Here is a 71,859-nt window from a genome sequence, read left to right as displayed (position 1 = left end):
TCGTTGGTTCCATTGTCGCACCACTCTAACAGTTAGGACATTTTTTCCTGATGTTCAGCCGAAATCTGGCTTCCTGTAACTTGAGCCCATTATTCTGTGTCCTGCACTCTGGGACAATTGAGAAGAGATCCTGGCCCTCCTCTGTGTGGCAATCAAAATGTGAAGGAATTACCCACTCGTTCCTCAACAAACTAATGAATTACTTCCAAGCTCTGCATCAGTATTACATAGACATTGCATGAGCATTACACTGTCTACATTATGTTCTGGTCGATTTGGCAATGTTCTGCACTTCACATACCAGTACATTTTTGCTATGAGTTAAGCATTTTAGTTAACGCAATCCTTTCTATGTCTTGGAGAATACAGGGATGTTCAGGGTTTGTTCAGGATTATCTTACAGAGTCCAAGCTGTACCATACATACCAGCACAGTCAGGGAAGACAGCTCCAAAGAGAAAAGGGTTCCGGCTGGCTACTAAACTATTAAAATATTATAAACCTTTATAGCTTTATAAAAGCATATGTTTCGCTTAGAATATATAGAATTCCCCATTATATATGTATGTAGAGAAGCACTAGTACCCCTAACTGAAGGCAAACTTGAACAGACAATTCCCAAGCCAGTTCCAGAAACCAAGGCCACTTGCAAAAGCAAAATCTGCAATCCTGCCCATCAGCTGTTTGAGAGTGAAGACTTGATTCAAAGGAACATAGGACGCGGCCTAATAATAATGAGTCAGGATGTTGGTCTATCTAACTCGCTGTTGTCTACATCAGGGATGGAAACATGCAGCCCTGCGGATGTTGTTAGACTGCAACCAGCATAGCCAATGGTCAGAGATGATGGGTGTTGTAGCCCAACAACATCTGTAGGGCCACAGACTCCCACCTCCGCCCTATCCTGACTGCCGCCAGCTCTCCAGAGTTGTGGGCAAGGGTTTTCCTCAGCCCCACCTGGAGGCGTGGGAGATTGAAACTGGGCCCTCCTGCATGTGCTTTGCCGCTAAAGTTTGGCTCTTTCGGACTTCCTTCCCCCTATCAATCAGCAGGATTCCATTCAGAGGTCAAGACATCACGTTCGACAAGCGTGTGTATAGAGGTGGTTAATGAAGTCCTCAAAGGTGTACCCCAGACCCCTGTACAAGATTCCAGGGCATGCATGGCTACTCAGACGGTTGAAGTCCAACATGCTTTGCAACATTTCAAGAGTGTTTTTCAGGTGTTTTGGTCGGCCACGGAAGCAGCCTTATATTGAACCAGGCCATTTCTCCATCTCGCTCAATATTGCCTCCAGCAACAGGCAGCTGTTCTCCAGTATTTTAGAGTAGGGTCTCTCCCCAGATCCTCCCTGCAGAGTTGCGGGGGGTTGACCCTGGGATCTTCTGCATGCAAAACAGATGCTCCACTACAGAGCAAAGGCCCTTCCCCTACAACTACTTTCAGCCCCAGCCAGCATGACCAATGGTCAAGGGCGATGGGAATCGTAGTCCAGCAACAACCGGAAGGCCACAGGTTTCCCACCCCTGCCCTACTGGCTCACTGCTTAGGGTCTGTGGATTTCTGGACTACTCTTAACACCACCATAAGCATGAGTGGCCACAGATGCTATCAAAATTGCTTGTGGGCTAGTTATGTTCTGCCCCCTTATACTGTGGGACATATTAATGTGCATATTGAAAATAGTGCCAGAACCCCTTTTTGTCATACCGATACCTTTTACAGGGATGCAACCGCGATGATTGTGCCACATCCGGCCCTGTCTATTCAAAAAACAAGGGGTGTTAAATGACAATTAACAGGCCGGGCAAGCAGGAACTGTTTTGCATGCAATCGTGAGCCTTCCCTTGCGCTGGAATGTAGTTTTACATGTTGTGCCTCCCTTATGAGGCTGCTCACAAGGATCTGCTGACACTAAATGTGCTTCAGGGTCAACCCATGCGCCTCCAAGTAAACGAAAGGAAAGTGTTTTATTTTTCTTAGCTGTATGCCCTTGCTCCTATTTCAGGGTCTCATAATAAGTATAAAACATTTTTTATGGATAAAAGATTTTTCTTTCTTTCTCGTTTTAGAAGGCAGAATTGGGAGTCCAAGTCAACTTCAGGGCCAATCGACGCATGACATTAAACGCATGGTTTCATGGGCAGAGGAGGCTGGCCTATTTGGGTGAGTGGGGCGCTGCCTCATCAAGCTCATAATGCCTTCAGCCAGCCCCTACCCGCCTGCCTTCTGACATACAGCCAATCCGGGGAGTGGCCCTGGCTGCCATCTTCCTCCTTAATCTCAGTGTTGCCCTTGCAGAACTCAGCAGGGAGGAGAATGGAGACAAAACTAGAATGAGTTGGCTCGGCCTGTCATTGGCTTTGGTGTCGCCTCCCTGCCTTCCCTACCAGTCCCAATGGGCACCGGCCACCACTGCTTGTGTGCACCTCTTTTGAACTTCAAATAGCAGCTGATGGGAGGAAGACTGATCAGGATTAGAAGGCTGTGCATGGAGTGGGAGTTTAACCCCTTCCTCCCATGCTGTAAGTCCTTCCTCTGCCAGAGACCAGGGGTGGTCATCGGGCTTCTAGCATGAGAGAGAAGCGTTAACTCCCCCTTCCCCTGCATGTGGTCCTGATCACTCCCTCCCCCAGCAGCTTCTATTTCCAGCTGTTGTTATTTTTTACACATGACATTTGGGGTTGGCCTTATTACTAGGCAGAAAGAGGCAATCGTCTCTGGTAGCCACGGGTGTAGCCATCCAGGGTCAGGGGGTCTTAGACCCCTTACTTTTTGGAGACCCAGGTCCCAGCATGGTCCCGGTGTCTCCAGGGACCTATGGGCCAATCAGCATGAAAGGGGAGTGTGTCAGTCACTGAGAAGAGTCTTCTAACTTACTTCCTTGCCGTTTCCTGCTGAATGAAGCCAATCGGAGTGAAAAGAGTGCCTATTAGTTCCTGCTTCAAACAGCCAAGTTGTGGAGAGTGAGAATTTTGTAACTGCAGAAGAAGAGACAGTGAATCCTGATGGGAGCATCCCATCTACATCATCAAGCAATTTGGTAGCAGCGGGAGATAAACATACAGGCACTGAATCCAGTAATTCAGGTAATATATTTGACAGTGAGAAAGGACAATCAAATGGTGACAGTGTGAGAGAAGCAGAAAGCAGCATCCAAGCCTGGCCAGATCATTCTCTTGGAAGGCTGTAGAATCTTAGAAGGGGACATGGCTGTGACTATCATGAAGGGACCTTGCACGTCTGCATTTGCCACTACTCTACTGCCAGTAGGAGATGCTGGGCAGGTGAGGCAGCAGCAGCAGACATTCCCCTCTGCTGGAGGGGGTGGCGGCCGATGGGTGGCGGCCAATGGAAAGGAGCAGGCCAGTGGAAGGGGGGTGAGGATGCAGGAGAGAGGAAGGAAGCAGTGGTGAGCAGGGAAGCAGCAGCTTGTCCCTTCGCAGGCAGGGATGGAAGACTCTCTCAAGTGTGTTTCTCTCCATGTCTCATTTTCCATTCTTTAGATCATTACTGCATCAGTTTCCTGGTTATTTTTTTTTTAAAGTCCTCACAGAAATTTGTCAACAGTTTAATACAAAAGTCTCCCACTGTTCACATTTTTGTATACACTTTTCCCTGATATACACATTGTTTGCAAGCAATTCCTCCTAATATAGTGCATTTTAATCTGTTATTTTTGCAAATGTATGCATTTTTATCCACACTTTAGCCCCTAATATACCCATTTTTATACACATTCTTTGCTTGGAGAACTGCATTGGAAAATTCTGGGAAGTGCAAATTTTGAAGCGTAGCTGTGTTTTCATTTGCGTATTGTTTCAGAAAGTGGGAATTAAGGAGGTTTGCATTAATATCCTAACCAAACAAAATTTCTACCACATCCCCTAGTCTCAGGTGGCCCGATGTCTTGTGTCAGCCCTGAGATGGAGCCAGGCTGATCTTCCTTCGCTGCAATTGACCCAGTGTCCCTTAGTCCTCTGGGTTCTGGGGGAGGCCTGAGCGTTGTCTTTCCAGTGAGTTCCCGGCAGCTTCTCCTTCTCTGGCTGATGAATGGGAGCCAAGCTGCTCTCCATTAAGTTCTATAAGGCCAGGAGTGCAACCTACTAGTCCGTTCTTGGTTCCTTGGCTGGTGGCAAACAGAGGCTAGAGTTTGCTTCCACCATTAAACTATGGAATTAACTCCCACAGGAGTCAGTGATGATCACCAGCTTGGATGGCTTTGAAAGAGGATTTGACAGATTCATGGAGGATAAGGCTATGAATGGTTATTAGCCATGATGGCTATGTTGGAGGCAGTATGCTTCCAAATACCACTTGCTAGAAATCGCAGAAGGAGAGAATGCTCTTGTGCTTAGATCCTGCTTTGGGGGATTCCCATAGTCATCTGCTTGGCCACTGTGAGAACAGGATGCTGGACTAGATGGGCCTTCGGTGTGATCCAAGAGGGCTCTTCTAATTTTAGTATGCTCTCCTGTCCAGTCGCAGGGCAATTTCTACTGTCCTTTCAAAGTCATAATAATAAAAGTAGCGAATAGAAGGAGTATGAAATTGTCCACCTGAAAAAAAGCTGCTAAAGTTACAGTAGGTCACTTTGATTTTTTGTGTTCTGTTAATATTTGTCATGACTTTGAAATTGAATTTTGAATTGTTTTATGAAAGTTAATTACAGCTGCACAGTAACTCAGAGCAGGGCTTTCAGTGTGGCTGCCCCGGTTCTATGGAATAACTTTTCTGTTGAGATACAATAGGCACCCATTATCTGCACCTTCTGGAAACAATTTTTGGATTGAAGACATTTTTGCTCTGATGGGCTTTTCTAGCTGGATGAATAAGTCTCCACCATATTGTGTCTCCCGCCCCCAATATATCTGGATTTTTGGTATGTTTTTGTTTGTTATTTGTATTGTACATCGCCATGAGATGTTTGTGCAGAAGGTGATTAATATATTCATAAGAAGAAGAATTATTTAATAAAAATATAGGATGGTATCCAGTGCTAGTCCTACTCCAAATAAACCCACTGACATTAATGGCTCATTAATTTCAACAGGTCTGCTCTGAGTAGGGATGAGTGAGAAATTCAATTCAATTCCCATTTAAAGGTGAATTTATCAAATTTGTATTTTTGAAACAATATGGCAACCGAAAAACAGCCATTCTTTGAAATCTGCACTTATCTGAATTTTGTGATGCAGTTCTCCAACCATGCAATGTTTACAAAATATATGCTTACAAAAGCATATATGCATACATTAGGGGAATGTGGGCATGAAAATGAATATATTAGTGAACATAACGTACAAAAATGCATTGCAGGAGGAGAAATTGCTTGCAAAAATCTGTACATTAGTCAAAATTGTGACTAACGCAAAAATGTGTTTGTTAGGAGAAATTTCCACTAAAATACTGAACAATTTTCATGATGGTTTTTTTTAATTGCAAATTGCTGACGGACCATTCCATCCCTAACTCTGAGTAGGATGTAGTTAGTACAACCCATCATTATTATTTTTTAGTGATATCCCCGAAGGAGGAGAGATCTATGTGAAAGAGTAACTTATTGCGCGCACACACACACACCCTCACCCTCTGAACTTATTTTCCACAGAAACAAGAAAGCTGGCAACCATCATGTGTGGCAGGTGAATTGTTCATTACTGTTGGCCCAAGTCTACTGGACTCTATATCGAGCCTCAGTGACATCTGCAGTATTCATGACTAAGGAAACACTGGAGGATGTGGAAATGTGTAGGTGTATGAATGTGTGTGTCGTGGTGCCAGAAATATTTCCTGCCATTTCCTCGGGAAGAAAGAGAAATCAAGGCCACCTGTACGCTTTCCTTCTTTTGTTCTTAGATGAGATCGGGTCGATATGTTTGTGCTGGTGACTTATTTTGATGACGCTGTTTTTGGTGGTCTGCTGTCATTACCTTGCTCTCAGTGGTGTTCCTGAACAAAATGGAATCACTGATACGCTGCTGGTGGAATACCACTAATTCTCCTTGAAATCTAGTGTAGTTGCTGCTGATGCTCAAATGTTTACACAGGACCAACCAAAAGAAGAAAAAGAAATCCCCGAGAGGGTCTGTTTGTTGAGCAGTCACCCTTATGTGTTTGCATAAAGCTTTCACAGATGTTAGACTATGTCTGGTCTCTATTGAGCATTCATTCCTATTTGTTTCGAATTCATCCTGATTTGCTTGTGGGGTGTTTACACATCTTTCTGCTAGTATTTGTTAATCCTACACATTCCAATACATCTCCTTGTCACTTTCCTAACTGTAAAAAAGCAGAGCTTGGAAAAGTTACTTTTTTGAACTACAACTCCCATCAGCCCAATCCAGTGGCCATGCTGGCTGGGGCAGATGGGAGTTGTAGTTCAAAAAAGTAACTTTTCCAAGCTCTGTAAAAAAGTCCATTACTTTGGGTGTGTGTATTTGTTTAGCAGGTTTGTTGTGCTAGGGTGAGAGAGCACTTTCATCTACTTGAATTGCACGAGCCTAAATTTGCAGTATGTGCTTGAATCCCACAAAATAGTGATACTCTGAAGGCACCCAGCGGCTGTCAATATATTTGCAGAGTTTAGGACGGTGCCTAAACCTTTGGCAGTTGCCTAGCTTGCTTCCGTGGTTGGCTAGAGATGGGGGAGCAATTTTATTTTATTTCCATCTGATTGCAAAACACCTAATTCACTCTTCTCAAACCAATATACCAGGGGTGGGGAACCTTTCTAACAGGTGGGCGGGGCAACCCCTCTGTCAATCATCTGGCATTATGATGTCAGATGATTGACAGGTGGGTAGTCCCACCCACCTGTCAGCATCCCTTGCGAGGGTTCCTGTGGTTAGGAACCACAGCATAAAGGGCCTTGCCACCCCTATGCTTTGCAAGCCTCCCTTCCACTTCCAATGTTGGCGGTGGAAAGTTGCTGTCTAGAGCAGCTCCCAAAACCCTTTGCAAGACTCCCCGTGCTTTTAATTCAGCTTCCAGTGTTGGAGGGGGAAAGGAGAAGTGCAGAGTCACTCACAAAAAGCAGTGCTGAGAGGGAGAGGCAGTTGCCATTGAATGGAAACTGCTTCTTACTCCTGGAGCAAGGCACTCCTTAAGCAAGCGAGCATGACTTGCTCCAGCAAAGGAACCATCAGAAGACCACATTCAGCTCCTGATTGTTCCTTTGAAGCCCCGCCTTTACCCACCCCACACTGGATGTCATCTATGGCGCCAGATCTATGACAGGTAGAGATGGGATCCATTAGCCGGTGCCGGTTCAAAAGCATTCCATCGACCTTGTTGTTGTTGGTATGTGCCTTCAAGTCAACCATGACTTATGCTGACCCTATGAATCAGCGACCTCTAATAGCATCTTCCATTGACCTAACAGGCCAATATTGATTAGAGCAGTCTTTCCCCACCTTTGGGTCCCCAGATGTTGGTGGACTACAACTCCCATGAGCTCCCATGAACGGTCAGACATGATGGGAACTGTAGTCCAGCAACATCTGGGGAACCAAAGGTGGGGAAAGGCTGGATTAGAATTCATCCTTTGTCCACTAGCTGTTACTTTTACTGATCCATTTTTCCCTTCAAAAAAATGTTGATATTAATATTGATATTTTGAAAGGAAATATTGATAAATGAAAGGAAATATTGATAAAATTATTATTCTTAATATCAACATTTTAAAGGCAGATTTTTTTTAAAAAAATCCATTTTTGAAAATAGCCGCAGAAAATCTCTGCATAAAAGTCCAATCTGCAACGATAACGAATAAGCAAATTAATGGGAAATTTGGTATCAAATCCTAATTGGGCAGAATTCTGGCACATCCCTAATGGCAGGTGGACGTGACTTCCCAAAAACAGCCTAGCAGAACATATGGGGAGGCCAAATGGGGGGCTGGAGGTTCCCCACCCCTGCAATATGCAAACTGAAATACAGCTAGCCTTTTACATTTGCACTTCTTGAAATTGTGCGATGCAGTTTTCCAATCATGTGTACAAAAATGCATATATTAGTGAAAATAGCATACAACAATGCATTTGGATAGGACAGTTACTTGCAAAAATGTGTATATTAGTCAGAACTGTGTAAAAAGTTCTTAGGAGAAATTTGCTCTATGTGCGGACAAATTTTCATGAGGATTAAAAAAATGGCAGATTTATGGAGAAATATGGAGAACTGAATTTAAGACTGGAAGAACGAGAAAAACCAAGATTGACAGATTCATCCATCGCTAGGCTGGGCCAGCCCTGCATCAGGGTATTCAGTACCCATGATAGGGAAGTGACTAAGCAAGATTCTTAGTCCATTCTGGTGGTATGAACTGTAATAGTCTCATAAACCCATTTAACTACTTAAGTCTTGGATGACTGGTTCAATCAACTTGACAGACTGGAGAGTACAATTGTTCCATCATAAATGATCATATTCCAGCATCATCACTCAGTGTTTTATTGTTTAATTGCAAAGCAGTCTTAGTTAATATATATGTGCCACTGACCTCCTGACCTAAACTGACTTGTTAGCACATTTCTGCAACGGTAACAAAAAAAATGAACAGGATATGTGAATTCAAATGTCAAAATATTCATAGAATCATAGAATAGTAGAGTTGGAAGGGGCCTATAAGGCCATCAAGTCCAACCCCCTGCTCAATGCAGGAAGCCAAATCAAAGCATTCCCAACAGATGGCTGTCCAGCTGCCTCTTGAAGGCCTCCAGTGTCGGAGAGCTAACTACCTCTCTAGGTATTTGGTTCCATTGTTGTATGGCTCTAACAGTTAGGAAGTTTTTTCTGATGTCCAGTAGAAATCTGGCTTCCCGCAACTTGAGATTATTCCATGTCCTGCACTCTGGGACGATTGAGAAGAGATCCCGGCCCTCCTCTATGTGACAACCTTTCATGTATTTGAAGAGTGCTATCATATCTCCCCTCAGTCTTCTCTTCTCCAGGCTAAACATGCCCAGTTCTTTCAGTCTCTCCTCATAGGGCTTTGTTTCCAGCCCCTTGATCATCCTTGTTGCCCTCCTCTGAACCTGTTCCAGTTTGTCTGCATCCTTCTTGAAGTGCGGAGACCAGAACTGGATGCAGTATTCAAGATGATTCATGTGTGTGTGTGTGTGTGTGTTTCAGATAAAGAACGACTTGGATATAAATTCAACATCAGAATATTCAGTGCCCATGATATTTATGTATGTATTTAATTCAAGCTAAAAATATTAAATAATTGTTCATTTAGATTAATCAATTTCAAAACTTTTGACTAAAAAGGTGCCCAAATTAATTGGGAAGGAGATCTTATAGATATAACTTAAAATACAAATTTAGAAAAACTGCAGATGGCAAGCACCATAATGAAGGAGCTATTCTAGTTGGCCAGCTAATTTCCAGTGAGTGCTTTAGAAAATGAGTTACCGGTGCTGGCAAATTAAAAATAGGGAGCCATGCTAGATCAATTGTGCCCAGGATGACAAAGAAGCTGTGGGTGGCTGCCATCGTCAAAAATGACTTCGGAGGTCATTTTCAAGGCCACATATCACTGCACAGAACAGGCTAGGCTATTTTCAGGGAAAGTGTCACAGCTTTGAAAATAATTAACTGATTTGGACATGCTATGCACACTATGTCATTCCAGCCCTCGTCGCCTATCACCCTTCAAAGATAGATTTCCTGTGCTTTTATATGTTTGGTAGCACATCTCCTTATTCTGATGCTTGTGTATCGTTTGTCCAAACCTGTTCATTATTCTCAGAGCGGTGACATTTTCCCCAAAAGTAGGAAACATCATAAAATAATGTAAACCACACATCAAAAAACAGAACCCGGAAGCGTTCATTAAAAATAACAAAAACCAGAAATTGCAAACAATCCAGCAGTCAGTACCTTTCAGCCAGGACCATAGGCTTGAGAACATAGGTATGTCTTGAGCTGACACCTGAAAGTCCTTAATGTAGGAGGCAATTGGACCTCTGTTTATGAGCTGTACTAAAGTAGTTCTACTTTCCTGTAGTGCATGCTTGCTTGAATTTGTGCATTGCAATTGCTGATGACTGGCTGTCTGTGGACAGGGAGGGACCCAAGAGGCATGTAGGAACTGTACGGTAATTTCATGCGCTGCCATGTGCTGAGTGGTCATGCAAAATAACCTTTATTAATTGATATGAAAACGACAGCTTGGAGTGTGAGGTTAACGGCACATTTCTGAGAGAGTGCATTCCTGCTGTAATTCAGGACTGCTTCTTCTCATAATGTGAGAACGAAATGTTTGTTGCATCCCGGCCATTAATAATTATGTGAATATCAACAGCAGGTTGTTATTTTAAGTGGCTTTCCATTAAAGTATTGGAAAAGGAAAAAACACACCATGCAGTTCCAAGATATTGTTTTGACTTATTCAATCCAAAAATTAATAAATGAATTAATTACACCACGCAGTTGTCTGAAATAATTTATCTATTCTTAATTCAAACAACATCACTTACCCCCCCCCACATTTCTACTATATTTAGAATTGTTCTTAACAACTTTGCCTCTGTTGCTGACGTTTTTTGCAGACTTCCTGATTACACAAAAAAGTGGGCTGACGCAAACATGGCTAAATTTGTTTGGAAGGGACCAAATATCATCTAGTTCAACCCCTGTCTAAAGGCAGAACTATTCCTCCTCCACACCAGCCTTTTGCCATCCATATGTGCTTCCTAAATCAGTGGATGGACAGACTTTAGCTGGATCCAATTTGTCCACCAACCAGACCCAAAACATTGATAGGGATGGAGTCAGATGCAAAACAGGGTGGAGCCAATAATTGCTGCTTCCCATGAGCCTTACATTGGGATAACGTGGATATACAGGTACCAATCTACACCCGAGCTGCAACAGATCAAGGATTCAAACGCATAACTCTAAACTGAACATCAGCACAGCACAGCCACCTGGTTCAAAGGCAGTTGTTTGACACTCATATTTTACAGGTGAGGAATTCTGAGGCCCTTCCAGACAGTTGCTATTTCGTGGGTGGGATTCAATTGCATGCCAGAAAATCCAAACTATGCAATTAAAATGGATTTGGTGTTCTTCTGCAACAAATCTGCTTTTTTTTTTTTTAAGGACTTTTTGAGGCAAGGACAGTGTAGAGGAAATGTGCTGGACAGTGTGGAAGAACAACTGCTGGATGCAACTTTGGATAACCTCCCTGCAAGCAAATCGAAATGAACACTCAGTAAAGAGTGGACATCGTATAACCTCCCTGCAAGCAAATCGAAATGAACACTCAGTAAAGAGTGGACATCGTATAACCTCCCTGCAAACAAATCGAAATGAACACTCAGTAAAGAGTGGACATCGTATAACCTCCCTGCAAGCAAATCGAAATGAACACTCAGTAAAGAGTGGACATCGTATAACCTCCCTGCAAGCAAATCGAAATGAACACTCAGTAAAGAGTGGACATCGTATAACCTCCCTGCAAGCAAATCGAAATGAACACTCAGTAAACAGTGGGCATCGTATAACCTCCCTGCAAGCAAATCGAAATGAACACTCAGTAAACAGTGGGCATCGTATAACCTCCCTGCAAGCAAATCGAAATGAACACTCAGTAAACAGTGGACATCGTATAACCTCCCTGCAAGCAAATCGAAATGAACACTCAGTAAACAGTGGACATCGTATAACCTCCCTGCAAGCAAAATGAAATGAACACTCAGTAAACAGTGGACATCGTATAACCTCCCTGCAAGCAAATCGAAATGAACACTCAGTAAACAGTGGACATCATATAACCTCCCTGGAAGCAAATCGAAATGAACACTCAGTAAACAGTGGGCATCGTATAACCTCCCTGCAAGCAAATTGAAATGAACACTCAGTAAACAGTGGGCATCGTATAACCTCCCTGCAAGCAAATTGAAATGAACACTCAGTAAACAGTGGGCATTGTATAACCTCCCTGCAAGCAAATTGAAATGAACACTCAGTAAACAGTGGACATCGTATAACCTCCCTGCAAGCTTTGTGCAAACAAATTGGGATGAATGCTCAATAAGCAGATCGTCTGGGAGGGAGCTGAGGCTGAGAGAGAAGTGATTAGCATAGACTTTTCTTGTGGTTTTACTCACTATTGTTTTTTCTTTCTTTCTTACATTTATGTCCATTTATGTATTTCTTCCAAGGAGCTCAGTACAGTGTGTGTTGTTCATCCCCAGCAGCAGTGCATGGGGAGGGGGAATGGCAGGGGCATCCACCCAGTGGCAGTGCTGCATTCACTGAGACATGGATCTGGAGCAGTGGTGAGGTCAGGGGAGCACCATTCTGGTGGTAGCGGTCTGGCATGCGCTCTCGCAAGGCCACCTCTACCAGCCTGGAGCTCCCCTACCCTTATCCCCACCTTGGAGAGTGGCAGCGCCGATGGGAGGGTGCCACTGCCACTCCACCACCTACACACCACTGCTATTCTTTCCTCCTGGTTTTATTCTCACAACAACCCTGTGAGATAGGCTCAGTTGGCTCAGATATAGTGACTGGCCCAAGGTAATCCAGGGACCTTCATGACTGAGAATTTGGTTTGTATTTTGGAAAGTGCGGATTAAGTAAGTGTGCCTTTAAAGGCAAACTGAATCCCCCATTCCTACTGGTGGCAGACCAAAGAGTGATCTGTGCTTGCCCTGAACAACTGTCTATTGACTGGTTGGCCCACTGTAAGTCCAGTGCAGCCCACTCGCTGGCTGCGTGCACAGTGGTCCTGCAAGTAGGCTCTGAGCCAGGCAGAGAAATAGGAAATGAGGTGTTCCCATTGAGTGCAGGAAGAAAACTTTCCTGCCTTTGCTCCCACATGGAGAAGGAAATTACACTGCCCTTGGCTTCCGCTTCCGTTTGATCTCATTGGCCTAATTGCCTTTGTTGTTGCAATGCTGCTCCAAACGAAAAGTATTTATTTTCAGAACAATCTGTTGGGAAGCTGCCCTGCTCAAGACTCATAGTAACGAACAGAAGCGGCACAAGACCACAGAGTTAAAAAGCAAAGGGGCAATATGTGGGCAAATGTGTACCTAGGGGCAGGGGGGACTTCAGGTTTGAGGGGGGGAATAGAAATGTGAAGGCCTGAGGGGGGGGAAAGCCAGACAAAATTGGGAATAAAAACTATTTCCCCCTGGTTTCCCAGTTTTTCCTTTTTTTCTGAAAAATTGGGGGGGGGGTGGAATGAGAAAAAAAAATCTCAAGTTTTTCCAGGTTTTTCCCTAGGTATTCACATCTGCGCGGGGAGTGTCCCTTGGCAAGGTGTCCCCTCTTGTTGGTGGCCCTGCAGTGCTGACTTGTCAGGTAGCAGTGTCTGGATCAAAGAAACTGTCTGCCAATTTAATCTTCCCAAGTGATGCAAGGCTGGGTGTTCTGGACCATTCTGAAAAATCTAAATCTGCCAGGAGGCTTCCCAGACTCAGCAGTTGCTGTTAGATGTGCTGGGGGAATGGGCAGGCTGTATATGGGTGGGTGGAAGAGGCCCCTACCAGGGTGTTTGGGTCCAGGGTTCGGATGGGGGAGAAAGTCAGTTTTGTTTGCATTTAAAGGTCTGCCTATCTAATTGGCACTTCCTGAAACTATACAGGAACAGAAGCACAGCCATCCTTCAAAATCCACACTTTTCTGAATTTTGCAGTGCAGACATGTGTCCAAAAATGCCTATACTAGAGTCTATAGTATGTGTACAAAAATGCATGAAAAGTACATACAAAAATGCAAAAAGTGTTTACATTAGGCAAAATTGCATACCAAATAGTGTATACCAGGAGAAATTCATGCTAAAATGCTGGTGGAATTTTCACAAGGACTTATAATAATAAAAAAAAGAGCAAACTGATGTGGAAATAAAGAGATCTGAACTACAGATTGGAAACATGAGACATGGAAAGAAACCAGCGTTGCAGACTCGCCATCCCTTTTGCTGGCAACTACCTGAGGGTGTTGGGGGCTAATGCCGGTCTTGCCAGGAGCCTCCGCTAGTCGTGGCTTTGGGGCGCATGTTTAACGCATATTTGCAGTTGCCCAGCTCCCATTCAGACGTTAGTACACTGATAGTTTGGATGCTACATTTCAAATTCTATACTGTTTGCACTTTAGCTCTTTATAATAGCTGGTTAAAGTCAGCCCACCCCTGGCTAAGTTCCATGTAGTTTCCTGTACAAAGATGTAAAGCGAGAGTGTGAAATCTGTAGCCCTCCAACTGTTGCTGGACTATAACTCTCATCACCCTTGACCACTGGCCATGCTGGCCAGCACTGATGGGAGTTGAAATCCAACAACATTGGAGGGCCACAAGTTCCCCATCCGCGATGTAAAGAATAAGACCCAGAGTCTCCCATCCCTAGATTTTTGTAGAGTCACCATCTGAACCTGATCTATTCCCAATAAGTGAAACTCAAACCCTGGGACATAGCATGTTTAACCTTTTCAAGAGTTGGCATTAGAAAAGTGCCCTAGCCAATTTTAGATCAACCTGAACAGGACTCGTGTGTGGCTGTAAGTTTCCTTTTCGCCTTCTGGGCAGTTTTGAAGGCTAGTCCTAGCATTAGGCAATGGACTGTTTTGCATCTATTCACTCTATATCTCAAGGTTATGCAAGATGTAAGAGTATAAAAATTGACCACTGGGGAGAACCCAAAGGTCCAGACAGCCTAGCATCCTGTTTCCAATAAAGGGCAGCTAGATTATGCCTTTGGGAAGCTTATAAGGAGGACTTGATGGCCTTTCTCAGTATGTCACCAGCAGCTGGGCAGAGCTTGGAAAAGCTACTTTTTTGAACTACAACTCCCATCAGCCCAATCCAGTGGCCATGCTGGCTGGGGCTGATGGGAGTTGTAGTTCAAAAAAGTAACTTTTCCAAGCTCTGGGCCAGCTGGTTAGTATTTAGGACAGGGTTGGGGCAACACAATGAGCTGAGCTGAGGGAAGGACATGTCTTCTTCAGAGAAATACATAGAATTTTCCTCTCTTTCTCTTCTGAGAGAGAGATGGTACCAGCATGGGTTCATCCTGCTACACCTGTACCAGATATACCAGATCAACTGTGTATTAAAACACTTTTGGTTTATTTATGGCTTTGTGGCAAACTAATCGTTCATAAAATGCATGCAAGAAAGGCAGACAGAGGAATTAGTGTGGTGTGTGGGAGCAGAATCAGATTTCCTTACAGAAACACCCTTGCCTTTTTAAAAGCTGTAGTTTTGCTGGGGCTATATTGTCTTGGCAGGGATTGCTTCTCACACTTTGCAGAGACTGTTCATTTAGGAGAGGCTCTTCTGCAAAAGAAACGGTTAGCCAAGTAAATATATTGGAGAAGGGTGTCCAAATATGACAACACTCAGAGCCAGAAATGTCGAGAGAGGAAGGCCTGTCATATAAGTCATTGCAAAAGAGCAGGAACCAAAATAAAAATAGTCTAATGAGTTTTAAAATATGTCATGACTTCCTAATAAAAAAAAGTTCAAGTGTTTGTTAATTACCCCAGATCCTGGGAGACGGGAGGACTTTGACTTCTTAACTGAGCTGATGGGTAAAATATTCATGCTTTCCTCTTACATTTTCATAAGCAAGAGACTTAGGGCTCCTCTAGAAGATCTCTTTCCTGAGCATTCATTTGCTTGCACAAAGTTTATATGGAGATTAGATTATGGCTGAATACAAACCATACATTTAAAGCACATATAAAGCACATGACTTTCCCCAAAGAATCCTGGGAACTGAAGTCTACCCCTCACAGAGCAATAGTTCCAAGCATCCTTAACAAACTACAGATCCCAGGATTCTTTGGAGAACGTCATTTGCTATATGTGCTTTAAATGTATGGGGGATGTGCAGTCCTTGTCTGGTCTTGATTGAGCATTTGTTCTGGTTTACAGGGAGGTTATAATGCGACAATATAAGCATTCATCCTGATTTGCTTACACAATGTTTACTCATCCTCCCATTAATCATTAATTCATCCCACACTTTTCAGTGCATTTCCCCATCACTTTTCTAACCACATTGCTATTGTTTTTAAGTGGATTGGTTGCATCAGGTCAAAAGAACTCTCTAAGCCACTTTAATTGCGGAACCTAAATTTGTGATATGCAGTTGAATCTTTCCTGCAAAATGAAAGTCTGGAGGTGACTTTAGAAACTTATTTTGTTTAGACTTCCGGGAAGGGTGACTTAGCCTGTGCCTGCTTTTGAGACGGGCTCCTGCCTCAAAAGAAGCTTATTCAGATATATCAGTCAGTTTTTTCTTTTTTTTTTGACTGATTAAACTTCTCCCGGGTAGGGAGAAACGAAGAGATTAACCTCAAAGCCTATTTTTGTTGGGACGACCAGATCTCATTAATTTATGGGACGAGGTCCAGCCGACGAAGGTGGGACGGATTTTCAACAGCAAGCTCTATCTGTTAAAGCGAACGTTCATCTTATCTTCTAAGAGAGAACGCACTAACAGGCAAGCACCCTTCTTTCTATATTTTTCTTTTACTTGACTTAAATTGTTGCTGTTTAAAAGAGATTTGCCAGATTGATCGGTTTTTGACATCTCACTGGGGAGCCGTAACTTCTCTCTGCTACGCACTAATTAATAGCTTATCTCTGTTTTTGTTGCAAAAAGCTGTCCTGGATTTGCATTCTAAAGATATACACAGAAGAGGGATTTCTATTCCAGATTTTTATTTTGAAAAATATTATACTGTTTTGAGACTACTCTCTTTTTGGTCTATTTTATTTTGACGAATCTGTTTCTTGACGATTGCCATTAATTGTTTCGATCCTGGGAACTGCATTTTGTTTACTTAACTATTGGAGAGATAAGGCTGTCTGCTCTGTTTATACTGTGATGTCACCAAGTTTGGAGTATTAACCCAATTGTTGCTGAAATAAGAAGTGGTTTTCCTATATTTTTCTTTTAAAATGGCAATTAAGAAAGTGGCTGAGAATCTGGAAATAACTATGTTTCAGAAAATAATGGATGAGATTGAGATAATGAAAATTGAATTGAGTAAAATGAAGCAGGAGATTAAAGATATAAGGGTCCCTGTGAGAGAGGTGACCCTGGAAGGGGTCCCTGTGAGAGAGGAGACCCCGGAGATTGGAACAGGGGTCCCTGTGAGAGAGGAGACCCTGGAGACTGGAATAGGGGTCCCTGTGAGAGAGGAGATCCCGGAGATTGGAACAAACGTGGAACAGGAACAAGATTTGGAGTCTATGGACTTTAGAAATAAAATCTATTGTTTGGAACTCAATGTTATCTCTGAAGAAATTAATGAAGATTCTAGAGATAAAGTTATCAATGGCATGGACTATCTTCTGGACTGGAATGATGTGATGGAGCCCAATATAGAGAAAATCTATGGACTTAACTGCAGCCATGTGACAATGGAAAAACTTTTAAGAGATGACCCAGTGTATTTTGAAAAAAAGAACAGAGATATGATTTTACAGCAGTATTTCAGCAACCTATTCAGAATGGATGGCAAGAAAATATTTGGGATAGAGGTAATTCCCATCAGACTCTTACTATATGACTATGGCTTTGACAGCAAGATTATTATGGAATACTGATAATGGAAGATTGGATATTGAAATTACTGGACTTAACAAGACTACTGAAGATGGAAGATGGAAAATGGAATTACTAGAGATAATAGAACAATGGCTACTGAAATTACTGAACCTAACAGATTCTGATGTGATGGATTAATTGAAATGTTTATTTTGACTATGGTTATGACAATAAGATTATCATAATTAGTAATGAGATGGATTAATCGATATGCTTATCTGGAAAAAAAAATTGATAGATATATTTCTTAAAGAATTGAAACCTCTCTTTGACTTTTTGTGGAAAGAATAAAGTAATGTTTATGAGATTTGATGATTAAGTAAGATAACTACTGGAGGAAAGTGATTTTATAATATGACTTAAGAGACAGGATTGTTATATATTATAGACTTATAACTGATTTGATCTTTGACAAATGGGAAGTCAATATTTTACTCTTTATTTTTTATTTTTGTTTTTTTTTTCTTTTTTTCTTTTTGTTTAACTATTTTTGATTTTGTTTTTTGTCTTTGAATGTTTTATGATTTTGTCTTGTATGTTTTATGAAAATCTGAATAAAAATTATTGAAAAAAAAAAAAAGAAACTTATTTTGTTTAAAACGAAAAAGAGATCACATCCACACTGTACATTTAAAGTACATTTCTACCACTCTAGCAGTCAGTTTTCCCCAAAGAGTTCTGGAAACTAGTTCACCCCTCACGGAGCTACAATTCCCAGCACCCTTAGTAAACTACCATTTCCAGGATTCTTTGGAGGAAGCTGTTTGCTTTAAATGTATGGTGTGGATGTGGCCAGAGATGAAAATTCAGGGATCATGACTCAGTGGTAGGGCACGTGGTTTGCTTGCAGAAGTTTCCAGATTTCATCCTTGGCCTCTTCAGGGTCAGGTGGCAGGTGACCTCTCTGGATTGTATCCAATGCTTGTCCTACTTAGAGTAGACCCATAAAAATTAATAGACCTGACTAACTTAGGCCCATTTCATTGGGTCTACTCACTAGGATTTAGGCCACATTTGCACCATACATTTAAAGCACTATTCTACCAATTTAAACAGTCATGACTTCCCCCAAAGCATCCTGGGAACTGTAGTCTGTTAATAGTGCTGAAAGCTGAGATGAGACCCCTATTCCTCTCACAGAGCTACAATTCCCAGAGTGGTTTAACAATCCTTCCTTCCTAGGAAACTCTGGGAACTCTACCTCTGTAGAGGGAATAGGGGCTTCTTAACTCTCAGCACCGTTTACAAACTACAGTTCCCAGGAATCCCTGGGGGAAGCCATGCATGTTTACAATGGTATAATGTTGCTTTAAATGTATGACATGGATGTGGCCTTAGTTGCTGGAAACAACCCTCTGTTTTTTCTGCCTAAAACTGGCAGAGTTGCAGTCAGAGTACTGAACTACATGGATCAAAGGCAAATTCCTAGGCTGCATTCAGTTAGAGTTGCCAGGTTCATGGCCTGAGACAGATCCTGTATCTTTAGGAGAAGAGAAAGTTAGCCAAGTGCAGGTGTTCTTGCAACTCTGTAATGGGAAAAACCACAAGGTGGAATTCTCCCTTCCCCCTGCACAACTTTTAAAGCTACAGAAGACCTCTTGGCAACCAAGGGGTCTTATGTAGCTTTAAAAGTTGTGCAGAGGGAAGGGAGAATTCCACCTCGTGGTTTTTCTCATTATAGTGTTGCAAGAACACCTGCACTCGGCTGACCTTCTCTTCTCCTAAAGATACAGAATCAGTCTCAGGCCATGGACCTGGCAACCCTAATTCAGATAGCCCTTTATTCCATTTTGCTGATGTTTCCTTACCTATTCATTTCCACATATTATGGAATATTTCATACGATGTAAAATCCACTTCTGGAAGTCTACTGGTATCTAGCGGAACTTTAGCACTCATTTCTGTGTTAATTAAAAAAAAAAGTAGTTGTGTAACCCTGGAAACCTGGAATATCACAGAAGTTTGCAAGTTCCCCCAGATTTTCATGGATCACTCCCCCACTGCTCAGATAATGACGTTTTGGGTGGTGTTTTGGCATACCGCCTGGTCAATCTTGGGGGAACAGAAGCATGCATGTGCGGAAAGGGTGGAGGAGCAGCAACATGTCCGATGACGTTTGTTGCTGTGTGTGACACCGCGACACCCACTGGTATGAATGAAATTTAGCGAAACACAATGCTATGTCAGTCAAAAAAACAGAAGTATTCGTGAGTGCACGGGCTTGCCTAGAACTCTGTGTTTTAATGGCACAAATGATGCATGTTAGCTAAAATGAGGTGAGAGTAGGGATGTGCTAGAATTCCTCCCAATTTGGATATAGTCTGGAATTTTCCATTAATTCGTTTGCGATTTTCCGTGGCTATTTTCAAAAACGGTGGAAAATGAATTGGTAAAAGCAATGGATAGCGGACAAAGTGGGCTTCTACTGGGAGGAAGGGTGGGATATAACTTTAATAAATAAATAATAAAGAGCAGACTCAACTTCATACCGGCCTGTTAGATCAACAGAATGCTTTCAAAGCCGCACCGGCCAATGGATCCCATCCCTAGGCGAGAGTGAGAAGAGAGGAGAAATCTCAGACTGAGAACAAAGATCAGAGTGGAATAAGGGTGGCGGTGGGGAAGCCCTTGACTTTTTAAGCTCCAGTTTTCTTGGTGAATTTGGTGACTTCACAAGAGAGGAAGAGACCGAATCTCCACTTCTCATTTCCCCTACTGTGTAAATGCTGTGTAACATAATCGTGAGCGTCTGGTTGCTGCAATCAAAACGAATGTCTATTTTTAAAACGGGGTCACCTGTAGGTCAGAGGAGCAGCAAACCGGGCGTCCAACAAGTCATGAGATCCGTCTTAATGTGCAAGGAGAGTGTGCGGCTAAAAGCATGGAGGGAGGGAGCCTGCCCACGGATCCTGTCAAACGTTTTGTACAGTGACTGCTGCAGGGCCAGCACTCTTTGTTTAAAGGTGGGTGGGATCTGTGATAAAGCAGACGGTGGAGACTGGGGAGAGATTCAGTTAACTCTCTGTGGGGAAACCGTATATCTTCTCTGAATTTGACAATGCATCCAACTCTTCTAGCTCTTCTCTAGTCTCCTCTTCTGGTTGCAACTCCAACTCCTCCGGCCCCAAAGGCGGCTAGGGAGGCAAGGCAGGATTGAATGTTATGGTGATGGGAGGTTCACTGTCAGACACGTCTCATCCATCGCAGTCTATGCCTCCAGGGTGGGGCTGTCACTGACCAGGCCACTGAAGTCTTCTCCCCTCCCTTTGCAGACCACTGGGCCCCTCCCTTGGATCCCACTCTTCTTCCTCCTCCTGCCCACTTTGCCAGACGTTCTCTACATGGCTCATGACACACAGTGACTAACCAGATGCCCATGGGAAGCCTGCAAGCAGAATCTGAGTGCAACAGCACTCTCCCCTTCTGCGATTTCTAGCAACTGGCATTCAGAAGTGTAGTGCCTCTTTTTCTTAAAAGCAGGTTGCTTCCAAATGACCTGTTTATTGAGTATTCATCCTGATTTGTTTGCACAAAGTTTGTAGGGACGTTATATGACGTTGGTTAATTCACTGAACATTTATTCTGATTTGTTTGCGGGAATGTAGATGACATTGCAGCAACCATTATTGTCCCATACTTTTCAGTGCATTTCCCCCACACTTTCCTTACTGCAAAAAGTCTGGTTTTTAGGGGAACTGGATTTGTTGCAAAAGTGCACCAGATCATCATCAATCGACACCAAATCAACTTTAAGTGCGCAACCTACATTTGCTAGTAAGCAACTGAATCCCACCCCAAAATAGCGACAGTCTGGAAGCACCCTCAGTTCCAGGACTGCAGCCTATTGTCTACATAGAGTCCTTGATTACACCCTGACCAGCCAGGGGAAGGGGAAACAAACACATGGCCTCTTTTCAGAGCTTGGAAAAGTTACTTTTTTGAACTACAACTCCCATCAGCCCCAGCCAGCATGGCCACTGGATTGGACTGATGGGAGCTGTAGTTCAAAAAAGTAATTTTTCCAAGCTCTGCCTCTTTTGCTACATTGGCTATCATCTTCCTGAAGTGTCTCCAGCTATTTATTGCCCCAAGTTTACATTACAAATGGGGGACATTTAACAGATCTGGCTGGGGCTATTTACGTAACAACAAAACTGGTTTGACCTACTCTAGTAGTCTCTGTTTACAACCAGAGTCACAGGACTGGAGGGGACCCTAAAAACCCTTTAGTCCAACTCCAGCTGGGTTGTTGTTTTCCCCCCTAGCATTACTGCTTCTACTCTCAAAGCATTTAGGGCTGGGTAAATCTGCCAATTTCAGTTACTCTCTGTCTCTCATTTTTCCAGTCTTAAATTCAGTTCTCCACCTTTCCACATCAATTTGCATTAAAAAAAAAACCTTATGAAAATTTACGAGCATTTTAGTATGAATTTCTCCTTACACATTTTGTATACATGTTTGCCTGACATGCACATTTTTGCAAGCAATTTTCCTTGATATAATGCACTTTTGTATGTTGTCATCACTCATTTATGCACACTTTGTCTATGCATTTTTGTACACATTACTTGGGCTGCAAAATTGCATTGCAAAATTCAGAGAAGTGCAAATTTCAAAGGAAGGCTGCATTTTGATTTGTGCATTATTTTGGGAAGTGCTTCTCCATGAAATATGAACTGAACTGAATTTCTTCCCCATCCATACTTGCAATGCACAGTGTTTAGAACCCACACACGTGTGTTGATACAGCTACTTCTGAATATTAGATGAGTCCTGCTGGATCAGGCCAGTGGCTCATCTAGTCCAGCATCCTGTTCTCACAATGGGCAACCAGATGCCCATGAGAAGCCCACAAGCTGGAACAGGTTCAGAGGAGGGCAACAAAGATGATCAGAGGACTGGAAACAAAGCCCTATGAGGAGAGACTGAAAGAACTGGGCATGTTTAGCCTGGACAAGAGAAGACTGAGGGGAGGTATGATAGCACTCTTCAAGTACGTGAAAGTTGTCACATAGAGGAGGGCTGGGATCTCTTCTTGATCGTCCCAGAGTGCAGGACATGGAATAATGGGCTCAAGTTGCAGGAAGCCAGATTTCTACTGGACATCAGGAAAAACTTCCTAACTGTTAGAGCCATACGACAATGGAACTAATTGCCTAGAGAGGTAGTGGGCTCTCCGACACTGGAGGCATTCAAGAGGCAGCTGGACAGCCATCTGTTGGGAATGCTTTGATTTGGCTTCCTGCATTGAGCAGGGGGTTGGACTTGATGGCCTTGTAGGCCCCTTCCAACTCTACTATTCTATGATTCTATGATTCTATAAGCAGGACCTTAGCACAACAGTGTTCTCCATTCCTGTGACTAGTATTCAGAAGCATACCGCCTCTGACAGTGGACCGTTTGTTCCAGGATTTCTGAGACTAGTTTTATGATGACTTCTCCGTCCCTCCTTTGCATAGGGCTGGTCATTGGCTACAAGTTCATGATCTGCACTGGATCAAGTATAGTGCTAACAGACCGGTGTTGAGATTTATATATATATATATATTGGCTGAAAAGCCTTAAAGCATTTTGCAAGGATGCACTTCACAATGATGAAACCTGTATTGTGGAATAAAAGAAAGAGAGATGAGATGGCAGGAGGAGACTGCTTTTCCACAATGCTTGTTTTGGAGAAAGCAGACCTTTGAGCTCATATTTGCTTTGTGTTCAGCCTTTCTCAGAACATTTTGGAGTGGCTTACCATGCAGCGTACAGTTCTTAATTGCTTGTTACAGCAACTTATTATTGTGAAGACCGGCTGGAAAGACATCAGTACTTGTGTGTGGCAACAAGATGTTCTAAAGAAAGGCTCTTCTGTAGCATGTTCATCAGCCTGAAATGAGAGAGTGGCTTTTGGTGGAGTATTTACATGTGAGGTGAAGAACAAAGAAGAGCTTTGGCTGCCATTCATTTACCGCAGGAGGATGACATGTCAGACTGACATCCAAGATCAAATCAACCTAACAGTACCCGGCACTTATGAGACGGAAGAAAAAGACTTGATGGAGCAGATAGAGAACTTGTCCATATGGCAGCTCAGATCTGCTTGCAAGGATTGGTACCCCACTTTGGTAGCATCTTAACTGCGGAGTTAGAAAGCTATTTATTTATTAACTTTATATCCCGATCTTCCTGCCAAAGGAGCCCTGGGCAGCAAACAGCAAGCAATTAAATTTTTTTTTTTTAAAAAAAACCTTCTTTAAAGCAGTTCTAATACAGGTGCAGACCGGGGCTGCATTCAGACACGGGGTTTATTGCTTTAGTTTTACTGATTATAAGAGTAGTACTTCTATCCCAATTTCTAATGTTCCTTTCACACTACAGTACTTGTTGCATTGTGGTGGTTTGTTTTTTGACTTATATACCGCCGCGTCATGCTAAATTGCATTCGCACCAGTGGCTGTGGTGTGACACGACAATGAATGTCTTTGGACATGTCGCTATTCCCCCACTGTTTGCTCACATGCGTGCTTCTGTTCCCCCATGATTCACCCATGAAAACAGCAGGAAAGAACTGTCGGCCGGTATGCTGCCTCAAATTTAATTACTTTACTCCTGCGATTTTCTGAGCTAATGGGGTTGCAAATTGATTTTTTTTTCCTGGAAGCAATTAACACAGAAATGAGCGTTAAACTTCCACTATATTCCGCTGGATTTCCAGAAGTGACTTTTACGTCATATGAAAGATCAGATAAAATGCAAAAATTATCAGGTAAGGAAACATTGGGAAAATGGAATAAATGGCCGTCTGAAAGCAGCCTGGGAAAGATCCCTACTTAAGAGGCTTGTTGGAAGAGGAAGGTCTTCAATAGGCACTGAAAAGACAACAGAGATGGCACCTGTCTAATATTTAAGGGGAGGGAATTGGAAAGGGTAAGTGCCACAACACTAAAGCCCCAATTCCTATATTGTGTGGGAATGAACCTCCTGATAAGATGGTATCTGCAGACAGTATATACCTACACACCTATACAATATACCTGGTGGTATATCCCTATATAATTAGTCATTTAAGGGATAAGACAATCTTTCAGCTATGGGTTTCTTCCAGCAGCAGCTGGTGGAGGGGAGGGGCCACAGACCTGGCCTCCCTTCAGCAGCTTCACTGCCACGTACTGGGATGGTGAGGAGGCAGGGTGGCAGTGAGGTCAGAGTGATTCTGGTGCACCAGTGGAGCCAAGCTGGTGCTTCTGCTGGTGCATCCAAAACGCCCAATCTCCCCCCCCCGCCTCGTCCCCTCACAATCCCAGTATGTGGCAGCGGCACCATGGCTGGGAGGCCAGGGCCAAGGCATCACCCCTCCCCACCAGCAGCTCCTTTCTTCCCCTGGATCTTGTCTTTACTTGCTTCTGTCTCTCTCCTGAATTCCTTCCTTCAGTGCAGTTAGTGGTAGATGACCTTGTGGTGGAAGAAAGGACACTGCCGCTGGAGCAGACATCTATTGCCATCTTTTTCTGCCTCCGTCCTTCTCACAAGGCAGTTATTGTGAGATAGCCACTCACTAGCTCTTCCTTTTCGTATTCATTGAGGGTGACTGAGAAGGAAACGGAAGCCCCCCCAGCACCATTTGTTGCTTCACAGTTAGGGCTCATCTACATGGGAGCATTTCTTCATACAAAATACACCTTTTATCTTCACTTTTCATTTGCATCGTCCTCAGTTCCTGCTCAAGAGATAGCTGCCAATTGTTTTTTCCCATTCATACAAGCAGGCATTCCCCTGGTGAGGATTAGTCCCCCTTTTTCCTTGTGGCCCCGCCCTCTTATTATACGTTTCTATTCCCTCTGGTTGCTAAGGTGACCAAGCATGCTCAGTCTGTTCTACCAGCTGCCATAGGTTATTTTAAAAAAAACCTGGAAGTGCGAATATCTGTTTTTCCTGGTAGGATACAGCTGAAATACAAATATTTGTCTGAGCAGTGTTATGTTTTTGCACACAAGTTAAGGGGGAAAGAAAATAAAGGCACTGTTTGCAGCAACATAAAAAAGGCCAACAGAATGGAGGAGAGCAACTGGAAGTTGCTTGTCAGCCTACAGGAAATATAATGAATGAAAGGAGGAGGGGGGAGTGGGTGTGGAGAGGGGAATGATTGACACACCCACCTAAAAGCAGCAGAGCCCATACAGTTAAGCATGTATTGTGGATCCCCCACAACAGTCTCTTCCACAGTGAGGCATCTTAGGCTTCTTACAATTAAATTGTGCTGCCAGCCTCCACCACTGGGTAGCCTCTATTTTTTTCTCTACAGCTTTACATGTATGTATTATTATTTTTTATTTGAAAAAAAGTAATCCAATTAATCTGGCACCTTTTAAGTTGATTAAGATGTATTTCTCTGTTGATTAATCTACCCAGTTAATTGACGGGGCCTGGCCATGTTTAAGGGGGCCTTAGGCAAAGTATCCTCTGGGCCCCCTCCACAGTCAGTGGGCCGTGGCAAGCATACTTGTCTCTGCTGGCAGTACTCAGTGCTTGACAGTGTGGTGCAGTGGTTAGAGTGCCAGACTGGGACCTTGGGAGACTGGGGTTCAAATCCCTGCTCAGCCATGAAGCTTACTGGGTGACCTTGGATCAGTCACTATCTCTCAGCCTAGCCTACCTCACAAGGTTATTGTGAGGATAATTCAGGAGGGGAGAAATATATATATATTAGCCACCCTTCACCCTTTTAACTGTTTGAGGGGCTAAAAGGGAAGCTTAATCCAGCCACCTGACACTGCTTGTGGTGCTGGGGTGAATATATATAAATAAGTGGGGGCCTCGGGCTGGCATTGGCAGTGGCCCCTGCCTTTGTGCTAAAGGCCCAGCAGTTGCCCAAGGATGCCAGATGGTAGTGCTGGCCCAGCATGGAGTAAACATTGCAGCCCTGCTTGGGATACCACTGATGGATAGAAAAGACCTCTGTGGGCTTAGGCAATGGGCCTGGGTGCTCAGCAATATCAGGGAATGGAAAAATCAGCATTGAGCCAGGAGAATAAATGTTGCTGAACGAAAGGAGACAAATATAGGTATCATGCCCAGTGAAGAAAGTAAACCTGACCATATTGAGCTGTTCTTAGGGTTGCATAATTTTATGCAGCCGTTCTACGTAAACAGTGCCACCCACCACCTGTTTTGTGTTGGTATAGGGTCTACTTGTTTTGCTAGAGAAAATGATGTTGCCAAAGCTTTCCTAGCTGAAGTGTAACAATATGTTGCTTTTCTTTACCTTTTTAAAGGTGCAGTTACAAAAGTCACAGAAAAGTGCTCATAATTGCAGAATGACAACAGAACACACTGTGCCAAAACTGTTCAAGTAAACGTCACTGGCTGCTGCAAACAGACTTTGGGTGGTCTTGATGCAGAGAGAGAGAGAGAGAGAGAGAGAGAGACTGGCTTCTGACTTCCTGTGCCTCTAACAGCTGAGAAAGGCAAGTTTGTACAGACACAGCTTCTACTATGAGGTTGAGAAGATTATCTCCTTTGTAAAACTGCAAAAGGCACAGGCATTGACTCTGGCTAGAACTGGAGAAACTTAAGAGCTTGTGTTAGGATGTCAACATTGTGCAAATATCCTCTGAGCGCAGTAACTGAGGCCACATCTGCTACCATATCTTTAAAGTAGTATGGTTCCACTTTAAACTGTCATGGCTTCCATCAAAGAATCTTGGGAACTGTCGTTTGTTAAGGGTCCTGAGAGCTATTAGAAGACCCCCCTATTCCCCTCCCAGATTTACAATTCCCAGAGTTCCCCGGGGAAAGGGATTGATTGTTAAGCCACTCTGAGAATTGTAGCTCCATGAGGGCAAGAGGGGGGTCTCTAACAACTCTCAGTTGTTAGGAGAATAAACTGCAGTTCTCGGGATGTTTCTGGGAAGCCATGCCTGTTAAAGTGGAATAATAGTGCTTTAAATGTATGGTGCGGATGTGGCCCCAGACTGCTATCCAGACTTCCAAATTGGGGTTCAATTTTTTGGGGGGGGGGTAGGGATCAAACCATACCAAAAAAGAAGGAAAATATCTCATAGACAACAGGTGAGAAACCTTTTTTCAGCCTGAGGGCCGCATTGCCTTTTGGGCAACCTTCTGGGGGCCACATGCCAGTGGCAGATGGGGCCGGAGGCAAAAATGAACGCAGCAACAAATTGACCTTTGTACAGCAGGCTAATTTCCACACCTGCCCCTCTCTCTATCCTCCACCCAGGCAAGCAAGAGGCCTTGTCAGAGTGCAAAGGCAGAATCCAGCCAGGCACACTCGAGGGTGTAAAGCAGGGCTGGTGAGGGGTGTTGCTTGGGGAAAGTCCTGAGGGCCAGACAGAGAGGTTTGGAGGGCCGCATATGGTGCCTCGGCCTGAGGTTCCTTACCCCTGCCCTAGACACTGAACCTGGCTCTGGATGCTGACCCAAGGGCTAAATACAGGTACTTTCAGAAGTGCAGATGGAAAGCACCACTACAAGAGGCCTTCCCTCCTGCACAAAGATGATTCCGGGTGCAATGGAGGAGTGCAACATCTTAAAACAAAAGGAATATACTTTTTCTCTAGCAGTTCCCCCCCCCCATATGCATATATAAGCAGACATAATTTTAATACAAGCTCTTGGGGGAAGAGCCTTGGCTTTAGGGGTAGAACACCTGCTTTGCATGCAGAAGGTCCCAGGTTCAATCCCCAGCATCTCCAAGTAAGGCTGGAAAAATATTCCTGTCTGAAACCCTGGAAAGCTGTTGCTAGTCAGGGTAGCCAATACTGAGCTGGATGGGCCACTGGCCTGACTCAATGGAACCAATTCCCTCGAGAGGTGGTGGGCTCTCCGACACTGGAGGCCTTCAAGAGGCAGATGGACAGCCACCTGTCGGGAATGCTTTGATCTGGATTCCTGCATTGAGCAGGGGGTTGGACTCGATAACCTTGTAGGCCCCTTCCAACTCTACCAATCTGTGATTCTGTGATAACGCAGCACTGCATTGGTTAGTCAACTAAAAAAAGGCATTCCCAAACTGTAATCTGTGGACCTCCATGGTCCGAGACCTTCAGTCCATGCTTTGCTGTGCAGCCCACAGACATGTTGCACTGGCTCTGTGGAATATTGCAGAGAATTCTCCGCTCACTTTTGTAGATCAGATATTTTTTTTAAATCGTGCTGTTCTTAGCAGGGCCATTTAAAGTTGGGATGTAACCAAGGAGGCCGCATGGTCCTTCTCTAGGAATACAGGAAGCTGCCTTATGCAGAATTGGACAGTTAGCTGACACCGCGGGGAGGCCCCACCACAGAAATCTGTAAACCTACAGGAGGGTTGTTGTTGTTTGCTTTGCCCTTTCTGGTGATGTCATGTCTGCAGGGGGACCTGGCTGGCAGCAGCTCCCCAGACTTTCAGACAGGTCTTTCCCAGCCCTAGCTGGAGATACCGGGGATTGAACCTAGAACCTTCCTCATGCAAAGGAGTTGCTCTACTCCTGAGCTACAGCCCTTCTATGCTGCCAGCCAGGCTGGCCCAGTCGATTTGACTACCTGAGATGGAGGACACACACCCATTCTCCATACAGAAGCTGACTGGGTTGACAGTTAAATTTTGCTTTAACAAACTCATCAGGACAATGTCCTCTGCTAGCAAACTAGCTTAGGGGGCACCCAGCAGGCCACCCAGCACCAAGGATGGGAAGATCCGTCAAGTTCAGTTCTGTCAGTTTCTCATTTTTCCAATCTTAAACTCAGTTCTCCACATTTCTGCAACAATTTGTGATTTTTAAAAAAATTTGCAATAAAAAAACCCCTCATGACAATTCTGCAGGATTTTAGTCTGGATTTCTTCTGATAAACACATTTTTGTAGGCAGTTTTGACTAATGTACACATTTTTGCAAGCGGTTTCTCCTAACATAATGCATTTTTGTGTGTTATTTCCATTCATATATTCATTTTCATGCACACTTTCACATAACATATATGTTTTTGTAAACGTTGTATGCTTGGCTAACTGTGGTGCAAAATTCAAATAACTGCGAACTTTGAAGGATGGCTGTGTTTCTCATGGTTTGAAAAGTGTGAATTTGATAGATTTGGTTGGAAATGCAAACTGAATCCAATTTCTTGTTCATCCTTTCACAGCACACCCAGCTCTGACGTCCAATACTTCCCTGCCATCCCCCATCCTCCTGTTTTTTTGCTGCCTAAGGTGGTTGCCTCCCTCTGCCTAATGGTAGGACTGGCCGTGGTGGCAGACTTCTGGCGAGAGATGGGGCAGAAATACTGTTCAGTTTTGCATTTTAATCCTACCATTCAGGAACAATATGCAAACTGAAACAGCCATCCTTCAAAACTTGCACTTCTCTGAATTTTTTGATGAAATTCTCCAATGAAAACATGTACAAAAAAGCATGTGTTGGGGGAAAGTGTGCATGAACACAAATATATTAGTGACTGAAAATAACATAAAAATGCATGACATTATGGAAAATTACATTTAAAATGTACATATTACGAGAAATTTGCACTAAAACGCTGATGAATTTTCATGTGCACCTTTAAAAAAAAAAGCAGACTGATGCAGAAATATGGAGAAGTGATCTAAGTTGGAAGTACGTCTCACTGAATTCCATAGGATTTCCTTTTGAGTAAACATGAACAGATTTGGGCTGCATCATGGAGGGCAGGCACCTGATATCATTTTGGCAGCAGGCAAAAACGTCTTTGTTCAGCATGTGATGCAATTTGCCTAGATGATTATTTTGTGCTCTGATTTAACTGCTGGTGCTGTGTGTGTATGTGTATGTGTGTGTTTGAGTGAGTGTGAGAGATATACTTGTAGTGTATATATATATATATTATATGAAATGAAATGGACTGCCTTCAAGTCGATCCCGAGTTATGGCGACCCTATCGATAGGGTTTTCATAGTAAGCGGTGAACCCTGATCTCCCAGGTTGTAGTCCAACACTCTAATCACTACAACACACTGGCTCTCATATATATTATATATTTACTGTTTTTATTATTTCATTGCATGTATCCCTGGGACTGTTTTTTTTAACTGAGGGGAGACAATCTTTCAATTAAACAAACAATGGCAACTGACCAAAAATAAGGACTTAATTTATTCTTGATGTAAATGAATTAAGGTTTAATAGTTTCAATAGCCATGGATTAATTTAGCCCTCCTTGGTTACAACTCAGCGGGACTGATTTCCTAATAGACAAAGTATAGGATTGTTCTGTCTGTTTGTGACTCTGCATTAAAAGTTTATACTGATTAATTTCCACTCACTTTTGGGACTGGTAGGAGTCTGTTCTGTGTAAGATCTGTGAAGAACCTATATTAAAACTTGTCCACTTGTGCACTGATGACTCTGTTCTAAAGTCTGCATCTCCAATTTCCACAAATTCATTTCTAGTCACTTCTGAATTGGTGTGAGATTGCTCTGTGGGAGAACTGGGAGGGACCTAAATAGAAAAAAAACCATGCACTGGCTTAGGGCCTGCTCCTCCTCTCTTATTTAAATATTATGATGAATTGCTGCTAGTATAACAGCTGTAGACTAGCAGGGCTCATATCACAGCAATATAACTTTCCTCTTCAGAGCACTTCCATTTTTGACCAACAATCTTTTGGTTGACCATATCATTGCCTTGGAGTGATTGCTGTAAAATTCGGTTCCAGTGACTACTTCAGAGAATTTATTGTTTAACTCTCGGAATTCAAAATGAAATCCAAGAAACTGCAAGACAACTGCAGTCATGGTAAGTGGGCATGCCTGCTCTTCCCATTCAACAACCAAAAGAAGTAAATGGGAGGGGGGATTAGAGTTACGGTCTTTAAAACTGCAATAAACTAGGACTAAACTAATGTAGGAAATGGTTGGAACAGCTCCAAAACTCCTGTACTGGTATGTGAGAGTTGACAGTTAATTTATCAGTGTCTCTTTAGCATCATATTAATAGGAAAGGAGAAACTGCTTAATTATTTTAGCGCTTTGCCTATGAAATGAAATGGGAGGGATCTGAAAACAACCAAGCTGTATTTAGGGCCTGTCAGAGTGCATAGGAAAACAGTGTGTTAAAATGTTCATGATATATTTGGAAGCAGTAATGTTACATATGATTATATATAACATTATTAAAGGTATTAATTGCTAGTCCTATTCAGAGTAGACCCATTGAAGTGAATGGGCATGACTAGCTTTGACACATTAATTTTAATGGGTCTACTCTGAGTAGGAATTAGTTGAATACAACCCTATGGGTGGATGTAATATTAGCTATGATGATAGCTTTATCATGTTTTAATGATTCTAATACCGTATTTTTAAATTACTGCAACCTTCCCAGGCATCTTAGGGTGAAGGGTGGATAAGGGATCAAATAAATAAATAAATAAATTTAAAAAATTTCCTAGGCAGAATTCCTTTTCTTTACAGTCCAATCTCTACAGAGAGGTAAGCTCCATTGAACTGAATGAGACTTACTCCTAGGTAAGCAGATAAAGAATTGCAGCCCAAGTTATTTTTATTTGCATGCTTTCCTTTTAAAGTATCCCTTATTTTCTTTCACACCGCAATGCGTTTATTGCATTCTGTTAAAAACTCCCCATTTAAACTGAGCTTCTGTGATCAGGACTTAATAAAAGTATTAATGCAATATAATCTCTCTGTGTTGCAGAGGATTCTGGGGCAGAATCTTAAGGTCAAAACAAATGTGATGCAAGAGATCTCTGTATTGATCTCCCTGAGTGTCTCTCTCTCTTTTAAAACAGCCTAGAGGGGGGGAGCTCTATGGGTGTTTAACCCTTTTGCTCCATGCGTTATTCCAACTGAAATCCCGGATGCATGGTTAGCCTTGAGGAAGGGGGAAGAATGATAGGCACCTTTTTGCAGTTGAGTTCTTCCTCCTCCCCACTCCCCCCCCCAAAAAGAGAGCAGGGTTTCTGTAGCTGCATTAACAAGATGGTTTTGATCAGAGCTTGGAAAGTGCCCTTGAAAAATGAACCTAGCTCTAGTCCAACATGCTCCAAAAGGAACTAATTCCAGTTTATGTTCGTCCCTTTTTAAAATGGACTTGTTCCGTTTGCATTCAGCACACAATTCATTTCAATTCAAGTCCGTCCAAATGATCTTTGTCAACCTTTTTTTCAGCATTCAGAATGTTACATGCTGCTGTGCTGAAACATAAAAATATGTGTAAGAAGCCTAAGAAAACTTCAAAACACATAGAGATTGTGGATTGCGAATGATTTCATTTATTTTCCCGAACAATTAGTATCTTTAAATGTAAAGGCCCAAAGAGTCAAAAACACGTGTAAGAGGGTGAACTTGAAAATGAACTAGAAATCATTCAGAGTTCTATTCCTAACTGAATTTAATCCATGTTCAGCTCACCTGATAATTATGGGACTACATTCAGGGATAATTCAGAGATTTTTGGACAAATTTTGTGAACTTTGTTAAACCAAACTAGTTTATTCCAAGCACTGGGATTTAAGTGGGAAAACAACACAGGGTTAAATACTCCTTCCATGGCTGCTTTGATGTTATTGTTTTAAACTGGGATATCCGATCATGGACCATCTTCTGTGTCACATGGATTTCAGCCCCATTTATTCAGGTCACTGGCTAGACCAGGACTGCCCAGGACATTTTGCTGCCTGAGACAAAAGACAGGATGGTGCCTCCCCCATTTAATGTACAAAAGCTAACCCCTGGTGGTAAAATGACATCTTCCACTGCACCTTGAGGGTAGGAGGCTAGCTTAGGGTGTGCAGGGCAGATGGCATGGCTCACCCAGCTCTACCCACTCTCTGCCCCTCGGCATCTGCTGCCTGTGGTGGCTGCTGCTGCATTCTTGCTAATGGTAGAGACGACCCCGGGCTAGACCTCAGCCGTTACTCAGGGTGACCAGATGCAAAGGAGGCGAACCCATAATTGTATCAAGCAGGTGATTTTTAGCAGGAGCAGGTACTTTTCTCATCTTTTGGGGCCTAGCTGTACTTACTGTCATTACATCTTTTCATGTCACTAGCATCTTCCTGTTGAATGTATTTAATTATTTCTTTGTTTGTTTATTTTGCCCCGAATGATACTTCTTTTGTTATCAGGCTAACCAATGGGACCCACAACACAATGTTGCAGTGTATCCTCACCTTCTAATAAAGTACTAGTGTTCAAGGTTCCAGCCAGCCTTGTCCTCTTCCAGGATATGCCATTCCATCCATCCATCCACACAGACACGCCCCCCCCCAGTTTTCCAGCTGGCAGTCAACATTCTGTGGCTGCTGAACATTCCTAGTCCTCGGTTGGGCTGATTTTTGTTTTTAGTTGGTTGCCCTGTTAGGTTTTTAAATATATATATAGTTGCGCACCACCCCAATCTCCGAGCGGTGAGAGTTCTCCAGGGGTCCCTGTGCTTGCCCAGGGTTTGGTTTCCTTGGAAAGAAGGTCAGCGGAAGCTGTGGCATCTTTATGACATATGATATATGTATATACACACATTCCAACCTGAGCTTAAGATGGAGGGGTTCAAAGCATCAGCAGCCCAATAGATCTTTCTTTTCCATCGCACTTAGAGGAGGCACCCTAAAGCCATGGTGCAGGGCGCTAGCCTCTCTTTCTGCCTCCAGTTCCCAACCTTTCCTCAGACTCAACTGAAAAACACATGCCTCTCTCAGGCCCCAGGAGAGGGGGGCTCTCCTGAAGAGTTTCAATAACAATAGGATCTCCCCGGCCCATTTGCCAGTTAATGGGCACTTGAAAGACCCATTAACCCACCTGGCCACTCTATTAGTTTAACAAAAGGGGCTCATCTGACCAGCGGAGCAGGTTTCTCACCTCCAGGTGCAGGGTTCCAAATCAGAGGCTGGAAGGGGACTCATAGAAATCATCTCTCTCAACCCCCCAAACCCATAACAAAATTTCTGTAGAACTGCAAACGTCTGGATTCCCCCAACTATGCTGATAACCTTCCTCTACTTTCTTAGTATACCCCACATAGACTTTGTTTCTGTCGGCCCTCAACACCTGAGTTTGCTATTAGAGGGAGCGACAGTCTGAGCATGGTCAGTGCATGGATGACCATAAGAAGCTGCCTTATACTGAGTAACACCATTGGTCCATCTAGCTCAGTAATGCTTATACTGACTGGCAGGGGCTCTCCAGAGTTTCAGGCAGCGGCCCTTCTCACCCTTACTTGGAGGTGCCAGGGATTGAAAGTAGGACCTTCTGCATTCAAAGCAGGTGCTCTGTTTCTGAGCTATGGGACTTACCGGCTGTGCTCTGCCTGCAACCCACACTGTTGGGAGTCCAAAGCACACGTTCTTTGTATACTGCTAGCGTCCAGTGCCATGGTTGCAAAGAACAAAACAATGGACAGCGAGAGACAAACATCCATGGCACTTTTATTGCCACATGCCCCCAAATAAAGGGTCTCGGAGCCTCTTCTGCAACTTGCTTTTCTTCTCTTCTAAGTTTAGTTGCAGCAGCGCAGCAACTGAACACCATGGTACCTTTTTTTTTTTAAATTACTTTGTGGGGGAAAAAGTCCATCAGTCTTTTAGCATGCATATCCTCAAAGCTGAGCTCCCAGATTGGGTCCGGTGACTCTTTGCTGAAATTGCAAATCAGCCTTGCAACTAAACCTGTGCAACATTTTGTCCTGGTGGTTGGAAGGAAGGTTTGCACTTAGAACTACAAATAAAGTTATGTAATCCTGTTTAAAGCTCTCACAAAATGTTCTGCTGTTAAGAGGATTGCTCTGCTTAACATGTCTGATGATACCTTTTTTTTCTCCCACCGCTCTGAAGGTCAGGAACACTTAACAGACAGATCTCTAGAAAAGACAAACAACAACATAAGCTTTTTAAGTGAAGGAGGTTGTTGGCTTTTTTTAAGTTCTTTTTTGCTGTTATTCTGTGCCTTGCTTTCATCATGCCGTTCCTACAAAGGGTGTGTTTACTATGTGGAGGAGACAAAGAAAAACCTCACGTATGGATTTGAGTTATTTTGCCACTACTTTGATACAATCTCCAAAAATAAATGAAAACAAACAAACAAAAGGGATCATAATATTGTTGTGCACAGCCCAGTCTCCGAGTGGTGAGAGACGTCAGAGGTCCCGACACTAACCCCAGGGTTCAGCTTCCTTGGAATGAAGGTCACTGGAAATTGTGGTGTCTTTATGATATCTGGTTTATTTACACATATAGACAACCTGAGCATAAGATGGAAGGGCTCACAGCATTAACATTCCAACAGATCTTGCTTCCCCATTAGATTTCTAGGGGAGTCTCCAGAGCCATAGTTTTGCATTCAGCACAGAGACTGTCTTCCCCCCCCCATTCCACATCAGACTTCCAAAGGCTAGCTCCTGGGCTATTGCTCTCATACCTGCAAGATGACCTCCAGCCAGGTGGGGGGTGGGGAGAGGCCCCCCTCCTGAAAGAGCATCACCAGCCAGTTGTTCCTATGGCAACATGGATGACTCTTTAGTCATGCTAATGGGATGCTTAACAGACTTGACCAGGACCATTACCTTAACAAAGAGTCTGGTTTGACCAGTTCAGTGGTTCCCACTACTATAGACGCCAACCTTACAGATACAGAATTATAGGCTATATAACACTGCTAAATTCAGGGCAGACAAAAGAACGTATTTCTTCACACAGCGCATAGTCACACTATGAAATTCACTCCCACAAGAAGCTGTGATGGCCACTAATGTGGTTGGCTTCAAAAGAGGATTGAATAGACTCGTGAAGGACAACGCTCTCAATGGCTACTAGCCACAATGCCTATGCTCTACCCCCACTGTCAGAGGCAGTAGGGCTCCATACACCAGTTGCTGCAAATCACAAGTAGGGAGATCGCTGTTGCATTCTCCAGGTTCTCCATAGGTTTCCCTAAGGTGCTGATGCCCCTGCTGCCATCTTGGTTGATGGCAGGGATGCACGCTCATAGCACACATGCGTGCTATCAACCAAGATGGCAGCGGAGGCTTCAGCCCCTTAGGGAAACCTTGGCCGCCATCTTGGTTAATGGCAGTCCAGCACACACAGCTGCAAAAGACAGGAAAGACAGGTAGGTGGGGTGTGCGTGCCGGGGCCCAGGGCAAGCTGGTGCCCTAGGGCCCCGGCATGCCTGGCGCCAGCCCTGCCTCTGGCCCTCCAGATGTTGCTAAACTGCAGCTACCATCAGACCTAGCAAGCATGGCCAATGGCGAGGAATGATGGGAGTTGTAGTTCAGCAACATCTGGAGGGCCAAAAGTTCCCCACATCTGTTTTAAGCAGAAACTGGATGGCCACTCATCAGGAATGATGTAGTAGTGTGTTTCCTGCATCAGCAGGGGATTGGATTAGGTGACCTTTGAGGTCTGTTCCAAATCTGTGATTCTCTGCAGGAAATGAGGGAGCAAAATGGACCATACCACTTTAGATTGGGGGGGGCGTTCCACATGCTATGGGGCCAGGAAGAATGTTGATCTTTCTCCCCGACTGTGTTTCCCCAAGGCTTTATATTTCCTTGTGCTTTCAAACCCTTGCTTTATAGATAACCGCCCTATGCATTTGTCATCCAAGATTGTGGACCTTGCTTATCTTGTGCTATGCTGCTATAAGCTGTCAGTAAAGCAATATCCTCTTTCTCTGCCTGTGCACCTTGAGAGAGAGAGAAAAGTCCATTCCCCTGTTGCCATTGTATTGTGTTATAGCACTTACTACAGCTTCCTAATTTAAATTACCCTTTGCAAAAAGGCGTTTCTCAAACACTATCCCTGATTTACCACTTGGCATTTGTCTTATATTACACTGACAAAAGAAACATTCTTAAAAAAGCAAAGGGTGGACTTCGATTTGAAATAGTTATGGGCCCATTCCTGGAATTACTTTATAAGAAGCGAAATGTCAAAGGGTAATGCATTTGTTTCTTTTTTATTATTATTTAAATATTGCTAAGTAGCGTTCATTTTATACAGTGCTTGCTAGAGGTAAAAAAACATAAAAAGAGCCTGCTGGATCAGGCCAATGGCCCATCTCCTCCAGCATCCTCTTCTGACAGTGGCCCACCAGATTCCTTTCCTGGGAGCCCACAAGCAGGACCTGAGCGCAAGAGCACTCTCCCCTCCTGCGGTTTCCAGCAACTGGTATTTGGAAGCAGACTGCCTCTGACAATGGAGCATAGCCATCAGGGCTAGTAGCCACTGATAACCTTCTCCTCCATGAATGTGTCTAATCCTCTTTTAAAGCCATCCAAGTTGGTAGCCAGCACTGCCTCTTGTGGGAGTAGGGTTGCCATATTGCCCGGTTAGCCGGGTTTCACCCAGATTCTATGCATGCCACCCGGCGCCCGGCTAGCCCCTTAGGTGGCCCGGATTCTCAGCTTTAATTAAAAAAAAAAAAAGTTTCTAGGTGGTCCGGTTCTCGAGATATGCATAAAAACATCAGCCGCCCCCCCGACTGTTAAATCTTTCTTTAAACAGTACTACAGCACTTCCTAGCTTTAACCCTGCCCGTTCAGGATTGCAGCCAATCAGGGATTGTGTTTCAGTTTCATTGACCTGAGGCAGTGTCTAGAAAACAGAATGGTGGTTTCACCCCGTTTATCTGAAAATCTCATAAATTGGGTAAGTATATACATTTCAGTTTTTTTTCTCTTGTGTGCAGGAGTCAGATCTTGGGCAGTGTTTTGAAAACCTTCCCAATGCTTGCTTTTTGTAAAAGCAATGCTAATCCCATATGCCCAGAGTAAATCCCATTGAATTCAATAGGACTTACTTTTGAGTAGACATGGTTATGAATGTGCTGAAAATCAATGGGACTTTGGAGTGAATGTAAAAAAGAATTGTGTTTGTGTTCTAACTCTTTCTGCCCCCTTCTCCAGTCCTATTTTAAAGCAAGTAGGCAGGGCTTACTTAGGTATTACAGTTTTTATTCTGTAGGAAAGTAATACTGATTTTTTTAAAACTAATACTGATTTTTCTGCAATGACCAACTGGTTTGACAATAAACTATTATATGGGCTGTATGTATTTATACATCTGCAGTGTGTGCGTATGGAGTCTTTCCAACATCCCTGTGAGGTAGGGTTGGAAACCAAGGCAGCTCACAACAAGAAATAAAGCCATTTAAAATCCAATAACCATAAAAACAAGTATAAACAGTTGCAAAACAGCATAAAGTGGCATGATTCTGAATTTTGGGTTGTGTGAATGAAGTTGCTTATCACTTGAGGTTGCATTTCTGTCCCTGTTTGAGTAAGCCCCACTGAATATGCTGGGACTTGCTTCTGAATAAATAAACCTAGGATTGCACTATAAATATCTTTACAGTTTGTGTAAATAATAAATATATTTGATAGTCATGCTTATATAAATATTTCTTCATTTATCATATTTTTGGTTTTTGGTTAGGAATCCTGGTTGTGAGATGCTTAGTTTTTTGCCTTACTCATAGGAATCTTGTTGTGGTTGGTATGGTATTACATTTAGGAAAGTGTTACTGCCTTCTGTGTTTTTTTTTCCTATTTGCATTTCACTTATCTTTAACCTCACTCCGTTACAGCCATAGAAGCAACAGCAGCATATGCAAGATAATTAACTGCCATTAGTGATAAGAACAAGAATTTATAATTATTATTTCAATTAAAACAAGAGGCTTATCAATACTTTGAAGAGGACCAGATATTTATTTTGTTTCTGAGCCCAGGACTGGGTCTTTCATGATGCCCGGGGGGGGGGAGCAGGAGAGTAGTCGATAAGACAGACATCCTGGCATTGATAATCTAATTAGCAAGGTATGTGTGGGGTTGCACACTTCCAGGCCCAGTTTCATTTTGAGTATGGAGGTGGAACCTGTGTAGATGTGGTTGATCAAAGGGAGAAGAAATTTTGAGTTAAGCAAAGCTCTGCTTTTATAAAACCTAAGAAACATACAGATACTTTGAATGTCTGAGTGCCTGCACCAGTGGAATACTGGAGGAACTTGTAATACTTGCTGCAACAGTATTTAGAACTGAGCATGTGGTGTGAAAGACTCCTTTTCCTAACATTTTGGCTTCTTGTTTTTCTCCACCCACCACATCTTTGAAATATATCATATATGGTTAACCGTACTGCTGGCCTGACTTACTTTATGTTTGTTGCTATTTTGTGTTTTTATTATGTTTTTATATTGATTGTGTATTTTTATTGTTTTTATTATATTTGTAAGCTGTGCTGAGCTCTGTTTTTAACAGCAAAAGGGCAGGATATAAATTCTCTTAATCAATCAATAAATGCTCCCTAGTGTTGGAAACTAGAGTCTAGGCATTTAAGGCTGAAAATGTTGCTTTTAAAAAAAAGATTTCTCACATCTTTCCCCAGTTTTTGGTGGTAATTCCTAGGCACAAAAACAAAACAACTGGACAATCCAAATATTAATATGCAAATATTTGCATAATATGCAAATAATATGCAAATACTTTACATAATATGCAAATTAACCTGCCCAGATTTGTGTAACTGGAATATGGCAACCCTATGTGGGAGCGAATTCCACAGTTTAACTACGCACTGTGTGAAGAAGTTCTAACCTAGCCCTCTCTAGCAGGCCATCTAGTTGACACAGGACATCCACAATCTTTGCACCAGGCTGGCAAGTTGCTATGCATTCTGCATGACCACCCCAAATCCAACTATGTCCTTAATGACTAAATCATTAGGTACCAGGAGCTCCTTTCCAGATGGGTCTCCTCAATGTGAGCGGATGTCTGTCTCCCAAGTAGAGTCCTTCTAAGGCTTGTGTGGGGAACCGTTGGCCTACTAGATGTTGCTGAACTACAGCTCCCATCAACCAGAGCAAGCATGGCTAATGGCCAGAGATGATGGGAGTTGTAGTTCAGCAATATCTGGAGGGCTAAATGTTCCTTAGCCCTTCTCTAAGGGACCTCTTTCCTGTTCCTCAGAGTGTCACCCTCCTTCCCCAAGCCAGGCATGTATTTGTCCAGGGTCTCAGAGGGTTTTAGATCCCTTACACTTTTGGGAGCCAGGTCCTAGCAGGGTTCCTATGTCTCCAGCATTGTAAGAACCAATCAGCATGAAAGGGAGGGTATTAGCCACTGAGAAGAGTCTTCTAAAGCAGTATTCAAACCTGGCCAGATTATTCTACAATTTTAGAAGTCTGTATAATCTTAGAAGGGGGTGTGGCTGTGAGGGAACATGGTTGTGACTATTATGAAGAGACTCTGCACTTCTGAATTTGCCATTACGCTATTGCCTGAGACTCTCCTCCCTGATAGCAGAAGAGTTGTCACTCTGGGTTTGGGACACTGCTATCATGTCTGTGAAGGTTTCATCCACCAACCTCTCTCCGTGCCTCAGCTTCTCCAGGTCATCTACCTTGGCCTTAAGGTACCAAACTTGTTCCCTGAAGGCCAGGGGCTTCTTGTGGAACTAAAGCTGATGATGCAATGCAAAGTTCTTGAGCTTACTCTTTTTCTGAATGCAAGTGGGGGAGTGCATGTTTGAATGCTTACTTGTGTAAACAGCAGCAGCAAAATTCTTTGCATATAGAAATCTAGCATGTCAGGATAGGTAATGTGATTTACCTGTGTAGACTGACCCTGTCAAAACCATGGGAAGATGCATGCCACTGACCACAGATTTGTACAAGATCCTTAGAGTTACTGACCTTCAGTCATATGGCAGTGCAATGCTGCACTTTCATTTAGTTGTTGATTTTTGTAATGGGAAAATTCTGCAGAGTCGCTTGGCTCTTCCCTAAGGATACAGCAGCCAATGTGGTCCTGCATAGAGCTGGCCGTACCATTAGCCACAATGAGGCCAACTGCTTTAGGCAATAGATTGTGCCCAGAGCACACATGTCTGGTTTGAAAAAAAGTCTGGCCTGGACTTTCCAATTTCGTATTTTGCCTGGGTAACAAGTAGAAAGAATGTATTTCTGTTACAGATGCAAAGCCTGAATTTCCTCCAGGGCTTATGCTGGCTTACTCATGCAGGAACTTCAGTAAGATCTGTTTGAAAGTGCAATTGATGCCGGAGTTTCTTCAGTAACTAAATCCATCGCTGCCTTTTTTTTCAAGGGAGTATAACTTTGCAGATAGCAAGCAGCCAATGTGCTTACATAACAAGGTGACAGCATCACACTGCAGAAAGAGGAACCTCTGCAGTTACCTTTGTGTTCATGATCTTTAGTAAATGCCCTAGATCTCCTGCTCCTCCCCTTTAAAAAAACCCACAAAAACCTTGCAGTGTTGTTTTTTTTACTTATTTTGCTTACTAGACAACTGGGTGTGCTATGAAGCACAATATTATTGAGACTACAGCCACCTGCCATCTTAATTCAGCCAGATGCAATTGTTTCCATTTTACTTTGTACATAGGTAGCAATTCTTGCCAAAAGCCTGCAGGTGGGGCAGAGGAACCCAATCCACATACAGTGAACTGAGCCCAAAAAATCCTGTTGATGCACCACAGCTCAGAGTAAGCCCTGACAGCCAGGTTTTTTTTCACATCCGAAAGTCACATTTAATTCTATGCATATAAATTAGCTTGAAGACCCTCCGTGGTGCAGAGTGGTAAGCGGCGGTAACGCAGCCGAAGCTCTGCTCACGGCCGGAGTTCGATTCCAACAGAAGGAGGAAGTCGAATCTCCGGTAAACGGGGTCGAGGTCCACTCAACCTTCCATCCATCTGTGGTCGGTAAAATGAGTACCCGGCATATGATGGGGGGGTAAAGAAAGGCCGGGGAAGGAACTGGCAATCCCACCCCATATATACGGTCTGCCTAGTAAATGTCGCAAGATGTCACCCTAAGAGTCGGAAACAACTCGCACTACAAGTGCGGAGACACCTTTACCTTTAAATTAGCTTGTGCAAAAAAAAATATTCATAGGCCTTTGTCTTGAGCCTTTTACATTCAATGCCAAAAGCCAATTTCAAGAGGATTTCAAAGTAGTTATTGCCCCAAAAAGAGCTTCTTACCTTGCAAACTGCAAGGTTTGTAAGCAAGAATTTTCTGGTGGAGGTTCTTGCTGTATATTTCAATCTGATGCTAATTAAGCTACACTTACATTGTTTATGTTAACTGGGAGGAAGTGTGTTCATTTTTCTAGAATAGTAGATACTAAAGATTGCAGTTGTAAAACTCTAGCTAAGCTGATAAATAGCTGCAATTCAACATGTTTATCACTAGCAGTAAATCTCTCCCTCTATTTTAATAATTAGCTCAAGTGTGCCAGCATAGATTTCTGCACAGTGATATCATGCAAACAGTGCAACTGCAATCCAATCACCCTTATAATCAATGTGAAAAGTATGGATTTTCATAACTGAATAACTTTTTGGGCAGATCACTGGGATAAAAACCATAGCAAGGCAAACTTCCTTCATATACACAACAGAAAGGCTTTAGTCCTCATGAAAGTATGGCATAGTAATTAGTGTGTTGGATGGACATAAGCCAGGGCAGATGATTCTTACTCAGTCATTATGTTCATGGGTGACCTTGGGGCAGTCTGTGTCAACCTTACCTACCATACAAGGTTGTTGTGAGGATAAAATTTGTCTTCTTGACAGAACAGCAGGATAAAAAGATAAAATCTCTGCCCAAACGCAAAGATAATTAAATCAGCCTTCCCCAACCTGGTGCTCTCCAGATGTTTTGGACTACGACTCCCATCAACTCTAGGCAGCACTGGGAGTTGCAGTCCAAAACATCTGGAGAGCACCAGGTTGGGGAACACTGATTTAGATAAGGTATCCAGTCATATTCTAATAATCAGTTGGGTTCAGTTGAGGAACTTGAGCAAAACACCAGTCCTTCTTGGCAAACGTTACAACTGAAATATTTTCACTAGTTCTCAGTTACTGAATGCTGTAAGTGTTGTTTTATTGGGTGGAGTTAAATGCAGATATTCAACACATTGTTTATGCAAGATCTGAGCCTTGCACGTAGAGGCAGAATGCAGTTAATTCATTTCCACTTCTATACAATACACAACTATGTATAATTTTATAGTACAATTCCCTGTAAATGTTCACAACTGAGATGGAGCATGGAAAATCTTGTGTCTTTTGAAAGACTGCCAAAGTAATTTTTAAAAAGAGGTCTGTGGAAAAACTAATTGAGGGGAAGGGAGTTTGAAAACACACCCACCTCTGTGTACAAACAACAGGGATAGTTGCTGCCCCTTCAGATTATTTTATTCCACGAAGTTGTGTACAATTGCAAACCATTCTGTGCAAAAGCGCACCGTGAAAAAAATGACCCCTGTGTGTTTCAAAGGCTATATGTGTGCTGTACACAGACCAAGATCTTCGGCACAAACATCCTCTTCACTTTACTGCTTTGTTAATTTTTTAATGGGGGGAAACACTGGCAGGTCAAGACTGCAATCTTGTAAGTTGCATTGAACCTGGTGAGACTTAAGGCTGAGTAACTGTGCCTAGGACTGAGTTGTAAGAGAATCTTGTATTTCTGTTCAATGGTGGAAAGTGATTTGCTTGGCCAAGACAGATTCCCATAGAAAGTGGTATGCATAGGATTGTGCTGGTAGATGCAGGAGGTGAAAGGGGTAAAGGAATGGTCAACAGACAGAAATGCTGTGGGAGAAATGGAAAAAGTGAGTCACCTGGAAAAACTGTGTTTGAAGGAGCTACTTGTTCCACAAGAAAAGCCTGAAGTAAGTCAGTTTCCATTCCAAGTGTCTGTTAATCTCCTAGGGCACTGCCAAGCATTAAAACATCCCCTCCCAACTCTGGACCAGAGGAGTCTTGAACCAAATTGGTTGTCTCTCAAAGTAGTTGCAACTATAATCAGACTAAACAAATACTTACAGTTGACCTCTGGCAGCTGCATCAGCCTTCCTGAGCTTAGATCATGCAGCTCCTTTCTGTTTTGGTTAAATGTATGGCCCAGGAGTAGGGAACCTGTGTCCCTCCAGATGTTGCTGGGCTACAACACCCATCATCCTGGCCATTGGATTGCCTTTTGCCAATTTTGATGAGTCTGTCAGCTGCAACCATTCCTGGACTGGGATAGCTTGACCACAAATAATACAGGCATTGGAAACGTTAAGATTGTATTAGTGCAATGTACTCTTTGTGGGGCTTCCCTTGCTGTTGGTCCAGAAACTTGTTAGTGCAGAATGCTGCAGCATGATTGGTGACAGGAATGAGATCCTATCAGCATATTACACCTCTGCTCAAAGATCTGCACTGGCTGCCAATTTACCAGGCCAAGTTCAAGGTTTTACAATTAGTATAAAAGTAAATGTACTGCCTTCAGGTTGGTTCTGACTTATGGTGACCCTATGAATAGGATTTTCATGAGGCTGAGAGGTAGTGACTGGCCTAATGTCACCCAGTGAGCTTCTTGGCTATGTGGGGATTCTAAATCTGGTCTCCCAGGTCGTAGTCCAACACCTTAACCACTACACCACACTGGCTCTCACAATTAGTATATAAAGTAGGGTTGCCAGGTTCATGGCCTGGGACTGATCCTGTATCTTTAGGAGAAGAGAAAGTCAGCCAAGTGCAGGTGTTCTTGTAATACTGTAATGGGAAAAACCACAAGGTGGAATTCTCCCTTCCCCCTGCACAACTTTTAAAGATACAGAAGACCTCTTGGTTGCCAGGCCCAGCCTCTGAGTCCAAGAGGTCTTCTGTAGCTTTAAAAGTTGTGCAGGGGGAAGGGAGAATTCCACCTTGTGGTTTTTCCCATTACTGTGTTGCAAGAACACCTGCACTTGGCTGACTTTCTCTTCTCCTAAAGATACAGGATCAGTCTCAGGCCATGGACCTGGCAACCCTAATATAAAGTCCTTAAAAGCTTGTGATCAGTTTACTTCAAGGATCACCAACCTTTTGTAGCAGAGGGCACATTTCAAATTTTGAGACAGCATTGGGGGCACCAGTCACAAATGGCTGCCGTGGGGTGTGGCATAATACAAAATGGCTGTGAGGGTGTGGCATTACAAAATTCAAAGAGTATTCATGGTGTAACTTTCCCCATAATTATGTTTCCATTCTAGAAAAGGCTTGATCTGGTGAATTTCTGCCTGCCATGCAGCTGTTAAAGGCACAAAAAACCCTGCTTGCCCCAATGCCAACTCTAAACTTAAGCCTAGGCTGCCATCCTATACCCACTCACCTAGAAGTAAGCCCCATTAAACACAAAGAGACTTATTTCTGAGTAGACGTGTGTACCATTGTATTGTAAGTTAACTATATAGTGAATTCTTACTGAGTCCCTTGTCTTTAGCTAACGCAAAGCAGGAGACATGCCAGCCTAACCCGCTTTGCAAAGTTTACACATTTGCCTTTTGAGGGGAGAGGGATTATTGATTATTCACCCATACATATTGTGTAGTAGTATTTCCAGAAAATAACTTCTAGGTGAACCCAGCATAGGAAAGATTCATTCTGGTTTTTAGGAAAACAGGAAGGGTAAACTATGGAGATTCCAAGGCCTAGGGGAAAAAAAAGACAGAAGCAGGAAAAGTGCACTAAAAGGGATGGCACAACAGCAGCACTTTGGGACCCCAAGGATTTCTATTCTGGTGTCCGAAAAATGCACTTATCAATCACAGATCAGACTTCACTCATTGGCTAATAAAAGCGACAGGTAGGAGCAGCCAATCTGGCTCATTTTCACATAAACTGTTTAGAAGGGAACCTGCATAGTTTGCTCCCTAACTTTCTTTCTAGGAGGACTAGAAACTTGCTTTTGATTTTAAACGAAAGCTCAGATTCTGGACTGCCTGCTGGGGGCACCATTGAATGCCTTCGTGGGCACCATGGTAAACACCTTTCCCCATATATGCTTACTTGACCGCTTAAATTTATGGAACTTGCACTTTTACAAGTGCTATAGAATGCTCGTTCCACATCCCTGAGGAGCCAATCTTTTAGTGGGGCAGCACCAACATGTCAGGCACCCTTGCTATACTGTTTGAGATGCCTCTTAAACACTTTATTTCAGCAAGCCTATCCAGACTTATTAATGTATACTTGTTTTTAAAATTTAGCTAATTTTATGTGTGCTGTTGATAGTTACTTTCTGCACACGGCTTAGATTTTTTCTTTAATTAAATGGTTTATACATTTTTCGAGAGGAATAAATGCTGGCTGAGGCTGATGGGAGATGGGAGTTTTATCAACAGCTGGAGTGCCACAGGTTCCAGCATAGCACATAGGTCTCCACTGTGTGTCAATGTATGTGAGAAAAATAGGAATACTCCCACTCTGCCCTCAGTCAGCATGAGTTGGGAAATAAGTTATTCATGTCAATTCTTCCCTCATGTCATCGGCACACTTTGATGCCATCAAGGCGGCTCCTGACATTCGTTGCTCCCTATGAATGCCATATCCCATTAACTCCATAAACAGCTTTGAAATACCATCTTCAAGCCATTACCATGGATGGCATGATCATTCTCAACAAGAGCCCTCTCCAGATAAACAGAACTCATTCAGTTCCTTGATTTACCAGGGAGCTGGGACCATGGATGGAATGCTGGGTGCAGAAAACACTGGGTGAATTGGATCAAACACAGGTAAGAGCTCATTGTTGAGCCTACTCTGTGGCAGCGATCGTAGTGAAGAGACAATACTTACCATTTGCATCCATGCACTTCTGCTCAGTGTATATTCCTTGGCTAACCTGTGGCCTTCCCCAGCCATGGGGAGGATTTGTCAGTGGCTGACTGAGACTTGTTTGCTAAGCCCTTAATTATCACATTGCCCACATCCTGTTCAATGCGGGTGTGTCACCAGGAGTCCTTTTCCTCAGCTTAGGCTGGTACACCAACTGCAACTGTTCTTGCAAGATGCTGGTCTCACCATGGTGGCACATGTATTGGTTACAAAAAGATTAATTTACTATACTATGTCAGCCTTCCTTCGCAAAATGTCCAGAAACTTTATCAGGTTCAAAACATAGCAGCTAAACGTTTGGTTGGAGTCTTATTTTGAAGAGCATGCACCTCCCCTTTTATACCAGTTTCATTGGCTTCTGGTCTGTTTCTGGGCCCATTCAAAATTCTGCTTAGGACCTTTAAAACCTTGAACAGGATCCAAAAAGACCATCTCCTTTGACATAAACTTTCCCACTCTCTGAGATCAACCAGGGAAGCCCTCTTGTTTTCCTTTGTAGAAATAGATTCAATTTCTGTCACTAATTTTGTCAAGCCCTTCTTGTTGATATGTTGCTGGAAACTGCAGGGAGAGTGCTGTTGAACTCAGGTCCTGTTTGCAGGCTTCCCATGGGCATCTGGCTGGCCACATAAAAACAGGATGTTGAACTAGATGAGCCATTGGCCTGATCTAGCATGCTCTTCTTATGTTATTATGTCTCTGTTCAGGGAACAGCAGGATTTGCCCAGCATTTTCCAATAAGCCACTATTAGAAATATCACAGCTCATTCCTGTTGCTGTGCTGAATGTCAGCTACAGTGCAACCGAAGGAATTCCATACTGCCACATGATCAGAGACCAGCTTGGAGCGCTTGTTTTTATCCTTCCTTTCCCAGAACCCAGGCTCTTCAGAATCATCAGAAGCATGCCAACCCATCCGTTCAAATCTTCCAGCCCCCAAACAAACCTACTGTGGCCGTGGTCACGCTCCAGGGGGCTGCATGTCAAAGTGGGTGTGGTCAATTTTAATGATTTTTTTAAAATGAAGACTTTTAGGAGGTTGCAAACTTTCTGACATCACAAAATCACAGCAGGAGACCTGTGGAAATGGTCAGTAAAAAGAATTATTTCTTTTAAAAAATACAAATATTTTCTTTAAAATGAACAAAATTTGAGGGAAGGAGACCACAAAATTTTTTTAGTATCACAGGAGAGAACCTATGGGAGTGCTCTGTAATTAAAATAAAAGCTGTCTAAATAATTAAAACATTTTAAAAAACATTAAAATGGAAAACAATCAGGGAAACTTGTGCTCCTCCACACAACTATTAGAGGTATAGGAGCTCTGTGCTCTTTTTCACTTGGCCATGCCAATTTTACTAACTTAAATAGGCAGCCTGCAGTGTAAAATATATTTCCAAGTTGGTATCTTTGAGGGGGAAAGGTTGTACAGTGCTTCCAAAAGATACAGAGGCTCACGTTCAGGCAAGTCTTTAGGGAAAGGGAGTTCCCCAGTGGCTGAGAATATTTGTCTGAACTTGGCACAAGTATGGTAAATGCAAGAGAGTACTTGGTTGATCATAACTGGGTAGATTTTTCATTATAACCCTGTTCACACATGCATGTCCATTTCCTAATAATGAATAGGGTGTTCAGATGGAAAAGACAGGACTCCTGCACCTTCAATGTCTTGCACACTAAACCTAGTGATAGTCTCTCTTCTACACAAATCTTAGAGGTGGAAAAGCCCTGTTTCATCTGGCTATCCTAATCATGAACATGTTTTATAGCTCCTCAAAACACAATGTTTTGCAGAGGGAGTCACTACATTCCTCTGCCAGTTTTCAGTATTGTCATGCAGCAAAGGGGCACGAATCCTGCTAGGAAAAATATGGCTGCTGTTGCATGGCCTTGCATTCTGTTTAAAACACTTATTACTTTACACACATCACAGAACTGAGCATTAGGACTGAAGCTGAATGCATATTGGGGCTAAGCTCTGGCCTGCTCTAGCTCAGATGTAGTCCTGAATTAGATGCCTTCTCTCCTACTGCCTCTTGCCAAGTATGCACACCATACATTTAAAGCCCTATTACACAGTGTGGTGTAGTGGTTAAGGTGTTGGACTACGACCTGGGAGACCAGGGTTTGAATCCCCACACAGCCATGAACCTCACTGGGTGACCTTGGGCCAATCACTGTCTCTCATCCTCAGAGGAAGGCAATGGAAAACCCCCTCTGAATACCGCTGACCATGAAAACCCTATTCATAGGGTTGCCATAAGTTGGGATTGACTTGAAGGCAGTCCATGTCCATTTTATACCACTGTAACATTCATTCCCCCAAAGAATCCTGGGAGCTGTAGTCTGGTAAGGTTGCTGAGAGTTGTTGGGAGGCCCCTATTGCCCACATAGAGCTACTGCTCTCAGAGTGGTTTAACAATCAATCCCTCTTCCCAGGAAAGTCTGGGAATTGTAGCTCGGTGAGGGGAATGGGGGGGTGTCTCTTAACACTCTCAACACCCTTACCAGACTACAATTCCCAGGATTCTTTGGGGGAAGCCATGACTTTTAAAGCATTATAATGGGGCTTTAAATGTATGTTGTGGATGTGGACCTGTAGTTACAGATTTAACCCCTTTTAATCAAGGCTATTGCTCATACTGATACCTTTACAATCAGGGTGATCGAAAGAGTGCTTTTAATCCATCTGTGCGCAGTATAAATGCATTTTTGCGTAATAAGATCACACCCTTGTATTCTGCATTATGATGCCATGTTATTGTGCCATACGTGGTTCTCTCCATCAGCCTGGCTGGGACCAACTGCCATTTGGCTCCTCCCTACCCAGAACTGTCTCTGGCACCAGGCCATTAGATAACATTTGTTTATTTTTACTTTTCTTTACTGTATTGTGCTTTACTTACTATGTTTACCACCAAATTCTCCCTAGAGAAAGTCAAGCCTCTGGAGTATAGCCTCTGCCATGCACTTCAGGTGGTTTGTCATTTAAAATAATGACTTACAATCTAATAGATGTGATACAAAAAGAAAAAGGGTCAGGAGGGAAGAGGATAATAAGCACATTCAGGTATCAATTCTTTCTCATACTTATTTTCCACTTGGCTGCCTCATCCCTTTTATCTGTTAGATTTCTCAGCCATTATGTTAGATCATCTGTTCTGCTCGTAGAACAGCATTTGGGAGTATTTGTTGGGCACAATAATAATCAAATAGCTAACCCCTAACCTCTATTAAGGATTTTATTTATTTATTTATTATTAAATTTATTAGTCGCCCATCTGGCTGGTTGTCCAGCCACTCTGAGCGACGTACAGATAAAACAGTAACTAAAACAATTAAAAGTTTAAAAACAGTACAAACTTAACCCGTCCCAAAAGCCTGCCTGAAAAGCCAGGTCTTCAGGGTCCGGCGGAAGCTCATTATAGACGGGGCATGGCGTAGATCATTTGGGAGAGAATTCCACAGGGTGGGGGGCCACTATTGAGAAGGCCCTCTCTCTAGTCCTCACCAGTCTAGCTGTTTTAACTGGTGGGATCCAGAGAAGGTCTTCTGAGGCTGATCTTGTTGAGCGGCATCCCTGTCGATGCTGGAGGCGCTCCTTCAGATAAGCTGGGCCACAACCATATAGGGTTTTAAAGGTTAAGACCTTGAATTGGGCTTGGTACGCAACTGGTAACCAATGCAACTCCTTTAACACAGGAGTGATGTGATCCCGCCAGCGGCTGCCTGCGATCAGACGCACCGCTGCATTCTGTACCAGCTGTAACTTCCAAACCGTTTTCAAGGGTAACCCCACATAGAGCGCATTACAGTAGTCTAGGCGAGTGGTGATCAGGGCATGTACCACCGGTGGGAGCAAATGATTGGGAAGGTAGGGGCGTAGCCTCCGTATCAGATGGAGTTGATACAGAGCTGCCCGGCTCACAGCCGAAACTTGAGCCTCCATGGACAGCTGGGAGTCAAGAATGACCCCCAGGCTACAGACCTGGTCTTTCAGGGGCAAACATACCCCGTTAAGCACCAGGTCTATATCTCCCAACCTACCCTTGTCTCCCACAAACAGCACCTCGGTTTTGTTAGGATTCAGCTTCAGCTTATTCCTTCCCATCCAGCCACTCACCGACTCCAGACACTTGGACAGGGTTTCCACAGCCAACCTTGGTGAAGATTTAAATGAGAGATAGAGCTGTGTGTCATCCGCATACTGATGACACTGCAGCCCAAATCTCTTGATGATTGCTCCCAGCGGCTTTATATAGATATTAAAAAGCATTGGAGAGAGGATCGAACCCTGTGGCACCCCACAAGTGAGAGGCCAGGGATCCGAAACCTCCTCCTCCAGTGCTACTCTTTGGTATCTCCCAGAGAGGAAGGAATGGAACCACTGCAATACAGTGCCCCCCACTCCTAACCTCTGCAGGATCAGATGTCCCCACTTTATACTTTAGTATGCATTTAAAGGGTCAGGAAAAGCATTCACATTTTAAAGGGTTAAATTAATCTGTGTTGATTCTTGTAACGGATGTAGTAGTTAACTCCAGATTAGAGGTTTGCTTCTTTTTAAAAAAATAAGGGCTGGGCTTTAAACCTCAATACAGGTTAAGATGTGTGCCAGTTATAATGGTCAGTGGTTACAAAACCCCTGACAATCCTTGGACCTGGCTCATATGAAACCTGCTCCAGATTAAATCATGCAGACCACAGGAGGGGTAAAATGATGATTTATGCCTAGGTAGCACCATCTCTGTACATGCCATTTTTGCAGAGTACAAGACAAGTCTCTGCCCCTAGTGGTTTACAAATTAGAAAATGGATGCAGGTTAGGAAACAGAGGACGGCGGAAATGAAGGTAGGCTTCAATTGAAGGTTTATATCAGTCATCCGTATTTAGGCTTAGACTGCCAGAGACTTTAGGCCTCATCCGCGAACACTGTGGGTTCTTCTGAATAATACAAAAATACTTTTACTGTCAGTTACAGATACAGGAAATGTGGCATGAGGGTAAAGGCTTATTCTGTGAAGGTTGAGGTTTCCTACTCGGTTCAGTATTTACTTAGGTCCTTAATTCCTCTCATTTCAGTGTTTGCGGCGAGATTGCTCGCTGCGACTCTGCCACACGCAGGTGATAGTTCCCCTTGTTTCTCCCCTGAATAAAGGCGGCTTTCTTTTTTAACGTTTCGTTATCACGTGGCGTTGTACACATTTTGTCCTCGTCGTCATATTATGTACAATAATGACACGGGCACGATTGTTCGATGTTGCTGCTGCTGCTGCTGCTATTGGCGCGAGCTTTTCAGACGCAAACCCCGCCCTCGGACAAGGCCTCGCGCCGCCGCCTTGACCTCAACCGCCACGTTGTTTCCCATCCTCTCGAGGCGGAGCAACTCGAGCCCGGGCCCGCCCGTCGCTCTACCCGAAAGGCGGAGCTTGCTGGACCCCCTTCTCCTGTCCTCGTAGCCGGGTTACATGGCAGTAGCCGCGGTGAGAGCGAGGCTTCTGTTGCTGGCGTCGAGAGGCTCCCGCGAAGGCCCGGCGGCGGCGGCGGCGCTGCTATTGCTTCGAGCAGCTCCTTCAGGCTTCCTCCTCTCTTCTTCCTTCATGAGCCTGGGCAGCCCCGTGAGTTTGGGCGGGGGGGAGTTGCGGCGGCAGGGAGAAAGAAACCCGCGTGAGGCGGTCGGGCAGAGGGGAGGGCCAGGAGCGCAGCTCGGGCCGCAGCGCGAGTGGCGACGGCGGCCTCGTTTCCCCTCCTCCTGCCACTGCACAAAAGCGCTTTGTTCTTTCCGGGCCGCTGCTCCTGCGCCCTGTAGGGGCCTCAGACGCCGGGTTGGTCTGCCAGGCCTTCCGCAGTGCGGCGGACCTCGCTGAGGGAGCCTCTCGGGCGGCAACGCTCCGTGGTGGGCGAGGAGGAGGACGGGGTTGGAAAGGCAAACTCCCCCAGGCCGGTTCGTTGCGGCCGTTCCCGTCAGCGGGAATTGGGTGGGTTGGAACCCTCCCTATTCTGCGTTTGGGAAATCCCCCTTTCGGACGGAGGAAAGCCCATCTTCATTTTCTTGCCCTTTTCCCTTCTCCATCTCCCAGACAATGGAGGCCGGGACGGGGGAGATTGAAGTGCTTCGAGGCGGCTGGCAGCGGGCGGTCCCCGCGTGGCGGCCGGGGTTAGGGCTCCCTCCCGCCTGAGTGCCCACTACCATGAACACCGACCCCCTAAAGCCCTGCGTTTTTTGGGAGTGCTCTCACACCACGATCCTCGGCACGTGTTTTCTTAGGAAGGAAGCCCCACTGAGTTTGATGGGACTTTCTCCCTAGTCCGTGTGTTTTTTCTTTTGCGTGAGACCCGTGGACGGGGTTCGCCGCCGCCACCCCTCGATCGGGGTGACACCCCCTCCCCAAGCGTTAGTTCACACTCTTAGAGGGCGATCCTAAAACAATTTTCACTCTGATGTGGGTTGAACACGCCGCGGAGTTTGCTTCCGTGTGAAAACGCGCAGGGGATTCCGCGGCGAAGGCTTGGCGACTCTGTCCATGCTTAAGAATGGGCTCCTCTGAATTTAGTGAGGCTGGCTTCCGAGTAAACATGGATAGCACTCCCTTGTAGACTTCTTTTTTAAGTGGGCAGAGTAGGGATTTTCTAATCCCCGCGAGGACGCAACAGTGACGCGTTTACGGATTCCTTAATTAGGAGTTTTATTTAAAAAGGATGTGTGATCCGGTGTCGTCTGGCGCGGCGTCTTTCTTGCGAAATAAACATTCACTACCCCAAAGAGCCCTGCCCTGCTTGTTTCCTCTTCTTCCTCCCTCCCTCGGTGGCCACCAGGCACTGCGGCATTTGCGGCGGCCCTCTTGCCTTCAGGACAGTCTTCATTCATTTCCCGGCCTCTCTTGCGCTGTGCCTTTAAAAGCAGGAGCTGCTGGTGCAGTATTTCTGTGTTCAATTACAGACTGATTGGGGGGGATCTGTGTTTTTCTGTATCCAAAGGGACTGGAAAATCCGATGCCTCTTTTTTTTGCCTTTCTGTTGTTAGTGCTTGCCTCGTGTCCACCTCTATTTAAGAACTGCCCCGGGAAAGCGGCGACTTGTGGTGCGCAAAGCAATTGCATTATAATAATGACAGAGGTTTAGGGGCCCTGTGGTTAAACGAAGCTGTAGGTTTTTCTCTTTCTCTCTTCAGATCCCCTTCCCGGTGTCTGAAAGACATCTGAAGGTAGATTTCTTCTTCAGTGGCATCGAAGACCTTGTTAAAATATCAGGTCCTGCTAGTAGAGGGTACAATCATTGTATGTAATACAGACAAAGGAGGGGGAAATAGCCATTGTGACAAAGAGCAAACAGACTATGGCAGAAATATTGTTAGGAGACAAAACAATTGTCTGCAAGCAGGCAAACTTTTTTCTGTGGTTCTCCAGGATTGCTACATGGGGGAGCTTTGTTTGGGTTCCCTGTCTCTTACTGCCCACTGTTGGGAGGGACCAGGATCACTGGATTGCCTGTGTGATTCAGTCAGAAGGAGCCTTATATAGCTTTTGTCTAGGAAGAGTACATTGACTGAGACGTAATATAGGCTCTTCTGAACTGTAAAGGAAGCTCCCTTTTGAAGAGAACTATATTCCCTTTTAATTTACAGGTAACTACAGAATACTACTGTGCATTCCTACTCAGAAGTATGTCCCAGCAATGGGACTTAGAAGCGTATGGCTAGGATTGTAGGCTTAATGCAGGAAAATGAGCTTAAATTGGACTAAAGGTGGTCATTAATCTGTTTGGGAAGAAGGGTACAGTTCACTAGCAAAGCTTCATGGTGATAATGCCAAAGACAGTTTTTGGTGGCTGAAATTACTTGCTCTCAGTTCAGTTTCATTACCCAAGTACACAGCAAAGAAATAGTAAAAAGTAGTGACTTACTGTGGTGATTCAAGCAAGAAGCAGTAGTTTTCATTATATGTTACCATCTACTTTTTTGTGTCTGTCTTTTTCCAGAGGGAAGGAGTCTTTTCCTCCCAACAGTTCAAAAGATAGCTATAATTTTGGAAAGTAACTTGGGAGAAAGATTAAACAGCATACAATTTTTTGAGAAATAGAGGGTTTATAATGAGAAAGTGTAGTGACTTCATATACTGCTTTTGAGTATGTATAAGTTAACAGTCCCTGGTCTTCAGAAAGTGTGGAAACTAGGTGGGAGGTTTGAGGGGAAAAGCTGCGGTTTCAGGAGTTCTTATGATGACTCATTCCCTACTGTGTGCAACGTGGCTGATATTTAAAAAAATCCACATAAGCACTTGTATAGTTACATATATGGAGCTTGAACTGATATCAGCTTGTATAACAGCTTTCTTTTAACCTTTGCAGTCTTACTTGTAATAAAAATAGGAGTTTCAATTATTGACTGATTATCTAGTGAGTTTTGTATCTGTCATTACAAAATGCTAGTCTTACTAGAAGCTCTTATCCTGATACTGCAAAACATAGTGTAATGCACAGTGGTGATCAGCCGTATGTAATATTCCCTGTAAAGGTAGGGTAGAATAGAATAATTCTTTTTTTAAATCATCTGTTTGAAATGATTACCAACAGTATTGAGCTAGCAGTCATCCTATGTGTATTGCCACTAGAAGAGAATCTATATTCAGCACCTAAGTAACTTTAATATTTTCTATGTAACTGGTAGTTCTCTGAGAAACTGGGAACATGGTTGTGGGGCTGATAGTTTGATTCTACATGATGTTGTTGTTATTTTAAAACAGCCAAGTTAAGAACAAGGGCTGCTTATAAAATAAGGTACTATTGCAGTGACCAAGAAAAAATTCTGACCTGTTGTCTCTTGCTATGTATCAAGGCATCTTTTTCCTTTAATATTTGTTGCACTACAGAAGTTTTGTTGAGGGTCAGCCAAGTGTGGTACAGAAGATAAAATGTAAGGTCTGGAAGATCCAGCTTCTAATTCTTGCTTGATGATAAAACTTTATAGGAGGTCTTAAGCAAGTAACAGTTTTTCAGCTTACTTTGCCTCTAAAGGTTATTGTAGGTGTAAAAAAAGTTAAAAATGGTAAAGCACTGCAGAAATGATTAATACTCATACTTCCTGTAGACTGAACAAATTGTAAAACTCGGGGGTTATACTGAAGCTCAGTGACACAAAGTTGATTGATGTGTCATAAGAAGTTATTGGCAAGTTTGAACGTTTGTGCATGGAAATCCAGAAACTGTGCTGAAAGTAATTTTGTTGTTGTTAAATCTTTTTGGTGGTAGTAATATGACTGGGCAGAAAAGTGTGCTTAATGAGCAGACTTTTAATAGCATTGTTTTCTGTTTGAAGCATGCAGCTATGACTCAGAGGTGACGTTTAATTTTATGCCCTGTGGTCTTCTGACAAAGTATTCTGCATTTAATAGTTTAAATTTAAACCATGACTTGAAAAATAAGTAGATTTGAGATAGCAGTGTTAACTGCTTAACTGGTAGTAGTAGTAGTATTGTTGTTGTTTGTGTAAATTTATATACCGCTTACATTTAAATAAAACCCTTAAGCGGTGTACAGCGCAAGTCAAACATCTTAAAACAGCATACAAAAAACTACAATTGATAAAATACAAATAACTGAACAAAATGGCCTCTTTAGTATCAACATACAATACAAACATTGCATATAAAATTAAGTACAGGAAGTACAAGGAAAAATCATAACATAGTAGACTAAACAAAATATCCCCTACCCTTAAAAAAAGTATATTTTTAAACATAGTAGATAAAACAAAATCAGCTCATTTTTAATCATAATGTAATAAAGCAAAACAATTAAAACAGCCCGCTTTATAACAGAATTTCATCTAACTACAATTGAAAATAGATACCATTTAGTTTACTTAAATGCACCCTTACAAGATCAAGTGTTCAAACATACCAACATTCTCAGCCAACACACTCAAGCTTTTTTAACATACTATTTTAACATACCTCAAATCACACTCTATAAGCACTCACACAATTCAACCTCACATCCTAAAAACAGCACACTTGCATATTCATACCATAAGAACCATTCAAACCTACATACATATAGCCAAATAATGCACACATACGCTCTGAATAAAGCATTCATACCAAACACTCCCCCTTGTCTCTCACTCAAGGGGTATGAGAAGCTGGGTGCAACCTAGAGGTTAGCTTAGAGCTGAAGCCTTAACTTGCCACAAGTCTACATCGAATGAATCATTGGTAGTGCTCTGGAACTACAAGCCAATTACTTGTTGGGCTAGTTTGGTTTTTCTGTTGGATTACATGCATAGCAAAGGAAATAGCATTGAAGGCAGCACTGTAAACTTGCTTGGTGAGTTGCAAGCTGCGGATACACTTGGTTTTTTTATTTTGTTTTTTGTTTTACTACATTTCCAATACCGAGTGAACAGCTATACTCTCTGTCTTAGTTTGAACAAATTATCGTGCTAAAAACTATAAGCTGTTTAGGGATGGTTCTTGTTTGTTGCCAAACAGGGTGTTGCCGCCCTGGGCTCCTACTGGGAGAAAGGGTGGGATATAAATCAAATAAATAATAAACAAACCAGTTTCATTGTTTAACTCTTGAGCAGCAAAACAAAGATAACACTTATTCCATTTCTTTAAGTCTGGTATCCTCAAATATGATTCTTCAAAGTAATTCTGTAGGCCTCAAATGGACTTCAGTGAGACTACGTTCTTCCTATCCGCAACAGTACTTTCAAGCAGTGTTGCCTCTTCGCATAACATAGCTAAACTGTAGTTTACTGTGCTCTATCTCAGTGTGCAGTTACTCTTTTATTACTAGCAAGCTTCTCCCATAATATAGCAACATTATAGTAGTTATCATAAACAGTATGAAATTTTATCCCACATAGGTATTTTAATCAAGATCCTAGTTTTCATGTTGGATGTATGAATGTAGTCATGAAATGTATGGCTACATAACTTCATGGATCATTGACAAATTGAACAGTTTGAAATGTTTGCATCTTGTACAGTATATTTAGTCTTCTAGGTTTATGTTTCCAGCCTCTATCTTCTTATAAAATACTCCTCCAGCAAGGAACAAGTTTCTTTTTAAGTGGGTGGTCAATTTACTTGTTCCACTTAGTTTAATTTTTTTCTTAAACTTCCCTTTAAACAAACAAACAAGAAATATACAAAAACAACTTAAATCCTCAATACTAAGCTCTTACCAGGAGTAGAATATCAACTTTGACATGCTTGTACAAATGAAAGCTAAATTGAGAACTTTTTTTAAATCTGGAGGTGTTCCCAAATATGAGCTTCTCTTAGCTGTGTGTGGGGTGGAGAGTACATAATTAACCAGAATCAGCTTGTTCATAAGGAGAGGAGCATCACTTCTGGTTTCTCCAGCAGATCAAAAGATTTGTAATGCCTAGTTCTATGCATGTCTTTTTTTTACATCTGATGTACAGCAACCGATTACATTAAGAGTGAAATGTTAAGAACCTTTAAAAAAAATATATGATTTTGAAGTGCTGATATGTGGCTTTTCTTTTTCTTCAGGTTTTCACAGAATAAGATGGATGGCAGCTTTGATTGTGATTGTGGTGAGCTGGAGCCACCTGATCATTAACTAACAGCATCTTTTGTCAACCACAAGCTGCCTCTTCCTTGAACTTAACTGTAAACAAAAGAAAAAAGGAAGAGGAGGGAGAAGTGCTTATCAACACCATAGAATGAAGCTGCTCAGGACCAGTCCAACACTGAATGTATCTGCACTGTGAGGAGGATGTTAATAGAAACCCATTACGTGCATATTTATTCACATTTTTGTTAAATGCAATTTAGCACAGGGAGTGGAGTGCATAGCATGTCATTTCATTCTGTTTGATTTACTTGTATTTCCTTTTAATGCCTGCGGATATGCTGCACCTTTCTTGAACTATGAATGCTGCAATGGCTCTATCTTTGCTCAGCTTGATTTGCAGAGTGTGTAAGTTCTAATTATAAAGGGGATACAACAGGCCTGATTGGCTAACAATGCAATGAGAGTGTCAGGAAACTATCGTGCAGTCAACCTGAAGTTTGTCTTCTCCTTTTCTGCAAGATCCTTCATATACCAGTGGAAGCATCTGTACGTGTTTGCAGAAGCTTAATAGTTGTAAGAGGAAAAACAGCACAAATTTTCAAAATAATGGCAGAGAAGTTTGAAAGCCTCATGAACATTCATGGTTTTGATGTAGGTTCTCGGTATATGGACTTGAAACCTCTGGGCTGTGGTGGCAATGGCTTAGTTTTTTCTGCTGTCGATAATGACTGTGACAAAAGAGTAGCTGTCAAGAAAATTGTCCTTACTGATCCTCAAAGTGTTAAACATGCTCTGCGTGAGATCAAAATTATTAGAAGACTTGACCATGATAACATTGTCAAAGTGTTTGAAATCCTTGGTCCCAATGGAAGTCAACTGACAGATGATGTAGGCTCCCTTACAGAACTGAACTGTGTTTACATTGTTCAAGAATACATGGAGACAGATCTGGCTAACCTGTTGGAGCAGGGGCCCTTACTGGAAGAACATGCCAGACTCTTCATGTACCAGCTGCTACGTGGGCTCAAATATATTCACTCAGCAAACGTTCTGCACAGAGATCTCAAACCAGCTAACCTGTTCATTAATACTGAAGATTTGGTGCTGAAAATTGGTGACTTTGGCCTTGCACGGATCATGGATCCTCATTACTCTCATAAGGTATGTAAAGATGGGCAAAGCCTTTTTCTCAAAAAGAAAGGGGGAAAAGGGCCTATGTATGCAGCAGCCAACAAAGTTTGTCTAATGTGCGCTCACGAGGGAGCTACAGCTATTCATAACATTTACACTTCTCAATATATTTTATTTCCACAGCCACATCTCCCTCGACAGTTTTTTAAAAATGGTGTTCTATTTTTTAAGTCGGGTGTTGTTGTTTAGCCTAGCAAGGAAGGATGATCTCTCTTCCTCTACAAGACAAGCAAAGTTATTGGACCTGTTGCTGAGGTTGTATATTCTTAAAACTTCTGCAGGAAGAGCCAACTTTCAGAGCAGAGGATTTTCAAAAGGTCCCTTAAGTGGATGAACATGATGACATTTCAGAAGTTCAGCTTGGATCCCTAGACATTCTCCTGAATTAAAACAGTGCAAAATTTGTTTGAAGGCTTCAGCTTTGAGGACACTGGCCGTAATTGCCTTGCATGTATCTAGTCTGATTTTTAGAGTATAAAACAGTAGTTAAAGGAATGGAATCAATCAGATTCCTATATGTGTGTGATAAATGAAAGAAACCACACATAGCCCATTTTTAAAGCCCGTAGTGTGATCTTTTTGATCATATATTTATTAGCTGGTCTGTTAAATCATGTTTCAGTTTAGTACACTTAAGGTGGTGATAACACAATTTTAGAATGTCTGGCAAGCATGTTGAGTTAGTCTAAAGTAAATGTTTAGCACATTGACTAGTATGTAAATAGAGATGGCATAAAAAAAATCAGTGATACCCATAGTGCCAGCATCATGTAGTAGAGTGAGGAGATGAACTTAAGCTCAAATCGTCCCTCAGCCATGGAGTTCAATGGGTGACTTGAAAAGAATCAGCCATCATTTATCCAGAATTGTGAGGTTAATATGGGATTACCCAAAATACATTGCCCTGAGCTGCTTGGAGGAAGGGCAGGATACAACTGTGATAAGTCGAATGCAAGTAAAATGTCTCTCTCTGTAGGGCCATCTTTCCGAAGGATTGGTTACTAAATGGTACAGATCACCTCGCCTCTTGCTATCGCCCAACAACTATACTAAAGCCATTGATATGTGGGCTGCAGGTTGCATCTTTGCTGAAATGCTGACAGGGAAAACTCTCTTTGCAGGTTGGTGGAGATGGATGGTTACAAACCTGTCATCTTAAATATAAGACCTCTGTGCAGTATATTAGTATAGCCAGTGAAACTTCAATTTGCCTTTCCAAGGAGCTTATTGGAATAAAGTGGCCAGTGCTCTTAATCCATTCAAGGATGATAGTGCCTATCGGTGTGGCATATTAACAGTTGTCTTGAAATTCATAGAATTCTCAGCCTTTCCCAACCCTTGGGTTCCCACATGTTCCTGAACTACAGCTCCCATTAGCCCCAGCCAGCATGGCCAATGGTCAGGAATTATGGAAATTGTAGTCCAGCAACATTTGGGGACCCAAAAGTTGGGAAAGGCTTCTCTATTTTAATTCTTAATAATTTTATTTCAAAATGGCGTACTGATAGGTCAGTGGTACCTGATCAGTACTACAGGTTGAGAAACATAAGGATTACAATGCAGATCTTTATCATGGCTTCACTTATTGAACTAATGACTAACCAACAAGGAAATGCTAAAAGGGGTGGCATGTTACAAGGTTCTTTCTGTGACATTTCTTGTTTGCTTTGGGGGCACTTGTGAGAACTCACCACTAAGGTGAAGGGAGAGGACCTTATTTTAAGGCAAGAGTTCAACTTGTTGACCAGCTGGCCATTTTAGCCCTGGGGTTTTTAACTAGTAAATGGCAGGAACAGGTGACTTTGATAGATTCTTCTGGAATTTGCATGAAAAATGGCCATTAATTCTAAGGGTAGGAAATAGAGTTCTACAAAGGGGACATGTAACAAAATGTTGCAGTGTGAAGTGCTGCTGTTCAGATTCCAGCCGTTCCATTCCTCCTCCTCCTCTGTCCCCCTTCCCCCATCAGTCAACCAACTTTCTCTGGCCACTGAGTATGCTCATGCCTCATTGAGCTATTTCTGGGGATTTTTTGTTGTACTACTTCAAATCTTGGCATTCCCCCAAGCCTGTGATCCCTCCCTTTTGTGTGTAAGTGGTGCTATTTTGGCTACATAAGTAACTGCACTCTCCCCCTGAAGACTGGATTTAGTATATAGAGAAGGATGATGGCATCATAAGTAGTGTCTTAGCAGCGTTCATGAATTAACATGTTCTTGGAACAGACTGGCATGCTTTTTGTCTTACTATTTAGGTGCACATGAACTTGAACAGATGCAGCTGATTTTAGAATCGATTCCTGTTGTGCATGAGGAAGATCGTCAGGAACTTCTTAATGTAATCCCAGTTTACATTAAAAACGATATGACTGAGCCACACAAGCCTTTAACTCAGCTCCTCCCAGACATTAGCCCTGAAGGTAATTTGGCTTCTTCCTTTCTCCTCTCTTGCTGCTGCTTTTCTGCCTGTATTGGATTGAGAGCCTATTGGCATGGTGGGATATACATTTATGGCTGTTACAGCACACAGTTTACAGGGTGTACAACACGCGTGGGGCTGGGGCAAAACTTTTGACATGCTATGTACTGATAATTTCCAGCTCAGGTGTATTGTGGAGTCAGCTATTTCTGTGTGTGTCCTATTATGTTAGTTCTTTAGTTCTCTGGGGGAAGGCTTCTGTTCAGTGAGAATATCATCTTTCCCTTTGGGTGTCTGGTTCGCTGAGTTAAACAGAAATTCAGTATTCTGTGGAGAACTGTGCAGGCAGTTCAGAAGCTGAGACCTTGGTCCCATAGAGAACTCAACATAACATCCAAACCAGAAGCCTGCCCTAGTTGGGGGAAAATGTATAATCATGGTGCATGGTAGGTATCAGTGATGGCTGTAGCTACTGACACTGTGTTTTGTGTCCAAACAAGTCCACAAAAGCATATACTCTACATAGTTGTTCTTGTTTTCCCTCACAGTTGTATATTAGTCATTTGTAGCTTGAAGGCAAAAAAAAGAGCCAACCTTTTTAAAGTTTTCCTGCCTTAGCTGCTTGGATGTGACTCTTTGTTGCCATTGTGTTTTAAATTGTTTTTAAAATATGTTTTTAAATTGTGTATTTGTTTTAATGTTTTTGATTGCTGTAAACCGCCCAGAGAGCTTCGGCTATGGGGCGGTATACAAGTGCAATAAATAAATAAATAAAAGGTTACCAGGTGAATGGCTATTTATAAGCCTGGTATATTGTATTTCCTTTAACTTAAAGCTTTAAGAAGCTCTCATAAGAACATAAGAAGAGCCTGCTGGATCAGGCCAGTGGCCCATCTAGTCCAGCATCCTGTTCTCACAGTGGCCAACCAGGTGCCTGGGGGAAGCCCGCAAGCAGGACCCGAGTGCAAGAACACTCTCCCCTCCTGAGGCTTCCTCTCAGCCTCTCTTACTAAAATTAGCTAAAGGATCTTCTGATTTATTGTCCAGCCCAAAACAGGGTCCTTTATGTATTGGCTTGCAGAATCATATACACCTCTTTGGATGTCAGATCTCATCCACACTACTTCCAATGTCTCCATCAGATTCATTGCTTCTTTACAGCAGTGAGCTAAAAACACTTAAGATGCTTACTTTTTGCAACCATACAAATCCTATAGTCTACTGCAAGCAGAGAAGAGGAGCATAATGAGGTTTCACAAGGGGGGGATGATGCCAGCAAAAAACGAGCAACTCTCTTTTTCTATCTTTCTGTGCATATGGCACTTTAATCATTTTTCTGGCTGCTTAATGTTTTGTTTTAGAGCCCAGAAATTTGAAACAATTGTTTTGCCATCAAATAAAGTAAGCATTGTTCTTTCATTTCATGCCTTACCTTATTAGAGTCTGATTTTTTTTAAAAAAAAACAGCCCCCAACTGTTTTCATTTTGTTCTCTTCAGCACTGGACTTCCTGGAGCAAATACTGACCTTTAGTCCCATGGATCGATTGACAGCAGAAGAAGCTTTGTCCCATCCGTATATGAGTATTTATTCCTTTCCAACTGATGAGCCCATTTCAAGTCATCCTTTTCACATTGAGGATGAGGTGGATGATATTCTGCTCATGGATGAAAGTCACAGCCACATCTATAATTGGGAAAGGTAAACTACTTCAAAATCATTCTGTGTTCATGGGAATATCTGAAATACAAGCTGATGGCTTCTTTTAACAAGTGAAATGCCATGAGGAGGGAGAAGCATTTCCATGATGAAAAGGAATGAGATATTTGAGCACCAGTTCTTCTCATTTTGTCATAAATTATATTAGACTAGAATTTTCTCCACTCTAGTTACTCTCACTAATTAATGACCACCAGGTGCATACTCTCCCAAGCTTGGACCACTTCCATGCCATTGGCTTCACTTGACTGCCTCATAAAAACCCATGTGTGCAGGGCGTTCTGTAATTAGCTTGCAGCAGGATTGTGAGCATCATTTTGTACTGCCCGGCACTTGATATGAATTGGAAAAATTTATGATTTGCCAGAATATTTATTTATTTTATTTATTATTTGATTTCTATCCTGCCCTTCCTCCCAGCAGGAGCCCATGTAATGTATTTGCCCAATATGTTGACTTCTGTTTATAAGCAAGATGAGGAAACATTGCTATGGGTGCTTCTCCTCCTCTTCCTCATTATTATTATTATTATTATTAATAATAATAATAATAATAATTTTCCCACCCTTCACCATAAGGTCCCAGGGTGGGTCACAACAATATTCAACATGTTTAAAACAAATTAACACAGTAGTCACCAAAGCACCACATAGCAGTTGGCACTTTATAACTGATACACGACACCAGCCAGTATTTGGAACTACTGTCTAAATGGGTAATTTTGAAAACATAGTTCTATGAGTTAAAACTAAACAAAAACCCTATTTTTGTGTGATTGTTTCTTTTATGTGATTATTGGGAGGCAAGATTCCTCTTCTCCCTTCTGTTAAGAAATCTACAACTGAAGTAGGGCACTTACATTTTCAGATCATCTTAAATGAACATCTAGTCCTTTCTCACAGGGCCGGTTCCAAAGGGTGGCCAGGTGGGGCCCTGGCCGAAGGCCTTGGGCTACAGGGGCCCTCATGGGCTCCTCCGTTCCTCTTCTGCGATTTGCGGCAGGATCGCTGCTGCGGATCGCAGAGCGGCAGCTTCAGAGCCCCTGCCATTCCCTCGTTCAACCTACCTTTCTCAGCTGTGTTTTACAGCTACTGCCCTTAACCAAGATGGTGGCCGAGGTTTCCCTAAGGGGCTGAAGCCTCTACCACCATCTTGGTTGATGGCACGCATGCATGCTATGTGTGTGCATCCCTCCCATCAGCCAAGATGGTGGCAGAGGCTTCAGCCCCTTAGGGAAACCTTGGCCGCCATCTTGGTTAAGGGCAGTCCTGTGCGCACAGCCACAAAACACAGCCGAGAAAGGTAGGTTGAACAAGGGAATGGTGGGGGCTCCGAAGCTACCATTCTGCGATCCGCGGCAGCAATTCTGCCGCAAATTGCGGAGGGGCCCGGGGCAGGGTGGTGTCTGAGGGCCCCAGCATGCCTGGGGCCAGCCCTGCTTTCTCAAATTGTGTGCCAAGGAATATGTTCTGCTACCACTGAATAGCCCAAGAATTAAAGTTCTCTGAAGAGTGTGTGTTGGAAGCTGCCAATTCAATGCCATATTGTTAAGCTTCAAAATGAGTTGTTATTTGTAGTTCTTATCTAGATGTTTTGACTCTTCTTCACTATGTAAGCAAATGGATTGCTGTCATTTACTAATATAAGCTGTTAATATTACAGATATCATGACAGTCAATTTTCAGACCACGACTGGCCTATTCATAACAATTTTGAAGCTGATGAAGTTCAGCGTGATCCAAGGGCTCTTTCTGATGGGACTGATGAGGAAGAAGTACAAGTAGATCCTCGCAAATACTTGGATGGCGATCGTGAAAAGTATTTAGAGGATCCAGCATTTGATACCCATTTCTCTACTGAGCCTTGCTGGCAGTATCCAGATCACCATGAAAACAAGTACTGTGATCTGGAATGTAGCCACACTTGTAATTACAAAATGAGGTCCTCTTCATACCTAGATAATTTGGTCTGGAGAGAGAGTGAAGTGAACCATTACTATGAGCCCAAGCTTATAATAGATCTTTCTAACTGGAAGGAGCAGAGTAAAGAGAAGTCAGATAAAAAAGGAAAGTCAAAATGTGAAAGGAATGGATTGGTGAAAGCTCAGATAGCTCTTGAGGAAGCCTCACAGCAGCTTGCAGAAAAGGAGAAGAATCAAGGGTTTGATTTTGATTCGTTTATCGCAGGAACTATTCAACTTAGTTTGCAGCACGAGTCGACTGATATTGATAAATTAAATGACTTGAATAGCTCAGTGTCCCACCTAGAGTTGAAAGGCATATCAAAGTCAGTAAGCAGAGAGAAACAGGAAAAAAGCATGGCAAACTTGGCCCAGTTGGAAGCTCTGTACCAAAATTCATGGGATGGGCAGCTTGTAAGTGGGGGGGAGGAGTGCTTTCTCATAGACCAGTTTTGTTGTGAAGTAAGGAAGGATGAGCAGATAGAGAAGGAGAATCCATACACCAGTTACCTGGACAGGTTTTTTAGCAAGAAGGACGATACTGAAATGCTAGAAACTGAGCCAGTAGAAGATGGGAAGCTTGGGGAGAAAGAAAGAGAGGGAAGTTTTTTAAGTAATAGCGGGGAATTTCTTTTTAACAAACACCTCGAAGCGATAGGCATTCCTCAGTTTCACAGCCCTGTCGGGTCACCACTTAAATCAATACAGGCTACGCTAACACCTTCTGCTATGAAATCATCTCCTCAGATTCCGCATAAGACATACAGCAGCATTCTGAAACACCTAAACTAAATGGCAGACATTTCTTTTTGTATTCATGAAATGTGTCTTCTTTTTTATTGTAATTTTTTTACTTGAAATCAGATAATGTTAACGTTGGTATGAATTTCCTTAGTTTCCTGTTTACCTTTGTTTTTACAATCCAGAATTACTTTATTTACATGACATTTCTTTTTTTTTTTAAAACTGGCATGTCGTTTGCACACAAAGATAAAGAACAGAGTAAAACAATGCAAATTGCAGGAGGAAACAAGAAGAAAATGCACTAAACCAAGTAGAAACACTCTTCAGTTTAAACAGTTTTTCATGCTTTGCAGAGGAAACATGAATCTTGCCTTGAAAATTACACAGTGAGACTATACGTATTTGCATGAAAATATCTATTTTTCCCTGAAACATTTTCATTCATATGTATTTTAGAATTTTTCATACTGTACACATTTCTTAGACACATGATACCAGCAGCAACTGAAAAATAAATGCAGAATTTGGTATGCATGTGTTATCTACCTCAAGGTAACAGCAGTATGTGGCAAAACATTAACCACCCATAGTGCTTTTCATAATGCACTTCTATTTAGCCAGCATTATTGTAGTAGGTGGTATTATGGAGAAATTCATTCAATATTTATAAATATTCTGGTATGCCTTCTTTATAGTGGAAATGTTAATATGCAGCGTTTTATTTATTTTAGCAAATTATATTTTCTGTCATGATAGTCAAATTTTTTGAACTTGCTTTACAGATAAAGTTCTTGTTAGCACTGTGGTTTGCCTACATAGCTGAAATAGAGATGAAATAACATCCCCTTATTCTGAGGTGATCCTTATGAGTTTTTAAAGAGATTTCACTTCAAGTAAGGCACTCACTGTGTATAGGAATTTGGGATTTGGAGGTGCTTGATCTCTACAAAGAAATTAGGAATTGTTTTATTATAAAATGCTCCTAGAAGTCTTAATTGTGTTAATTTTTTTAAAAAAACAATTTTTGTAATGTTAGTTGCGTGCATGGAAACAATTAAGGTACAACATTACTGTAGGTTGAAAGTTCTGTATGGCCAGGCATTTTGTTTTTACTGTATGTTTTTACTGAATGATGCCATTGTCTCATCCCCAAAGCAAGCATGAGTATAATTAGGTTAAATGTAGCATGTAGCATCTCGGTCTTCTGACAGTTTGTTTTGCCTTCTGGGTTTTCTTTTGTTTTTGGGAAACTATGTATCATTGGCACCCCTGTTTTAAAGAAAGAAACGAATAAAAACATGGCCAGCAAAAATGACTCTCTGTCTCAGCACGTGAATGCCTCAGATAGTAGCCTTGAGTAATTACAAGACATGAACATTTATCATTTCAAGCCTGTTCCCATGTCTAGAAAATGATACTTGCAATGGGTAAGGAATTAAAATGGAAACTTTTTCCCCCTTGTGTCTGCTGTTTTTCAGACAAAGCATGCAGTAATGTTGTCTGAAAGAGGAGGTAGTTCTGGCCTTGCAGCCAGTGAATCTTGTATCCTACTCTTAAACAAAAATGACCTGTATGTTCAAAATTGGGATGAACTTCTGTGTAATGTATGACCACCTGCATTGCTATGCCCTTGCTAAAAACGCAAAATAATGGAAGGCTTGTTTCATACAAATGGCTCATTTATTTTAAAAAGTTCTACATGTTGCCATTAGTGGCTCTTTTACATTCAAAATGCTTGTCAAGTTGCACGGATCTTGCCCCAAAGCATCAGTGCAGGAGGGGTGGGGGTGAGGGAACTGTCCTTTTACAGCTGTGACAAAATGGATTGATTGAAGTGTAGTACTCTGAACTGTTAGCAGTTCCCGTGGGTGTTTGTATAATGACTATCCTTTCTACTTTGTGTCTGATCAAGACTTTAGTAAAAGCGGGTGATATTTTTGTCCGTGCTAATACTATATTTACTTATTGGCTCCAGTTAATCCTAAAGTGCTTGGCCCATGGTATGGGAATACATGTGATGCATCATTGGCTTTGCTCTGTGAAATGCATTGTTTCATGGTCTTCGACGCAAGTAGTAATTGGAAACCATTGAAGTGTGTTTCCCAGTTCTATTTGGCATCTAGCCAGAAGCTTAATTTTAATAATGTTGAGCATGAGGAGAATGTGTGAGAATATTCCTCGGCAAGGTTAGGAAAAGTAGGCTTTTTCCCATTTCACAGTGCCTCTTCTGATCTTCGATCAGTCCATTTTTATGTAGCAAATCTGCTTGGGCCCTTATCATAATACTGTTTTGAGACATGGCATGCCACATCTAGCACAAAACATCATAGACAGCAAACCAAAACTGCCCTGGCAAACCAAAGATCTTGCCAAGGGCATGGCTAGAAAGTAGTGGTTTGGCTGGCTGCCTTTTGGCAAATGAACTGTATTCAGTGTGTGCCCCCAGCAATTAACTTTTTTCAGCGTTATTTCCGCCCAGCATAGTGTGTTCACTTTTCCAGTCTTCTGTTATAACGAAGACTTACATTGTGTCCATAGAACTTAATAGGACTGAGATTTCCAACCAGTCTCCCTTTCTGGTGATCAGTGGAAAAAGTGACAGCAATCCTTTCATGTAAACCATTTTCTTTAATGATGGCAACTGTAAGCCTTTCTTCCATGTTTCAAAAGAAAGTAATTGCTGAAGGTTTGATTCTGTGTTTGTCAGTTCTCTCCTCTGGTCAGTACCAACTGGAGTGGTAACAGTCCTTGTATAAACCTTTTTTCCCAAGAGAAAGATCAACTTGTGATTACTCTAGAACTGGACTACTAGTAGAGTTTATGTAACAGAATGTATCTATTGTGAAGCAAATACGTGACCTTTCTTCCATATTTTGGAGCAGTTAAGACAACGAACTTTATTGTATCTAAATGCACAGGGAATTTTTAAATTAAATTTCCACCCCATGCTTCCTCCCATAGAATATTTATTTTTGTATAAAGGGCTGTTGCCCCCTGTATTTTTGGCTTGTGAGAATTCCTTTTTCTGGTAACTGTCCTGTAACTCTCCATACTCTTATCCTTTGTATGTCCAGTTTAGTTGAATTCTGGATCCATCAGCCACTCTAAAGCCATATGATGCTGAGGACCATGCTATGAATATGAACAAATCTTCATTTGCTTTACAGCTTAGCTGGATCTCCACTATCACTTCCTAATTATTCTTGAACATTGTTGGAGTGCAGAAGGAACCATAAAGCCTTACGCACTTCGTTAGATTCTGGGCTATTCTATCCAAAGATAAGAGTAGCATATTGAAATGAAACCGATAACATAAGAACATAAGAAGAGCCTGCTGGATCAGGCCAGTGGCCCATCTAGTCCAGCATCCTGTTCTCACAGTGGCCAACCAGGTGCCTGGGGGACCCGAGTACAAGAACACTCTCCCCTCCTGAGGCTTCCGGCAACTGGTTTTCAGAAGCATGCTGCCTCTGACTAGGGTGGCAGAGCACAGCCATCATGGCTAGTAGCCATTGATAGCCCTGTCCTCCATGAATTTGTCTAATCTTTTAAAGCCATCCAAGCTGGTGGCCATTACTGCATCTTGTGGGAGCAAATTCCATAGTTTAACTATGCGCTGAGTAAAGAAGTACTTCCTTTTGTCTGTCCTGAATCTTCCAACATTCAGCTTCTTTGAATGTCCACGAGTTCTAGTATTATGAGAGAGGGAGAAGAACTTTTCTCTATCCACTTTCTCAATGCCATGCATAATTTTATACACTTCTATCAGGTCTCCTCTGACCCGCCTTTTCTCTAAACTAAAAAGCCCCAAATGCTGCAACCTTTCCTCGTAAGGGAGTCACTCCATCCCCTTGATCATTCTGGTTGCCCTCTTCTGAACCTTTTCCAACTCTATAATATCCTTTTTGAGATGAGGCGACCAGAACTGTACACAGTATTCCAAATGCGGCCGCACCATAGATTTATACAACGGCATTATGATATCGGCTGTTTTATTTTCAATACCTTTCCTAATTATTGCTAGCATGGAATTTGCCTTTTTCACAGCTGCCGCACACTGGGTCGACATTTTCATCGTGCTGTCCACTACAACCCCGAGGTCTCTCTCCTGGTCGGTCACCGCCAGTTCAGACCCCATGAGCGTATATGTGAAATTAAGATTTTTTGCTCCAATATGCATAATTTTACACTTTTTTATATTGAATTGCATTTGTCATTTTTCTGCCCATTCACTCAGTTTGGAGAGGTCTTTTTGGAGCTCTTCGCAATCCCTTTTTGTTTTAACAACCCTGAACAATTTAGTGTCGTCAGCAAACTTGGCCACTTCACTGCTCACTCCTAATTCTAGGTCATTAATGAACAAGTTGAAAAGTACAGGTCCCAATACCGATCCTTGAGGGACTCCACTTTCTACAGCCCTCCATTGGGAGAACTGTCCGTTTATTCCTACTCTCTGCTTTCTGCTTCTTAACCAATTTCTTATCCACAAGAGGACCTCTCCTCTTATTCCATGACTGCTAAGCTTCCTCAGAAGCCTTTGGTGAGGTACCTTGTCAAACGCTTTTTGAAAGTCTAAGTACACTATGTCCACTGGATCACATCTATCTATATGCTTGTTGACACTCTCAAAGAATTCTAATAGGTTACTGAGACAGGACTTTCCCTTGCAGAAGCCGTGCTGGCTCTGCTTCAGCAAGGCTTGTTCTTCTATGTGCTTAGTTAATCTAGCTTTAATAATACTTTCTACCAGTTTTCCAGGGACAGAAGTTAAGCTAACTGGCCTGTAATTTCCGGGATCTTCTCTGGATCCCTTTTTGAAGATTGGCGTTACATTTGCCACTTTCCAGTCCTCAGCACGGAGGAGGACCCAAGGGACAAGTTACATATTTTAGTTAGCAGATCAGCAATTTCACCTTTGAGTTCTTTGAGAACTCTCGGGTGGATGCCATCCGGGCCCGGTGATTTGTCAGTTTTTATATTGTCCATTAAGCTTAGAACTTCCTCTCTCGTTACCACTATTTGTCTCAGTTCCTCAGAATCCCTTCCTGCAAATGTT

The 71,859-nt window shown here is 42.7% G+C and overlaps 1 protein-coding gene and 2 long non-coding RNA genes across 7 annotated transcripts in view; 2 read left to right on the top strand and 1 right to left on the bottom strand.

Moving 5' to 3' along the window:
* LOC133370016 (uncharacterized) overlaps positions 1 to 10,637 on the top strand; it is a 16,371-nt gene extending 5,734 nt beyond the window's left edge. The window contains exons 2-4 of the long non-coding RNA XR_009759053.1: positions 2,072 to 2,165; positions 2,907 to 3,088; positions 10,556 to 10,637. This is a non-coding gene — a long non-coding RNA (uncharacterized LOC133370016). The remainder of the gene's footprint in view (positions 1 to 2,071; positions 2,166 to 2,906; positions 3,089 to 10,555) is intronic.
* Positions 10,638 to 15,136: 4,499 nt separating this feature from the next.
* LOC133369557 (uncharacterized) lies at positions 15,137 to 44,565 on the bottom strand. Of its 2 annotated transcripts, none has more exons than XR_009758915.1 (3): positions 44,405 to 44,565; positions 34,844 to 35,406; positions 15,137 to 15,291 (listed from the first exon to the last, which is right to left on the bottom strand). It is a non-coding gene; the product is annotated as an uncharacterized LOC133369557 (long non-coding RNA). The 2 variants fall into 2 exon arrangements; XR_009758914.1 differs by lacking the exon at positions 15,137 to 15,291 and adding an exon at positions 30,716 to 31,032.
* On the top strand, positions 31,160 to 68,118 carry MAPK6 (mitogen-activated protein kinase 6). 4 transcript variants are annotated; one of them, XM_061594813.1, is made up of 6 exons: positions 31,160 to 31,329; positions 58,748 to 59,933; positions 60,940 to 61,084; positions 62,218 to 62,382; positions 63,880 to 64,081; positions 65,762 to 68,118. In XM_061594813.1, the coding sequence occupies exons 2-6, from the start codon at positions 59,379 to 59,381 to the stop codon at positions 66,849 to 66,851; spliced, it is 2,157 nt and encodes a 718-aa protein (XP_061450797.1). In that variant the 5' UTR covers positions 31,160 to 31,329; positions 58,748 to 59,378; the 3' UTR covers positions 66,852 to 68,118. The 4 variants fall into 4 exon arrangements, with proteins under 4 accessions (XP_061450797.1, XP_061450798.1, XP_061450796.1 ...); XM_061594814.1 differs by lacking the exon at positions 31,160 to 31,329 and adding an exon at positions 51,977 to 52,076; XM_061594812.1 differs by lacking the exon at positions 31,160 to 31,329 and adding an exon at positions 52,554 to 52,843.
* Positions 68,119 to 71,859: the final 3,741 nt, after the last annotated feature.

This window comes from Rhineura floridana, chromosome 14 (assembly GCF_030035675.1).
Source record: "Rhineura floridana isolate rRhiFlo1 chromosome 14, rRhiFlo1.hap2, whole genome shotgun sequence".
In the NCBI taxonomy this organism is placed as follows: domain Eukaryota; kingdom Metazoa; phylum Chordata; class Lepidosauria; order Squamata; family Rhineuridae; genus Rhineura; species Rhineura floridana.
This window is presented reverse-complemented; position numbering and strand designations above follow the sequence as displayed.

Bases quoted from the DNA above. Each gene is read 5' to 3' on its own strand.
- MAPK6 (XM_061594813.1), top strand. From the start codon at position 59,379: ATGGCAGAGAAGTTTGAAAGCCTCATGAACATTCATGGTTTTGATGTA. The intron at 62,383-63,879 runs GTAATTTGGCTT...TGTTCTCTTCAG, and splicing joins CCCAGACATTAGCCCTGAAG to CACTGGACTTCCTGGAGCAA. The intron at 64,082-65,761 runs GTAAACTACTTC...TTAATATTACAG, and splicing joins CACATCTATAATTGGGAAAG to ATATCATGACAGTCAATTTT.